Here is a 72,089-nt window from a genome sequence, read left to right as displayed (position 1 = left end):
GACAGGTAAACCAGACCAAGTCTGACTTCCAGCCTCTGTGCTTAGGGCTCCTGCTGCTGCCTATGCAGCAGGTATCCCCAGCCAGATCTTTCACCTACTTGCTGTGGTAAGCCCCTCTCCCAGAACCTTTCCCTGACCTCATGGCTTCTGGCCAAGGTGACCACCACCACCAGTATCCCTCTGCCCTCCACGCTACTTCTTGGTCTTTTGTCTTAGGACCTGGGAGGCAGCCTAGTTAGTCATGAGCAGGGCTTTGTCTAACTCCCTCAAAGGGACCATCCCACTCTGTGACGGGGCTCTTGGTACAGCTGGAAAACATACCACCACACACTAAGCCACGTAGTTACTCTGTGTTGCCTTTTCTGACCTGAGAAGTTAAGTGTTATGCCGGTTGGGTCTTTAATCCAAAACGGGGACTCTTACTGGAATTGATCTCATAAATTAGGATTTGCTCCAGCGGTGCCTTTGTCTTTTCTAAAAAGAAGCTTTCCATTACATGGACTATAACTATTCAAATGCAAATGGTCTTAAATCTGAAGCGTTACTGGGTGGATTATTTTTAATATCTTTATTGAATCCAATTCAATTGAACAGTTTTACTTAAAATGGGATTGCCTAGTTATTTTCTCCAGCTATGTGAAAGCTGACATACACTAAGGCTAAATTCCTGCTGTATCTTTACAGATGACTCTGACCTATGAATTGCAAGAAACCTTTTACCAGAAATGAATTCCTGTCACATTGTTTTACATTTTCATTTTGTAATATGAATAGAACTTGCATTGTATTTTCCTCAAATGAAAAAAAGTCATTTATATACAAAAACCTCCAGGACAATGGCATTTTAGCACTGCACTATGAAATATAACTTTTTAGCAAGATTTAGAAAGGTCATTTTCAAACTAAATATTTTAAAGCCATACATCTATTTTGTACAACGGTACTCCTGATGTTTATTGCATAGAGTTCTCCCCAGTTAAAATGAAAATTGTTGTCCTTGGGTAACCCACAAACTGTATCAAGTCTACATCACATGAATGAATATAGAGATCTCTAGTTAGAATAGATATTTTGCAAATTCTCATAATGTTCATTCTCACAAGTTTAGATTGTTCAAGTCAAACCTAGCTAGTAATAGGATACGAAGGACAAAGAAAGCTTATTTGCATATGCAATAATAAACATATCAGCCTCTAGTTCAATTAAATATGAGGCTTGTTTGAACATGAGTGTCCCATATATTGCATGACAATTTAATGTCCTACATAACTGAGTTATGTGGCACCTTATAGACTAACAGACGTATTGGAGCATGAGCTTTCGTGAGTGAATACCCACTTCGTCGGATGCATGCGACGAAGTGGGTATTCACCCACGAAAGCTCATGCTCCAATACCTCTGTTAGTCTATAAGGTGCCACAGGACTCTTTGCTGCTTTTACAGATCCAGACTAACATGGCTACCCCTCTGATACATAACTGAGTTAATGGCTGCATAACAACAAACATCCTAGACTGAAAGACTAATCCTCTGAAGCTACTGATGCTAGAAGAGGATGAAGAAAGCATACTGCTGGTACCATGACAATGATAGCCAGAGAATAATACTTTATGCGGGGTCTTCTTTCCTGAAAATGGTCTGAAAGCTTTTTTTTTTTTTTTTTTTTTTTTTAAGAGTTTATTGGTTTCATGCAGAAAACACTTCATCCACCATTGAAGTAAAGCCATCTCCAGGGAGAATCTAAAGAATAGTGTCAGATTACACTATTCAGCAGTTTAGGAGGGACAATGGAAGATCACATCAAAATAAAACTCTAAGGAGAGTTTCAGAGAGGCAGAAATTAGCTACCTACTGAATTTGGTCAGGACACTGGGATTAAAATCCCTTTCTTGTGAAAAATACTATGGGACCTTGAAGTACCACAAGTGGTCAGAAGTCTAGTTGTACATCTCAGTCAAATGCTAGCATATCCAAAACTTCCGCTCCCTCTAGCACTGTCCTAGGGTATTTGTTTAGTGCTTCCTCAAAGGCAAAAGTGACATCCGACATGAATCACCAGCACCATGGAGAGAAGTTGTATATCATTTTTACACTATGTGATCTTTACTTTTTGGACAGCTGGAGGATTGAGGTTGATCTCCAAAGGAAATTTTCTCCATGTCAGCATACAATTCCACTGAAGAGCAGTCAGGCAGATCTTTCTTTCTCAACCTACATGCTAAAACATCGCCTTTCCCTTATCTTTTTTAGATTTAAAAAAAAAATTCAGCAAGGATCAAGTGGTCTCAGTGACAATATAAGGCCTGACTACAAGCACAAGAAAACAAAATCTATGATAGGGCACTTTTTTTCTCCTTTAGCCCTCTACTTAACATAGAGTGGTCACAGGATACACTCACCCCTAGGGGCACCTCCTCCTGGCTGCTCTCAGAACTAGCTACACTCACATCGGATACCCCCTTCTGCTGCTCATGCAGGCACCTTGCCATCGCTCTGCAACTCAGGGTGCTCTCTCTTTGTCACTTGGCCCTCCAACCAGGTTACTACCGTCCTCCCCTTCCCGGATACCTAAGTCCTCCAGGACAAACCATCCAGTGCAGTCTCCAAATCCACTTCCCTGACCGTGCCACTTCCCCAGTGGCTGGTAGGGGAATCCAGGCCCACCCACTACTTGAGATTCCAGCCCACGGACTAGGGTTGCCAACTCTCTGCTCACACAAAACCGAACACCCTTGCCCAGTCCCCTGCCCCACCCCTCCTCTGAGGCCCCACCTCTACCCTCCCCCTTCTCCGAGGCCCCACCCCCACTCACTCCAACCCCCCTCCCTCTGTCACTCGCTCTCCTCACCCTCACTCACTCATTTGCACCAGGCTGGCTCAGGGGGTTGGGTTGCAGGAGGGGGGTGCAGGCTCGAGCTGGGGGTGTGGGCTCTGGGATGGGGCCAGAAATGATGAGTTCAGAGTGTGGGAGGGGGATTCAGACTGAGGCAGTGGGTTAGGATGTGGGATGGGGTGAGGGCTCTGGGCGCAGGTTCCAGGGTGGGGCCAAAAATGAGAAGTTCAGGGTGCAGGAGGGGGTTCTGGGCTGGGACAGGAGGTTGGGATTTGGGGGAGGGGCTCTGGACTGGAGCCAAGGGGTTCAGAGTGCAGGAATGGGCTCAGAGCTAGAGCAAATGGTTGGGATGCAGGAGGGAGTCCGGGCTCCAGGAGGAAGTTGGGGTGCAGGAGAGGGTTCAGGGTGCAGGGCGGGCTACAGGTGGCGCTTACCTGAGGTGGTTCCCAGAAGTGGCCACATGTCCCTGGGGGGCTCCTAGGCAGAGGGGGGGGGCAGAGGGAAGGCCAGGGAGGCTCCGTGCACTGCCCTCACCCATAGGCACCGCCCCTGCAGCTCCCATTGGGCTGCGTTTCCCAAAACTGCAGGGACACGTCGCTGCTTCCGGGAGCCTCGCAAAGCCAGGGCAGGCAGCGAGTCTGTGTTAGTCTCACTGCGCCACAGACCAGACATTTAACGGCCCGGTCAGCAGTGCTGACCGGAGCTGCCAGGGTCCCTTTTCAGCCCCTTTCTGCTGCTAGCTTCCTGGCTCTATCATAGCTCTACCTGTTAATTCTCAGCTGGGCTCTATTCCAAATCAGGAGCTGATTATCCAGTCTAATTCCCCTCAGGTGTGGCTATCAAGTTAATTAGCCCCCTTCACTCTTTCAAGGCTGGGGTAAGATGAACACACCACTACAGGAGCCTGCAATGTTTGTAGCTAAACAACAGCCCATGGAAATTATAGATGAAATTTGGTCTCTGTTGGGAAGGGTGGGCATTTGTAATGGCATATGTAAAAGTATCATAAGCAGCTCCTGTTCTGCAGCCCTTACACATATAAGTAAAGATTATTCACATGACCTTGATTAAGGTCTTATTTTTGTCTCCAATTTAAACCCATTAAGAAAATGGATTGTAAATGCAGTACATGACAATGCACAATAACAGATACAAAAATGATTATATATGCGTCTACCAGAGCTGGTTGAGAATAAGTAGTAGGAAATTATGCAATTATTTTAAATTGCCTTTTTAAATTTTTGAAATTAAACATTACAGAAAATTTTTGAAAAATTAAAAAAAATTAGCCCTACAGTGTGTTGAATATTGTCAGTGTATATCCCTTGCATTTAAAAATGTTGTTGGAAATTTCTGAATTTCAAAGTTTCATCAACTCTTATTTTAAGGTCTCACAAATACAGATGGAATTAGGCACTGCTTCTATTTTCATTGGATTTGTATACTTAGTTTGAAAGACACTGAACCAGATTCACCATTAGTTTATGCAGTTGCAATTCACATTAAAGAAAATTAAATCTTTGTGTTTCACCGCTAGACTTAAATTTGGTTTGTTGTATTTTGCAGGGTGTGATTTGCCAAACTATAGCAGAGTCTTTCAAGTGTAATTTCACACACAGAAATACTTAAGCTATAAACATGGTGGACAGTCAGATAAGGCCATACGGTGACTAAGCTAAGTTTAAGCATGTTAAAGTTAGTAGGCATCTTTCAATTCATGACAATGGGCTTTGGATTAGGCCAGTACAGAGTAGGATGCCCATAAGGACTGGGCCTTTACAACATTTCAGTATCCTTGATCAATTATCTGAAGGCGAGATTTTCAAGGAGTCAATGAGCAGTTGGGCATCCAACTTCCATTTCACTTTCAATGGAAATTTAACACCCTGTCCTGTTTCTTTGAAAAATCTCCCTTTAGTGTTGTATGGGGTTATAATAGACCACCGAGTTTCAAGTACTGAATTATTAAAAGCAGCAAAGAGTCCTGTGCGTGCATCCGACGAAGTGGGTATTCACCCACGAAAGCTCATGATCCAATACGTCTGTTAGTCTATAAGGTGCCACAGGACTCTTTGCTGCTTTTACAGATCCAGACTAACACGGCTACCCCTCTGATACCTAATTATTGATACAACTCATAGTCTGCATCTACATCTGAGTATTTGTAATGCTAGATCCGCAAAATAAATGAGCTGTGCTATGCAGGAGATATCACCTTTTCATATAAAAAATAAAATAAATAACAATAAATGATAGCTTATGGTAAGTAGCACCACAGATGCAAGTGGCATGGTTAAAATTAAAATGGCTTTTTCATTTTCTGTTTCACCTGTAATCTTAGAAACCCTGAATCTTAAATTAAATGGCAACTTCTACTGTAGCTCCATCAGCCAGAATGCATCTCACTTGGATCAAAAACCTCTCTCTCTACATTAGGCAGATTTGTTGTGTTTCTTTTATTCACCTAACCCCCTGAATACATTGACATGTTAAGGTTAAGAAATCTTTCATAAGTACATAAACATTGTCTTGTTCAGTAGTTTTCCTATAAGCGGTAACCAGAAGAATGATGAATATTAGATGCTAATAAAAATACATTGCATGTGCGGTCACGGAGAATGCAGATCCCTCTTCACAATGACCTTTGAGTGTTTTGGCAAGTTGTTTTATCTTCATTGAGCCATTTTCCTTTCTTACAGCATCATGTGGTTATAACTGCACTCTGGCAATACAGGATCTTGCAATAGCATTAGTGTTTGGTAAGCCAACAACGAGATTTCTTCCATGTGCATAGAACTCCATACTATGGAGGAACAGTTAAGCAAAATCTAATTGTAAAAAGGAGGATGATACTGTACTATTGAGTAACTCATTAAGGCTCTGTGAAAAGTTATTGAAAAGAGTCACATCCAGTGAATATATATTTTCCTAAAGATACAGTAGAAATATTCATAATGGTTTTGGAAAGTGAAATATGTTAGTGTTTACAGTCATGATGATTTGGAAAAATGGAAGTCTTCAAAAAAATTTTAAAATGCTGATCAATAATGTGTATGGGAAATGTTTGCAAATTAGGATGATTAGGGGAAATGTTATGGATTCACTAGAAACTTGAGACTCAGCCCATCTTTATTGAAAGTTTTAATAATATTTATAAAGCTTTCAAATGACGGTGGAACTAATCAGAGGAGAACCTAAGCCACTTTATAACTGTGAAGCAAAATGAAGTGAAAACTTCATGGGAACCAACAAGTTTCCCCTTGAGAATGGAGTTTAAATAAACCCAAAAACTCATGGGATGTGAACTAAGGTAAAGAAAAACCCAAGAACCCACAAACCCCAAGATACAAGCCAGAACTGACAAGTTTCACATGACTGTAATAGGAAAATCAGTGTCTCCCATTTCTTCTATCTCACAGGAGTCAGAATGGAAGGCTTTATTCTCTTCTGTATGTATTCAGCTAAACGGCCAATAGGGTAAATGGAACCTTGATATACTTGCACTGAGAGGAGAATATGGCTTATAGCAGCGTTCCTTTCAAGATAAAAGTACTGTACTATCAGCAAATGGTCATTCTAGGGGCTGGTCCACACTAAGAAGCGGGGTCGAACTAGGGTACGCAAATTCAGCTACGTGAATAGCGTAGCTGAATTCGAAGTACCCTAGTTCAAACTACTCACCCGTCCAGACGCCGCAGAATCGAAGTCCGCGGCTCCAAGGTCGACTCCGCCACCGCCGTTTGCAGTGGTGGAGTACCGGAGTCGACCGCGGCGCTTCCGGAGTTCGAACTATCGCGTCCAGATTAGACGCGATAGTTCGAACTCCGAGAAGTCGAACTCACCACGTCGACCCGGCTGGTAAGTGTAGACTAGCCCTAGGAAATACAGCATTTCTACCACTTATTAGAGTCACTCAACATACTGTCTCAGAATTTGCTGTTATCTCCATCATGGCATCTTAGACCTGATTCTGTTCTATTCTCAAAATCTGTAATATCCATCTGCACTGTTTTCTTATCACAGCTGTTTATCTAACTGGGTGGCTCCATTTTGACCAGATGCTCATTGTTATTCATGCCTCATCCCAGTTAATGTGGATCTTTTCCCAGTGTGCTAATAGTCCATTTTCAAACCATCTTGGATTCTTCTCCAATCGCTTCCTCTCTTGCATAAAAGATAGGTCTTGACCAGCCTCATTCTCTGTGTCTTTCAAATTGATGAGCTGGCAGGAAGTTCTTCATGTTGTCTTCTCAGTATTACAGTAGAGGCTGTAAAGTGATGTGAGTTTTCAGCCACTGATCAGTGGTAACTTCCAATAGACTGACTCTTCTTGAGAAACAGATTAAAAATAACAGTCAATAACCAAAAAGAGCCTTTAGGACTAAGAAAGTGTTTGCCAGACACTTTGTTCTTCTGTCCTTGGGTGAAAAAAACCAAAGCAACAAGAAGGGTGTCTGTTTAGAACCAGATCTTGCGCACACAAAAATTAGCAACTGGTATAATTTTATTCATATGAGTAGTCCCACTACTCATGTGAGGAAAGTTAAGCGTGTGCTTTGTAGTTGCATCTCTAGATCGTAATCTCTAAGGGAAAGCATCTTGAGCCAGATGCTCAATACATATAAATCCATGTAGCTCTACTGACCTGAGTGAAGCTACCTCAATTTACACCTGCTGAGGATCTGTGTATATCCTTCAACTTCATATATCTTTGTAAAGTGCCAAATGAATTTTAGTGCTTTATAAGGGCTTGAATGTGCAGCCGTTGGAAACAATGGTAATATTTAATGGGTGAACAATCAAGCCCTAAATAAATGCAGTAATCATTATTAAAATGTTCTGTGTGAAGCATGGATGTTCTTGTTCAGTGTGGAGTTTACCAATAACGAACTGCTGCCAGCTGACTTTTACCTTGAAAGAGAAAGTTTTCTCACAGAATATGTATGCCTCATGCAGTACATTTTCTTAATAATTTCAAGTAGATTGCACATATGAATATATTAATGATATAATTTAATTCATTTTAAAAATAGATTTAATATACATATATATTCAAGCACTATGAAAGAATAATGTTGTTAGCATAAAAAAAAAGTGTACTATTGATCTAAAACTACTGTTAATCCAGCAGTAATTAATCCTCTGGGAATACTGGGGTTCCTCTGTGAACTGCAGATGCTGATATTAAAGATGATGGAGCATTCCACAACTGGTAGAAATTGGTGTAGCTCCACTGACTTCAATGTAGCTACGCTGATTTACTCCAGCTGAGAATCCAGCCTGTAACAAATGCTGCAAGAGCAATACTGAAGTTGGGATATGCCTGCATATGACCCAGGATGGCAGAAAAAAAATCAATTGAGATGCAGTTATTACAGTACAAATCTGTATAGTATCTTCCATTTATTCCATTGACTTAGCTACCGCTGCTTGGAAAGGTGGATTAACGACAGTGACAGAACACCCCTTCCATTGCTGTTAGAAATGTCTACACTACAGCGGTACAGCTGAAGACCGGGTGGCCAGGTGTCTGGTTTTCCACCAGAAAGTCTGGTTGAACAGGGGACCTGACAGTGTCCAGTCAGATCTACTGATCGGACACCCAAAGTCTGGTTACTGTAGGTGGAGGAGGCACTGGTTCATCACCCACACCAGCCCCTACTCAGTCAGGGCTGCCTCAGGCAGCTGCTGCTGTCTGCCCTTACTCCACAGGCAAATCCCTCCTGACCCAGGCAGAAACAGGAAGTTCCAGCACTCCTGCTGGAGTGTCTGATTTTTAAATACTACAAAGTTGGCAACCCTAGCTGCAGCGGGGCTGTTGCAGTGCCCGGAGTGTAGACACGGCCTAGGAGCAGTTGATTCACATGATTCTACCGTGAGGCTAGAAGCCTAATACCTGAGTTGGGTGCATTCAGAGAGACCAGAAAGGGGCAAGAGGTGTGGCTAGCTCTGTAGCCATATGTACAAATATTTTAAAAATAGAATTGCTATCTTAAAAGTGACTTTCATTTTGAAAGACTATGGATTTCAGAGCTGTTCCCTATATTTAAAATCAGACTGGAACCAGTAGTAACTCTCCATATGGAAGAATACTGGGTATCTGTAATAAGTCTGCTCTTTGATATTTTGCCAGTATGGGTTTGCAGTTTCTCCAGGTGAAAACAGCTTTTTCCAAGTCAGGATGTGAGCAAAGCTGGAAGCCATGTGACATACTGGAGGCGCTGGCAAGAAAATCATGACCATCTGCAATTTTTGTTAACATTTTCCATTTTGAAGTAGTTTTGAGAGATTCCACTTTTATGGAAATTTTAAGGCGCTGGGGGTGGGAACACACCAGATTAAAATCTGCCATTTCCTCCTCTTCTCTCACTACTTATCTTTATTTATTTAGATGTATGCATGTGCTAAGAAGGGCACCTGCCCACCCATCTGCTTTAAGCATACTTGATATAACAAATATACATCACAAAAATACCATAAGTACTGCAGTAAATTTAATATAAGCCTCCACCAGTAGTGCAGGCAATTTAAAAAAAAACCCTCAGAGCCTCCTTCCCCCATCTTTTAAAATGCCAAGGAAAAAATATGAGCTTGAAGGAATTAGTTAAATATTAATTGATTTAATCTTTACATGTAGCTCAAGCAAGAATATTCTGGTCACATTGAAAACGACTGGCTCTTACATAGAACAAGCGTTTTCTGACATCACTTATCTATCCCACTCTGCTGAAAAGTTTGTGGTTTTTTTAAAAGAAAGACTTTAAAAGAATTTTTCAGCTCTCCTGCTGCACAGCAGCCTTCTTAGTAATTGAATCTATCTATCGAGCTCAGCTCTCAGCAGCTATACTCAGGCACAGAAATCCCAGCACATTTGTTACTCTGAGCTCCTCTTTATACGCAGCAATGAACCTATCTATTGACATTATGATCTGTCACAAAGCCATCTATTAGTACATCAATTTCTGATTAACTTCTTTGTCTGATGTTGCCATTGATCTCAATAGCCCTAATTGACTTAAACAATAAAAGGTACATGTTACCACTGGTGAAAATGTACTGGTTTTTGTTAATCCAGAGCAAAGCTGATTAAATGGGACATTCCTTTGTCAATTATTGCTCATTCTTTTTGTTTAGCTTCAACAGTCCACATAATTACACTGGCATCCATAGCCTCACCACAGTTAGGAGGTGTCATCATTTCCATTCTAAACCCATTGTCAAGTATGCTATAAATTGGCCATTGGCATTCACTGTGGGCTTAAATTTAGCATAAACGATTCTATGCTACAAGGAGTGCGTATTGGTCTTTTGTGTTCAGTCTAAATTGTAGGGCTGCAACAATCGATAATATGCATTTTCTTTACACCCACCCCCAAACACTTTCCTATGGTTATCTTAAAAGGGACTCTCTAGAAATAGTAGAAAGTAGAAACCGACAACTAAGAAATACAGGACCAGATTCTCAATTGGTGTTAAGAGAACAGGAGTACTTGTGGCACCTTAGAGACTAACAAATTTATTTGAGCATAAGCTTTCATGGGCTAAAACCCACTTCATCGGATGCATGCAATTGGTGTTGACTGACATCGTTCCATGGAATATACAGAGCCTGAGTCTCTGTTATGCTAAGATCCCTTTACATTGCCAGAGCGAAATAGAGCAGTCTTTCTGTAAATGAAAATCAGGTGCACAGAGTATATGAAATGTATAATAGTCATTGGATTATCTTCGGCTCCATCTGAAGCCATTGACTGTACATAGTCTACCCATAGAATACTATGTCTAACACAACCACTGGGAAGTATAATACCCTGCGTGGGTAGACATACACATCACAGCTCTGCTTGAACTAGAACTTAAAATTAGCAGCGTGGCCACAACCATGTTGCTATTTTAGCATGTTAGCGCAAGCAGAACTAGCGCATGTATGAACCACATCTCCCGGTTACTGGGCACTTACATCCTAAGTTCAAAGCAAGGTGTTTAGATTGCAAAGTCAAGTGCTCAAAAGCTAGCAAGTGCCATATTTACGTTGCCTGTGTAACCTTCATTCTGTCCCCTTGTGCATCCATCCATCCTGTGTACTGAGAGAAGCAAAGGGAGTTTCACAGAAAGCCATAACGCTGCCATTTCCTAACTTTCATGTGCTTACCTTCGCAATCTAACTACCTTCCTTTAGCATAGATTTTTGTATGTAATTTCCTAGGTTGAAGAAACAGGTCCGTACAAATTCTGTTATGTTTAACTGTAACCAAATCCACAGCAGGGTTTGAACCCTGACTCTTCAGTAATGCAGTACAGACACCTACCACTCAAAAAACAGGATTAAGTATGTTAGCTGGTAGGAGGAGAAGGTGATGGGGATGGGGTGTTGGGGCTATGTGCTGAATTGGGGGCAGGGAGGTGGGTGGTTGTTGGGGAACCTGGGCCTGACTATCTGCCCTCTACCCCTGTTGCTCCAGCCACTCTTGCAGGCCCCAGTGCAGTGAATGCTGCTGTTGCTGCTTTGGTCGTAGCATAGGTCTGGTTCTTTAAAATGTTGGTGTTTCAGGTATTACTTTGGCAGGCTGCCAAAATCTTCCTGAGGAATGCACGCAACAGAAGGGAAAAGGTGACTTAACAGTTTATAACCCAGCTAAGCCTGGAGGGAATTTAATGGAAGAAAAGGCACTTCTCTAGCCCAGCGCTTCCCAAACTGTGTTCCGTGGAACGCTGGTGTTCCGCACGTTGTGAATAGGTGCTCCGTGAAAGACTCTTCCACTTGATTTTTGTACTACTTAATACGCGCTTTCCGGTTAGAAATTGTTCGTTCCAGTTATTTTAAATTTGTATTTTTGCTTTGTTTTTATAAAATAAAATATATTTGAGCATAAATAACGCATTTTTTTTACTAGAAAACCAAACGACTACCAAATATTATTATAAGTGTTCCGTAATAGGCTAAAAAGTGTTCCGTGGCCAGAAAAGTTTGGGAAACGCTGTTCTAGCCCAAGGGCTTTCTCCCTTCTGCAAACAATGAAAGAGCTCCTTGAGGGGAAAAGGGCACAGGAATCCTTTAATGGAGATTGTTAGGCAATTTTTAAAAAATAAACCACTCTTATAATGAAATGCAGAAATCTTGTCTGTGTTCAAACTTTTAATTGAATCTAAAATATACGTGGGCAAACTCAGTTCTCAGCTATACGAGCATCGGTCTGGAGTAACTCAACTGAATGCAACGTAATTCCTCTGGATTTATCCTAGTGTAGATGAGAGTAGAATCCAGCCCATAATAAATAACACTTGGAGGTGGAAAAAATGCAAACATGAAGAAATGACAAGGGGTCAAATCTGTGGCGTAAATCCATTAAAACCAATGGAAATGCATCAGTTAACTTTGCCCACATTTCACAAGTACAAAATGGAGGAGATACAAGATTTAACCTTAAACCCATCCTCTTTTGCTGCATAGTATTTCAAAGAGAGCGTTTACTACTGGAGTACCTCTCAAAGGAACATTACCAGGAACGTCTACTATTGGTGAGCTGTTGCTAGTTTTTAGCAAAGACACAGAAGAGACCACTTTGATTCCAGCCTCAAGACTTAAGGACTCCTTTTTATGTTCAAAAAATGCCCACAGGTTTGTGCTGCTTTGGCGTTACTTTCAGCAGACATTAAAAGTTCGTTAGAACCTGCAGGAAAGGAACCATGAGGGCCTAGGGTGCTAACACCTCTGAATTGCCACGGGGGCCTCAGGCTGAGCTCCCCTGGGAGGACCCTGCCAAGCCCAGCCTCACAAGAAGTACCACTCAGCCAATACCAGTATATGAACTAGGATGCCTTGTCTGAGCCACAATCCAGACTGCCTGCCCACTTCTGCTCCATACCCTGCTGTTAATAGACTCTGATCCTGGTTTCTCCTCAGCTTTGCTATTCAACTGCTGTCCACAATCTGGTACCCAACCCTGACCTTCAGGTAACCTGGCCCTGCCTGCCTCCCGATGCCTGACTCTTGGTTCACCCTCTGGCCAAGCTTGGACTCTATACCTGAGTCAGCCTGAAGCCTGACTCCTGCTCTGACCACTAAGCATGACTGCCCTCATCCCAGTCATGGCATTTTCAATCTGAATCACACAGCTGAGGAGAGAAAGGACTACAGGCTGAAACGCTTTCATGAGAGAAATCTGTAATACTATCAATGAGCAATGAAGATCGTGCCTAGATTTATTTTACAGAAACCACTCAGCTGAGATAAATCACTGTTAAATCTGGTATTTCTGAGAAGTGTCCAAAGGGCTTTTCCTAGTAGAGAACTAGAAGGCTGCCTGATAAATATTGAATTTACAGTTGGAAAAACATTCCGTCCAAGTTTCCTCCAGGTAGCTTTGGAAAGAGTCTTTAGTTTATATATTAAAGTGTTGCAACCTTGTAGCTTCTGCCACTACCTTCTGAGCTGTCTGGCTCTTTTAAACTCCTCCTCCAGTTGGAGCAAGCTCTGCTGGTGGGGTGGGGGTGGGGCCCCCTGGGCCAAGAACTGCTCCTTAATGCCTTTTATCCCAGTATGAGGGGTATATGCTCCATCACACCACTCCCTTCCCCTCTCCCCATCCCCCCATCCACTCCTCTTCTCCATCACCCACATTCAGGCTTGGGCAGGAGCTTAGGCTCTAGGGCCCTGCAACGTGGGAGGGTCCCACAGCCTAATGGCGACATCACAATTAAACAGCCCTTTAGCCCGAGCCCTGAGAGCCCAAGTCACCTGGCATGGGCCAGTTGCCGGGTTTTTAATTGCCGTGTAGACACAGTCCAGGCTCCAGCCAAGTTTCCCTAAACAGCAAGTTAAACTGCAGCCTCTGCTATGAGTAGCCATCAGCAAAAATGGCTGAGAGATTCCTCCGCCTGTAGTACCTGGCAATCTGGGGACCCTAATTTTTCCTGTGATTCAGACTTTTCCGGGGTTCTGATTTTCACCAAAATCAACAGGGTCGTGCCCTTTAATGACTGGGACGTTCCCTGAAACGTTGGAATCGATCAGATGCAATGTTCCAAAGTTATCGCGTTACAGACGGAGACGTGCCCTCATGTTGAGCGTTAGACCTTGCTTTGGGGTGAGTGAATTACACCCAAACCACTCTGCTAAAAAACATGAAGGTTACAAAATCAAGCAGTCAGAAGCCAGAAAGTGCTCCCAAGTCCCCCACCCCAGCCCCTTTTCACTCTCAGTCCCAATCTCCACCCCCTGGCTCCCATGACCAGTTATCTCTCCCTTCACCCACAACTTCCAGACCCAGTTTCTCTCCCCGCTCCACCAGGTAGCCTCCAAGTTCCAGTCTCCCCCAAGCTCCTTGCCCCAGTCTCCTCCCCCTCTCTTCCTCAGGTCTGGCTTTTGTTGCCTCTGTATACACACTGGGCAGCTTCCTCCTCTATGCTGCCTACATCTGGCAGGAGAGTCCCTGACAGCACAGGGGAGAAATGGTCCCTGCTCTCAATTCAGGTGCCTTGACCCAGCATAGTGCACAGCAGTCCAGAGAGGTAATTGCAGGAAAAGGATGCTCAGTGCAGACAGAATCTTAAGGGAATTTAGCGACTACAATCTAAGTCTCAACTGAGCAGGTGCAAACTCATTTTTCAAAGGCTCATTTGGCCAAATTTGGGTAGATTTTCATGAAGACATCCAAAGGCACATCCCTGATACAAAAGCACATCCCTCCTGCTCAATTTATACTCCCTGGATCAAAGTATGGGAGCACTAGAGCATCTCGAGGGAAAAGTTGCCCGAATTTTTTAAACATATACAAACCAATGTATTTTCCCCCTCATCTCGTTCCCAGAAAACAGCTGAACAGTTTTGGTTGAAATTCTCCCAAAACATCCAGCTTGAGAAAGTCACCCAGCATGGAAAATTTCTACCCAAATGGTAGTTTGGCAAAAGTGATAAGCAATTAAAAACAGGCTCTTATAATGACAGGTGTTGAGCAACCTTAATAATAGACGGTAGCGCCGACCCACTTTTAATATATCTTGCTGTGTTCTAGTCTTTTATACATGCAGGATTTGAAGATCTTTATGTTCAGAGTATAGGTGCACAACTGTTTCACAGTGATACCATCAGATTGGCCAGGGAGGCAAATTCTGAGTCTTGGATTGTGGCATTACCTGTTGTATGCTGCAGCTCAAAATGAGAGCGTGTGCATTGGCCAGCTCTGGTTCTTCACAGAGCATAATGGAGCTTGGCCATCGATACACACACACCTTACCTAATGGTAGATCTTGTACCAAAACAGGGATGCTCAGGTCATTTGGTGAGGAAAGATAGAAGAATCCTCTTCTTCCTCCCCCCAGTACACTCACACAGTAGCAGAAGAGGATATCTACCTAGCTTGCAAGTGTGGAAAGCAACCACATACCTGGGGTGCCCCTCAAGCCCCCAAAGAACTAACTCATTATCTGGGAGCCGATAATACTCCTCTTTTTGAAGGACCAGTTGTCTGGGCCACGTACAATTTCTTCTATCTGCATGAAGCTCCCTGGGCTTCTGGGAAACACCATTCGACTAGCACTTTGCAATATGGATTAAGAGGGTAAGAGCAAGATTTAGGCCCTAATTTATTTGGGTAGAGGATAGATTTACAATTTCATTGTTACTGTCATTTTTAACTGACTCCTTAATTGTATATCCTGAATTCACTATCGGCCTGATACAAAGCCCTGCAAAGTTAATGAGTCTTTCCATTGACTTCAAGAGGCTTTGGCTTGGGGTTTATACAGCTTCCATTTGTTTTGGATGTATGGACCTTAGACAAAATTAATTCCTGGTTTTCTCCCTTGGACTTCAATGAGCTTCCCCCAGGAAAAGGTCTAGTCCTTTGTCATTTCTCCTCCATTCTCTGTGTTACTTAATCTGGACAGGCGTTCTACGCTATGTGCAATCTGGTAACTATGGACTGACTCCATTTAAATCAGTGGCATTACTCTAGATTTACACTTAGGCAGCTGAGAGCAGAATGTGTCCCTACATATTTTAGATTTGATGGAAAATTGAAACACAAAAAAAGGATTATAACGAAAGCCTAAAGAGTAGCTCGCAATCAAGAGAACATGGTTAATGGAACCAGAATATCTAGCCTGTAGTTAAAGAGAGCTTCAATAATGTAGCTACAATATGCACGCCCATGGCCAATATAAAGAAGATTCTTTAAAAGCTTGGGGCATGGGGACTAATGTCACTCCTTGATCCTCAGACTCTTTATTGCTCGTCTCCTGTACTGAGAGACTCCAAGCAATCAGGCTTTTGGTTCCCTCCAGCATCCTACGAAAAATGCTACCTCTGCCACAAGCCTGCTGCCTGGGGAATCCTCAAGCTTCCTTGTTGATGCGAGTTTCCTCCAGCTTCTATCTAGCAGTTCTGTCCCTGGGTGCCTTTTTCCTCCAGCCAATAATCCTGCCCCTCCTAATAATACTTAGGGAAAACAATCCTTTTACTATTAGCCCTGTCTCCTTCAGCACCATCCTTCCTCTAACCGCTTGCCCTGGGCCCACTTCCAGTATTTGTTTTTTCCCCATGCTGTTTTTCCCCAGTGAGACTCACAAGAGATGGACTGAAAATATAAAATGCAATAGCCATTTTTGTAATGCTGTCCTTTCAAAAATGAACGTAGATCTAAACTAAGCCAGCTAGTCAGAGTATGATTTTGGGGTTCAAATCAGCTGTCACACACTCGTGAACAGATTATTTACCTATATCTCAGCAGAATGTCATTTTTAAATGGGTCAGTAAAAAAGGTAAAGGTCCCAGTTCTATCACCCTCATTTACAGTGAGTAGTACCCAACGCTGTGAAACCAATAAGACCTAGTGATGTTTTCCCCTGTGCAGAGTGACAGTGGGAGGAGTCAAGTCAGCCTTCAAAGTAGACCTTAAATGGGAATTAAGTGCATAAGCCTTGGGCTGGACCTCAGAACCAGGGTGAATTTCACTCTGGGTAGAGGTAAGATACACTTCAATGTAGGTATGAATGGCAGAATTGGACCAGATCCTCAGCTAGCGTAAATAAGCCTAATTCCAATGAAGGTTAAGCAGTGACTTGGTCGTGATCTATAAGTACCTACATGCAGAAAAGATTTCTGCTCTTTAACCTAGGCATCAAAGGCAGAACAAGACCCATTAGCTGAAAGTTGGCATCAAAAAAGTTCAGACTGTAAATATAAAAATTTACAATGAGGTAAATTACCCACTGGAATAGCTTACAAAGAGGCTGGAATTCTCCATCCCTTAAGATTTAAAAAAAATCAAGACAGGCTGTCCTTCTATAAAAATATGCTCTAATTCCACTACACGTTATTGAGTTTAAAACAAGAATCGCTTGGTGAAATTCTATGGTCTGGATGATACAGGAGGCCAAACTCGATTATAATAATGGTACTTTCTGGCTATAAAATATATTAAGGTGATGGAGCTATGACAGTTTGCACAAGCTAAGGATCTAGCCCATAATGTGAAGTTAAATAAGACAATCTAAAAGCAGTTGTTCTCATTAGATAGAACATTACTGTAGTATTTTCATAGCACAGTATTATAAATATGAATTAAGGTGCTCAGTTTGATGCACAAAGTGTTCAATTAACAGTACAGTATTAAAATAACACAAAAGCAAAATAATACGCTCAGAAGTAAAAGTGGCAACATTAAAAAGAAGAGGTGGGCTGACGGGGGGAGGGAAGAAGGGTTTAAACAGAAAACACCTTTCAAAAATAGTTGTCAAGAGTTTTTAAAACATGGAGAACATGTACTGGAGATTTGCATGGGCATAAAATAGATTAAGCAGTGGGCAGGTCTCTGCACTGAATATTTTAGACCCTTCCTTGCTCACCTTCTTATTTTTTTAAGAGATAAAAAGGCAAAGGGGTGTGAATGAACAGGCACGTGTAAGTAGACATAAAAAAATAATACTGCCACGTTGGAGATCAATGGGACGACTTGAGAAGTAAGATACTACTCAGTATGAGTAAGGGTGACAGAAATATAGCCCTAAGTCATTTGCAGGAACTTATATTTAACTAGACACCATTTTAGAAATAATCCATCATGAATTAGCATGTGTTTTCTTCTAGTATATTGGATTTGAGTTCAGTTTCACGTGCCTCATTTGGCCGCTCACGGATCGCTCTTTCCTTTAGGGCCTGATCCTGCACAGAGCAGCTGTGTAGCCTGGCACATACGATGAGCAACACAGGGAGAGCATGGGAACTCTCTACCAAGGAGAATGCTGGTATGTGGCTGAGCACGTCATTCCTGTCCAGTAACAGGAGTAATGCCACAGAAGGAATGTCATGGTTTGGTCATACTCCTCAAATAATCCTACTGGAGTTAAGGCACTACTCAGTGAGAGTGGCAGAAGCTGGCACTGTGTAATTTACAATCCTAGAGACAGCTAATACAAATAGGCATTTTTTGCCTGTGCAGTAGCTGCAGGATCATGCCCAGGGACAGCATGTGTTTTCCTCCTTCTCTTGCGATTTATTCAAGGAGAAAAATAAAAATCCTGCATAGGATTCAGCCATTAATGGTGACAGAGTTTTGCTGCCTCCGACCATCTGTGGCTAAATATTAATTGAGATCTATTCCTATGCTCTCGCAACAGTGGAACAGATCTCTGTGCCTTGGGAGGTGCCTCCAAGTCCATGCATAGTGCCTGAATTAAATTTGAGCTGCACATTATAATGTATTCAGTACAGCAAGGAAGATTGTCCATTTTCTTTATTGCTGACGCTGACCAAGCACAAATCTTCCAGTATGAAAAAGGCAAGATGAAATGTTCTGCTGTCTGTGTGTGTGTGTGCGCACGCATGATATATAAACAAACATCCCCCTTTTCCCCAGATTCTGCAATATGATAATGTAACACAAATCCAGTAGCTCCTGCAATAAAATAATGTGCAACTGCAGTGCAATTTCTAACCAGTTATTTGCTGAATACAAATAAAAATAGCATTCAAAGGTGCGCTGATAGAGGAGGTACTTAATTTTTGTGACACCTAATGGTGCCTTTAACATTACTCATGTCCAGGCACCATACACAAAATGAACCTGTTAAGAAGCAGATTCTCAATAGCCTGACTTCAACTTGTTTTAAATGATAAATTGGTGCATAGTTAAATGCAAATGACTCTCATTACAAGCACACTTATGATGAGTTAAAACTGCAATCCTCCCCACAGTGTGCAATAATTATATCACAGCATCTTTTGGTTAAAGTCATTAATGTCCATAAATAAGAGCACTTGAGATACTTACAACTACTTTGCATCCAATATGTTTGCTTCTTTCTTTCAGAAAAAAAATGGACATCTCCTCTCCCACACCTTTCTTTTCATGGAGGACAGAGGCACCAAGGCTTTTGTGCCACTCTTTGGGATTGAGAATTTTTGTGTTCCATTTGTCTCATGATTATGCCAATAACAGAGCAATGCAAACCCTCAGATAGCTAAACTGAAAAGAGTTCACTTCTCCATGTAGGCTCTGATGCAGCTAAGTAAAATTCAAGCTCTGGTTTTCATTTTTCTCATTGTACTGGCATATCATGGAGCTATAAAAAAAAAAGTCACACACACATACACACTTTCAAACAATGGACAAAAACATGAAAGTTGATGCTAACTCAAATTATATGAGCTTTTAGTCACACATCCTTGTGTATCCCTGGCTGACTCAAGCCAACCATTTTCCAAACTAAATTAATTCATAATGGTAAAATCAATCGTTGAATAAGATTATCTTTCATTATTGCAAAGTATATGAATGGTGACAAAACTGCATGGTATAATTTTTAGGTTTAATGGCATCAAAAAATGTGTCTTTAATTAATGAAGTATCTAGCATCACTTCCTGGAAAGATACAGACTGAATGTATAGACTGATACAGAATCCAATTGCCTAATGATGTTTCACTCAAAGTTTACTCTACCACTACTACTGCCATTATTGGCATTGGTACTGCAAGTCTCAGTTGGTTGGATTTAGTCTGTCAGTTCCACTCTTATCAGATTGAAACTAAAAAGACAAATTACATCCATGCATCTCAGTGAAGCCAGTGGTTTTGAAATGGTGTCAGGGCAGAAGGTGGTACAAAGGTGGAGCCAAGAGGATATATGTCATCGGGATTTTCAAAGGAGTATAAAGGAAAGTTGGGCACCTAACTCATGAGATTTGGGTGACTAACTCCTTTAGGCTCTTTTGAAAAATAGCCACATATATCATCTTGGCTCCAATTTTGTACTAAAACGTATATATTGTGTTTATTATATTGGACGTCTACATGCACGCGCATGCATACACACATGAGCATGTGTATCGCCAACATGGATTTACAAATAGATTCATAGATGTAAGAGCTTGAATTTAGGATGGGTGTGCGCTTGTCGGGAGGGCAATGCGTGTGCACATACATGTATTAGAGCAGTGGCTCTCAACATTTCCAGATTACTGTATCTTTTCCAGAGTCTGGTTTGTCTTGCATGCCCCAAGTTTCATCTCACTTTAAAACTACTTGCTTACAAAAAAAAATAATAATCAGACAAAAATACCATTGGTTGTCTCTCAGAGACCATCATTGCAGACTTTCAGGACCATACCAATAGAAGTCTCCGGCAATTATGTTAATGTCAACAGGAAGCCAAACACTGCCTTTCAGTACCAGCTGCTAAATTTTGATTTTACACTATTCACATATTGCTTTTTAAGAGGCATTTGCTCTTCTGATATTCAGATTAGTTAAAAAAAAAATCACCATCCTGGCTCCTGAAATTGATGTGGTTTACATATTTAGGCACCATCATGTTTTTTTTCTACCTGTCAAACTGAATTAATCTAAAATCTAAACTCTAGGCCAGAATGTGAAAACAAAAATGCTCATAGAAATAAGGTCCATCCATGCACTGAAACATATGTCTTCAAGGATGAAATTCACCCCTGTGCTGAGGGCATGCACAAAGACGACACACAACTTTTGCCCTCACAACAGGACAATTGACACTTATGGGGAATGTAAGTGATGTCTAGCCCGATAGAGTCCCCTGAATTTCACTCACAAAGAACTGAAGTTTAAGGCTGAGATTTCCAAAGGAACCCAAGGGAATTAGATATCCAAATCCCCTTGCTTATCTAACGCATTTAGGCTGTGATGGGAAATACAAGCCTATGAGCCTGTCTACACATAAATTTCTACAGGAGCACCACTGCAGTTTCAGTGAAGATGCTACCTATACCGAAGGGAGGGGTTCTCCTATCAGCATAGGTAATCTACCTCCCTAAGGCCTGGTCTACACTAGGGGAGGTGGATCGATCTAAGATACGCAACTTCAGCTATGAGAATAACGTAGCTGAAGTCGACGCATCTTAGATCGAATTAAAATTACTTACTTCGTGTCCTCGTGGTGCGCTGCGGCTTCCCCATTGACTTTGCTTCCACCTCTCACTGAGCTGGAGTTCAGCAGTCGACGGGAGAGCAATCGGGGATTGATTTATAGCGTCTACATTACACGTGATAAATCGATCCCCGATAGATCAATCGCTGCCCGCCGATCCAGCAGGTAGTGTAGACAGAGACAGTAGCTGGGTCAACAGGAGAATTCTCCCATCACCCTAGATATGACTATACCAGGGTTTAGATCATTTTAACTGTATCGGACAAGAGTGTGGATTTTTCAACCCCCTGAGCAACATAGTTATATTGACCTAATATCCTAGAGTAGACCAGGCCTAAGTTTTCAATTAGACTTGGTTAAAGAACTTTATATACAATTACAAACAAGACTCAGATATTTTCTATTTTTGCCAAGCTTGGTTTGCTTTAAATAAGAACAAGTCACTCTTTATTCACAAAGATACAGACAGTTGCTGGATATTCGTGAAAATATTCACAAATCCTGTAAATTCACATTTTTCACTACAACCAATTATTCATTCGAAGCTCCAACTGGGAGCTGCATTTTTCACTTGTCATTAATGTCCTGCTTGAAACTTTCCAGTCATCGGATCAGCGTTCATAAACAGCATCATGACTTAAGCAATCAATCACACTGCAGGAAGGGCAAATAATGGAGGGTGGAGGGAAATTATGAGCAGCATATAGTGTGAATGCTATCTGCCTACACTTTTGAAGTAATGAATACATTTGAGAGGGGAAAAAAAATCAGGATTGGGTTGCAAACAATTTGCTTACCAAAACAGGAGTTACATTTGTTGTGAATATTATTAATTATTAAGCCAGCACTGGCTTTTAATTTTCTCTTTCTCCTGCTGCCTTGCTGTGACTACTAAATCATTGCAGGTTGCAATGTCATCCACTTTTTCCATCCCTGACAAGCCTCTAAATCTCCAGTGAGGGAGATACCTCTTTCTCCCTCCCTGGAGGTCAGCTCTCATTTTCCTTCCTTAGGAAGGAAACTAACTTTCTAAATCTTGCTGCTGCAAGGGGCATGTTATCTGTTGCTATGGTGGTTGGAGGCTCTTGGTTAGTGAGTGATATGGCTTCCTGTTCGACTGTACCAGTGACAAGAACTTTGACAGCTGGGAGGGTGGTAGTGGAGTGGGAGGAGAAAGGAAAGAGGGCAGTAACTGAAGATAGAGAGAGGAACAGGAAAAAAAAGGGGAAGAGAGAAGATAACACCAGATGGTGTTTACTAAGAAATAGTATCACCACTCACAAATGCAATTCTATTGATAGGCACCCAGAAAAAACAAAGGAGAGGCCAAGGTTCCTTGATATACAGCAGGAAAATGGGATAGGAGAACAACATAAAAAATGGAAAGGAGTGGAAGGAGAAACTAAAAATTGAATGGCAGAGAGGGATGCTATATTCTGGGGTATAAAGATGCTTCCAAATTGAATCTCTCAGCAACTATGGACTCCCCAATAAATATGAAATTCAAAAACTGCAATAAATTAGTTCCTGGACTTAGAAACTCTGAATTTCACCAGCTAAGAGGAGTTTTATGGCACTTACCTGCAATAAATTGATATTTTTATGTGGCACTGAAGAAACTGAACTGTTCAGGGAGAGTTGTTTATTCACAGGCAAAAGGCCTATATCCCAAATGTTGTTCACAGCAGCCACTGGCAACTACGGCATTTTGGGTTCTCTCTAAGAAGGACATTTCTTATTGGAAGAAAAAAAAATCTGTGATCACATATACAATCAGTGACATTAACCTTCAGCTATTACTTGCTCTGACAAAACCTGCTGAAAGATATTCAATAGAAATAGACTGAAGAGACTTAGAAACACTAAAGCAATAGGAAAATAATTTCATTCCATTTCACCATAGTAGGAGGGTGAACGATCTCTTGCTTTGGAGTTAATCCATACTCTGTAAAAGGGTCTGCATCTTTTTCTGTGCACAGCCCCATATTCAATCACTTTCTCCTCCTGGACTCCAGAATCCTGGATTTCTCTATGTCAGAATTGTTTCCAGGTCTCTTGCTGCTCTGTCTATCATATTCTTACTCCTGTTTCTCTCCCATCACTTTCCAGTCTGGAGGAGGACAGAAGATCCATACACTACCCCAATTGGCCACCTTTCCCCTCCAGTCCTTTTATTTTTTAATTGTTTAAGATAAATAATAGGATAAATTTACCCAGACACTGCCTTGCACTGAAGTGAATCCCGTAATTCAAATTGGAGGACAAGCTACTATTGATACTACAGAGCACCTGCCATATGTGAGATTATGGGTGATAGAGCTACAGCTAACAGGCCTGATTCTCAACCAGATCTCTCCCAATCCCCCTATTCTGTTTAGTCCTATAACTGGTGAAACTCATCCAGTGTCCATGTGTATTCTTTCACTATACTGTTATTTTGCCTATGTGTACTTTGAAATCATCTTTCACAGACTACGTATGATCACCTGTATGTATTTAAACAGCTACCTACAGAAGACTACTATACTTTTGAAGCATTACATTCAGTTTGTTGTGCAGAGCACATCCTATTGAGTTTCAGTTGCGAAATAACTTATTTTCTGCAGGCTAGGAAGACTTTTGAGACGATGGGACTGTAGTCACTACCCAGATTCTATATTGCTACTTCTGGTCATAGAAAGGGCGATGGAGAGAGCCGATTACAGCCCTTTAATGTGCCGTTCACCTCCACCATAGCCTGATCCCTGATGTAGGTTAGATAGGTTGGAAGCTGCTCTAGCCCACGTAAACTGGCAATAGCTCTTAGTGGGCTGTCTAGCAGCTGGTACAGCTGGATGGTAGAGAGCTTATTCCTTCACTCTCAGGGTACGTCTACACTACGGGATTATTCCGAATTTACATAAACCAGTTTAACAAAACAGATTGTATAAAATCGAGTGTGCGCGGCCACACTAAACACATTAAATCGGTGGTGTGCGTCCACGGTCCGAGGCTAGCGTCGATTTCTGGAGTATTGCACTGTGGGTAGCTATTCCGTAGCTATCCCATAGTTCCCGCAACCTCCCCCGCCCCTTGGAATTTCCGGGTTGAGATCCCAATGCCTGATGCGGCAAAAATCATTGTCGCGGGTGGTTCTGGGTTAATGTCGTCAGTCACTCCTTCCGCTGGGAAAGCAACGGCAGACAAGCATTTCGTGCCTTTTTTCCCTGGATTGCCCTGGCAGATGCCATAGCATGGCAATCATGGAGCCTGTTTAGCCTTTTGTGACTGTCACCGTATGTGTACTAGATGCCGCTCACAGAGGCGATTCAGCAGCGCTACACAGCAGTATGCTTTTGCTTTTGCATGATAGCAGAGATGGTTACCAGCCATATTGTACCATCTACCAATCCATAAATTGGTAAAAAGATGATTGTGGCTACCAGTCCTTTTGCACTGCACCATCTGTTGCTGTCATAAGTGCCCCTGGCTGCTCTTAGCCAGGGGCGCAAAAGCCAAAATTGGGAATGACTCCCTGAGTCAATCCCTCCTTTTTGGTATCTAAAAATAGAATCAGTTCTGCCTAGAATATGGGCAAGTGTACTAGAGAACCACTGTATCATAGAACCAGAGAGTACAGCTGCTCTGTGTCAGATCCTGCAGAAATTATGAGTTGTATGCTATTCACAGGGGGTGCTCCTGCAACAACCCCACCTGTTCATTCTGTTCTTCCCCCAGCCTTCCTGGGCTACCATAGCATTGTCCCCCCGACTTGTGTGATGAAGTAATAAAGAATGCAGGAATAAGACACAGTGACTTGTTAGTGAGAAATGAGTGGAAGGCAGCCTCTAGCTGCTATGATACTCCAGACAGGACATTAAGCAGTGTGAGGGAGAGGAGCCCAGCATCCCGCTGCTAGTCCTGGGGCAATTGAATCTTTTCTTTACACATGAAGGGTGGGGGCTGATGGAGCTCAGCCCCCTGTTGCTATGATGACAATGGTTATCAGCCATACTGTACCATCTATCAGGAAAAATTAGGGTCAGGCGCCCTTGATTGACCTGACAGATCTAGTCAGCATGGTTACCAGTCCTTTTGCACTGCCCCATATGCCAATAGGCTGATGATGAGGACGGATACCAGCCATATTGTACCATCAGCCATCCATAGCTTGGGAGGAGCAAGGATGTTGGTGTTGAGTGCTGCACCATCGCGTCTATCTGCAGCATTCAGTAAAGATAGGGTGACATGTAAAAGAGTCAAGAGAGGATTGTTTTCCCTTTCACTTCTGGGGGTGAGTGGGGGGGTGCGTAAATTGCCTAGCTATGCCCTGACCCACCGCGGACACTGTTTTTGACCCTAGAAGCATTTGGAGCTCAGCCAAGAATGCAAATGCTTTTCAGAGACTGCAGGAACTGTGGGATAGCTTGAGTCCTCCAGTCCATGACCGTCCATTATATTCTTTGGCTTTCCGTTACGCTTGTCACGCAGCAGTGCGCTGAGTCCCTGCTATGGCATCTGTCTGGAGATTTTTTAAAAATGATTTTGAATTTCGTCTTCTGTAACGCAGCGCTGATAGAACAGATTTGCCTGCCCTTACAGCGATCACGTCCGCATCGTCCATGCGGGAACTCTTTCTTTATTTTGAGTTTTAACTGCATCACCACACGTGCTGATCGGAGCTCCACGCTGGGCAAACAGGAAATATTCAAAAGTTCACGGGGCTTTTCCTGTCTACCTGGCCACTGCATCCGAGTTCAGATTGCTGTCCAGAGCGGTCAGTGGTGCACTGTGGGATACCGCCCGGAGGCCAATAACGTCGATCTGCGGCCACACTAACCCCAATCCGATATGGTAATACCGATATTAGCGCTACTCCTCTCGTTAGGGAGGAGTACAGAAACCGGTTTAAAGAGCCCTTTATACCGATATAAAGGGCCTCTTAGTGTGGACGGGTGTGGCGTTAAATCGGTTTTACGCTCCTAAAACCGGTTTAAACGCCTAGTGTAGACCAGGCCTCACACTTCCCTGGTCCTTCTTGCATGAACAGAGAGCAACAATACCCGAAGTCCGAAGGTGCAAACAATTTGATGTTTATTGGGGTGAACTTCCAGCAAGCTTAAATCCAATTTCCTTTTTCCTTATTTTCGAATCCCAACTTACTTCCTGTTTGCCCCTAATTTATATAGTCATATTCTTAGCTATACCTTAACCAATCATTCTACTAAAATTTCCCTAACTAATCCTAACATATTGTAACATGATTAGCTAACCAATTATATCCCACCACCTTAATTGGTTTACACCCAGCAAAATTAATTATACAGCAGTCAGAAACAATCACAGAACCAGACAGAGACCATGCAAATAAACATACAAAACAATACAGAAGTGAGGATTTCACAACTACATCTATACAGACACAGGGCTGGTCTACACTAAGGGGGAAAATCGATATAAGATACGCAACTTCAGCTACGTGAATAACGTAGCTGAAGTCGAAGTATCTTATATCGATCACTTACCCGTCCTCACGGCGCGGGATCGATGTCCGGGGCTCCCCATGTCGACTCCGCCACCGCCGTTCGCGGTGGTGGAGTTCCGGAGTCGACAGGAGCGCGTTCGGGGATCGATATATCGCGTCTAGATGAGACGCGATATATCGATCCCTGAAAAATCGATCGCTACCCGCCGATACGGCGGGTAGTGAAGACGTAGCCATAAGGGTTTTCCAGCTGTGTCTATTGATAAGTGAGTTCTTACCATGCATCCGACGAAGTGGGTATTCACCCACGAAAGCTCATGCTCCAATACTTCTGTTAGTCTACAAGGTGCCACAGGACTCTTTGCTGCTTTTACAGATCCAGACTAACACGGCTACCCCTCTGATACTTACCAGACAGAAAACCATCAAACTAAATTTCCTTTTACATGTTCTAGACTCTTCCCTTTCTCTGGAGGTGATAGATCAGATCACCTTCCTAACAGCCACAGATTGCCTTATTTCAATGTGACTAAACAGGGCCTCACACTGTCACAGTAAGAGAAGGCCCTTACACAGATAGAAAATGATTTTGATTCTTTCTTTTATATCTCTATAACTAGCTAAGTGATAAGAATACACCTAAATTCTTAAAGTATAGGCCAGACAGGCTTGAATATCTATATCCTAACAGTGGAGTACAGCTGAGGAGATAGAAGTGGCTTCCATTTCCATTGCACTGCTCAGATGGAATAAAGGGGAACCCATCTGTCTTGTAATCTCTGTTCCCCAATACTTATGGCAATACGACAACACTCCTTGACCATGTAAAGTTCGATTTAGATTCTATTGCTGCACATTTGGATTGTAACAATTTTAAATAGGTCAATGTTGTATAAGTAATGTATGTGGTTTGATCTGAGTGCTCTTTAGCAGTAGTTCTTTAGTACATGAAATTGCTACACTACCAAGAATGACTAATAGGAAGGAGGGAGGGGTGATAGGAAAGTGTATGAGTCTCCAATGCTTTTTGCAGCTTGGTCAAACTTCATAGCCCTTCTAACACTACTAATTCCTTTTGAGGACTTGCTGTCAGAAACATGTTCAAAAGGCCATGCAAAATAGATACTACTTTGGAGTACATGAACACACTTTCTGCTGGGTGGCAAAATGATTTCCATGTTGAGTAAGATGTAAGAGAAAGAGTTTTGTGTGATTGTCATGTTCAGCACAAACTCTTGTGGTCAATTATTTAAAGCTGAGGTTTGTCTTTTCAAAGAATAACTTTGCAAAAGATTTTGTTAACATTAATGGACCCAGTAAATTTCTAATGTCATTCATTGGCTTACATGGAGATACAACAGGACAAGTTAGCCTCCCTTCCCACACTTTTTTCATTATTTAAGCAGGAATAGTGTGGGAAGTTCATGAAAATATTGGGCATAACTAATGCTATATTTCAGGCATTGGTTCAAAGACATTTTACCATAAAACTAATTGTGTTTCAATTTATTGCAGGTCAGGCTTAACGAGTACACAGACACATGCAGGAAACTATTATATGAAATGCATTACTTTGAAGTTCAGACTCCTATTTTTTTCATGGTAAGTCAAACAAACAGAAGTAACTACTCGCTTTCTTCAGCCACTAACAGTGTGAGTATTGGAAACCAACTAAGATAAGAATTGCCACGCTGTATCTGATCATCTAATCTGGTATCCTGGCTACAGACAGGGACCAAAACCCGATGCTTCAGAGGAAGGCAACTCAACACATACAAACCTCTCTATGATCGATCTATTCGTGCAATGTACAGTGGAGGGCGATTCTTTCCTGACCCACTTAGACAATTAGTCTACGTTCCAAAGCCTGAGATGCGTTTTCCTTCTATCCCCATTTTCAGCTGACATGGCTGAAATTACCATTCATATAGTTATCCAGTCATTTTATAGATCATATTTCAAACTCACCTGAGCACCATGAATGAGCATCACATTTGAGAACAGAGAAGATGGCTGTTATTTAGTAACGCTCAATAACTGGAAAAAGCAAATAAATAAGAACTGACAAATTCACTCCCATATTGACCAAGTGGTATAGAGTTCCTCTGCCTGGAAGGGAAATTAAGGGCTAGATTGACACAGCCCATAATGAGGTGCAGTACATGACTGCCCTGTTCCATAAGTATCCCAGATAGGAATTGTGGCTTGGGGAACAACAGTCCCCTCCTTATTCCCATGGACAAATAATTTGCTACTGGTCCATATCATAAACAAATTACCTCCTTCCTTGTGCACCCAAGTTCCACTCAGTGGCAGACAGATTTAAGGCTCTGCTCACACCCCACCCAGCTATTCCAGAGGCAATCTGCATGAGCAGATGTGCAGCACCTTTTACACATCTGTGATTAGATACAATGTCCAAACAGCTCACATAGGGGTGTTCTCCCCTCATATGCCCTTGTGCAATCAAAAAAAATCTTGCCCTAAGGTTTCCATTTCCTAGCCTGGTTAAAAATATAACCTATCTTCCCATATCTATCCAGCCATTCCTGAGACATGACTCATTTTCTATTTTAAAATAAATACAACAAAAACCAACCACCAAAACAATCAGTACAAAAATTACTAGGCCAATCTTTTCTATTTCCCTATCAGGAGGGAGAGAAGGAGAATTGACACTGGAGAAAAAATAGTCAGTCTACTATTTTATAAAAAGTTAAATCGATATAAAATCTGTAGATTTATATAAGGTCAATAATTCAGATACAGCTCAATTTCACTCTGTAAAAACTTGACACGATTAATGTTATGAGACTGCATCCAGAAGCCACTCTTGCAATGCTCACTAAAGATTCAAAGTGAAACCTGAAACCAGGCAAAAAAACAGAATCTCAGACTATGTTCATCAAAAGTGTCACAAAATGAAGACCCAGAAATTGTATTCACTCATACAGACTGCATTTGTACAAGAAAATCTAGGAATTAGATAACGTATAGTTAGCCAATTTGGGCTAAAGCATCAACGCACACACCAAGCTAGAGTAACCAGGCTTTCTCCTAGGGTTCCTCAGCACAGAATTTCCCATTCTTTTCCTAAATAGAGAGCCCCAGAACGTCTTCACAACCACTTCTGTGCCCTGGACAGTGCAGTGACATCACTGGCTTCTGCAATGCTTCCCTGTGAGGCTTTTTGGCCAGTGAAGCAAAAAAAGTTGTGAACTTTCTGGCTATTTCCTCAGTCTTTGCCTATTTTTCCCCCAAAACAACCTCTGAAGAGGGAGCCACTGATAAGCAGGGCTCAAAGGACCACCAGAGACAGGGGAGGGAGGAGCAAAACGTACTTCTACCAATTTGGATGGTGGATCAACGCAGAATTTGGTCTTTTTTGTACCCAGTTTTGCAACCCATGCTCATGCTGGTCAGCACTTACTCATGTAAATAATCCTACTGAAATTACTCCAGTGAAAGAGTGCTCACCTAGACGAATAAAGGCTGCATGATTGTGCCTTCCGCTTAAAACAGCTGCTTATAAACACGTGAGTTTTGGGGTGCCCAAAGCACTTAGTGCATAAAGTTGGCCATGCAAATGTAGAAGCCACTTGGTTCAAATAGTCTCCAAGGAGCTGAAGAGAGAGACTCCATCTCCCTTTCTCACCATCAATGTCTATGTCATTTCAAATAACACTTCACAGTGTTCGTCTTTGATTCTCCTCCCTGAATTTAAGCTGCCTGAATTTTAGGTCTACTCAAAATTTTGGGCACATCCAAACTGCAGGTCTGTAGTGAACATGGTAACAAACGACCATGCCGCAGATGACAAGTGACTGTATAAAAATTAGATGTAAAAAAATGCTCTGTTAACTTGCCATATTTCTCCCAACTCCAAATCCATTCCCCAAGATCTGGCTCAGCTGATCCTAGCAAGGAGATGTTTCCAAGCTAAAAGTAACTCTTCCGTTCTTTTCTAGCATATATAGCAGGGGAGCAGAGGTATGAATTCATTTGTTGTTTTATGACAGACATTATTGCACTGAACTAAAAGAGTTCAGTGAACCTGATTTGCTACAAATGCGGTGAATTTGGAGAACGTATCTAACAATTAGGAAGATTTATTTCTGTCTCTCACGTCCTTCATCTTGGGCCTTGGGAGTTACATGGTCAACTGCAGCAGTCCTGAATTAAAAAAAAGAATAATACACTTCACCCTTTTCATGCCTTTATTTTATCCTCTACACTGCAGTTTAGTAGAGACTGCAGTATCATTGCTTCTTGACCTTCTAATTAATTTGTTAAAAATTGTCTTAATAATGAGCTCAGGAGGTATGTATCTGCCCAAGCGATAAAACCTCTATTTTAGTCTATTTTTAAAAAAAAGAGAGAGAGAGACTGCTTTCATGGAATGAAAAATAAAGCTTCTAAGTAAGAGACAAGAAAAAGTGTACACTTTGCTGCAAAATAAATAAGTTGTTCTATTACTCATTCTGTTCTTTAGCTAAAAACCTTTGTGCTGCAATTAATTTGTGCAGCCTGAAAGAACAATTAAATAAATAAGATTCAATTGCCTTGCAAAGTTCTACTTGCCTGGGGCAAGTAATTTTTTTTAAAACAACTGGTAAACTATGACTAGGTTTTTCATTATCGCCATCTTGTTTAAAATGGATGAGTACATTTTATGTCGGAGCTGCTACATTTTCATGACAACTCCTCCAATCTCAGCTTGTTTCATTGTCCTTGATAGATCCTGAGGCAGTAACTCCAAAATAATACATACTGGGATGATTAAGATTTAACTGTATTTGAAATTTAAAAAAAAATTATAGCAACAGTGAGTTCTGAGATCAGGTTGTATAATGGTTTCCATTCGAAGCCCCATTTTCAATCATGTATATATATGCTTGTGAAATTCATATATATTTGGAAGAAAGTATTTTAACCATTTTACATGTGGGAGAAGAGCAAAGAGAAATACAGCCTTCCCATGATGACAATGATGGATTGATTTTATTAACAGCTCTATAGCCAAATTAGCAGGGGACTGAAAGGTTAATTTTGGCATGGAATCGCTTTCACTTTGGAGAAGTGCTTTTGCTTATACCAGAGAAAGTTGGTTTTGAACTGCTTCAGTTATGAGCCTTTGAAAACAGCATACTGAGATTGCACTGTAGATATTTTTTTTCCTGAAGTATGCAACTAAGATTTTGGGGCATGCATGTGTAGCTATCCTGCTAGGAAGCTAAAAGGCAGGAGCAATAACAACAGTGGATGGTATCAGAGAAAAATAATCCATTGCCTCTCTAACTGAGCCACATAGCAAAAAGTATAATGCTTCAAGTTGGCAGATAGAATGAGGGCTCTTACAGGCTTTGGAAGGTGCGTCTGAGGGGATTCCCTGCTCTGATGCACCTTCTGAGCTTCATAGCACCTACTTTTTATAAGACAGCAGGTCACCCCCATGGATCTTCTACAGTTCACGGAACAGGGCATTCCAGTGATGTCTAACCAAATAGTTCCACCAATCATTACTATTTTTGAAAGTCAGAAAAGCTTTCAAGTCCTGAAGAGTGAAGCTCCTTTTTTTTCTATATTTCTCAATTAAAAAACATAAACCTCGGAAATTCCAACAAAAAACTAAACTGAGAGAACATTACAGTTGCATGACTGTAATGCCCAGTTTAAAGATACAACAAAAGAGGACAGAACAAAGACTGTGCATGTAATACAGATACCAAGGAGGACAGAGTTAAATCTGCTTAACTTTGGCATTTCCTGGCTCTGTGTGGGCTGGGGGCAAGTATTTTGCTGTATGTGTTTACCTCATCAAGAGTTTATTCTTTCAATAAACCAATGTTTTTTCTCAGCTTTTTATACATGAAACATTCTACAAATCTGATAGTTAATGTATATTGTCCCTAAACATAATAAAAATTCAGTGTATAAATGACTTTTTCCAATACTTATAAGTTTCCTGCTTTTGAAACAGCTGGAAGTTTTCTGTCTATTCATATTTTAATCTTGAGAAGGTAGTTCTTATATTGTATTTCTAAAGACTAAGTGCCTCTGCTACTCTAAAAGTAGGACTGGGAAGGAATTGTTAACTTGTTTTTCTCATTTGAAAAGACAGAAGGTTATTTTGTTCTGAGTAACTTTTGACCCGCATTATGAATTAGTTATTGACTGATGAACTCTAGCTCAGGAAGTGTACAACAATGGAAACAGAAATGTCACCCCAACAAACTCTCAGACTCATCCTGCTCTTTAAGTTGTAACACATTTTCTAGGTTAAATCTATTAGCTGGAGTCTCCTCCAATTTACAAGTGCCTGATTTTAAGGTGCAATTTTAGGTCAAGCACAACTAGCAACAATGTCCCATTAGCAAGCAATTAATTGAATCATGAACTTTAAACGGTTATACACGCATACCCAATAAGCACGTCTATTTAGAAAGGGATGACATAAAGGAACGGTTTATATTGAAGCCAGGACATCAACATTCCAGCCTACAAAATATAGTAATTTTCTGTAAAACCTTGAAAGCTGAAAGAGCAGACTGTGAGCAAAGCAACATGTTCTTGGCTCAGCTGTTCTCATTTATCAGGAATATTATTTATGCTACTCACATACTTGGGTCCTTTTATTTAGAACTGGAATCGACTTTACCATTATATAGGTTTGCAACAAAAATCAGAGAATATTTTTCTGAATGGAATAGTACCATTAGAGCTACACTACTGTACTGGGGTGGGGATCGCATACAAGAGGCTGATAATGGAGTTGTTATATTTTTTAGTGAATAAACTCATCTTTTTGATATAATGAAAGAGCAATTGCTTCTTTTTGTTGAAAAAAAGGTTTTACTATATTCACTGCTTGCTTCTCTCTCTTGGTCTCTTTCTCTGTTTTTTAGCACTGTTCAAAGGTGTTGAGGGACAACCCAGCATACTGAACTTCCCAATTATTCAAAGAACAGATAAAGCATAGAGACCCAGAGAACAGCTTAACACATGGCCAGGGCAAATTGCCCCCACCCTGACATGAAGGAACCATTTTCAAGAGTGAGAAGGCAGCTGAGCTGTCATGCTCAATGTCTTTGACTAATCTGAAACTGACCCCAAAGATGCCAGTGGTCATTGTGATGTGGACACAAAGAGCTGGATTTAGATCACCATTTTATTTTTTATCCTTTTCTTTTTCTGTATTCCTAATACACCCATTGTAGATTATGGTACTGAAGATAATAACTGTTCGCTGCTGGCCCGGGTTAGGTCTGCTAATCTGACCTACAATCTTCTACATCCTCACTGTCATAACCCATCCAATCTGAATTTTCTCAGTATAGCAATCCTGACTTGTCATATAACATAGGCACATATACCAAACACTAGTGAAATAAATTTTAAAACATTTTTGCCAGAATTAAAGATAATTTTGCTGTGTATTTTTGTCCTTCAAAAATAGTGTACTGTGCAGAATGTTCTTAAATAAAAGAACATTTCCCTGAAAAGTAAGTCTTGTTAGAAGATCTTTATCTGTTTTAGTAATATAATGTTTTGTGGTAGAGGGGATAAAGAAGAGAACTTGTTTCTGGAAAGAGAGAGAAGCACTTCAAGAAGAAGGAGACAGACTGAGAAAGAGGTTGAAAGGAACAAATGAAAGTCCAGCAGCTGGACAAAATAGTATGCAACTACAAAAGAATATTTTGGGTGAAAGCCTATGCTGGCAGTTAAAGGTTCTCAGACCTAGTTCAGCAGAAACTGATGACTGACAACTCAGTACTCCAGTGAGAGGTAGAATTACTCATTGGTCAGACAAAAGCATCTCTCTACCTTCAAAGGTGTGTATAGGACATCTGTGGGTGTCATAGAATCATAGAAGATTAGGATTGGAAGAGACCTCAGGAGGTCATCTTGTCCAACTCGCTGCTCAAAGCAGGACCAACCACAACTAAATCATCCCAGCCAGGGCTTTGTCAAGCCGGGCCTTAAAAACCTCTAAGGGTGGAGATTCCACCACCTCCCTAGGTAACCCATTCTAGTGATTCACCACCCTCCTAGTGAAACAGTGTTTCCTAATAACCTAATAACCTAATAAAATAAGATTTTTCTCTGATTTTTATACAGCATGTAAAAAATAGTATTAGGACAGCGAAAGCTTTCTGTATATAAAAATTAATATATTGGTATCTGTAACTGATTTATATGGGTTTGCCTCATTTGAAAGACCTATTTAGGTGATTTCATAAAAGTGTTTATATCTGCAATATCATCTCACATTTATTCAGAGGTGCAGTAGATGCTGCAGTTAAGATTATAACATCATTTCCACTGTGAGTAGAAATATTACTCCTTTCAAATCCTCTGAAAAAGTTCCTTTCAAATTAAAAACTGACATGCAAGGTGATGTCAAGTTTGGCCAACCTAATTTAAAAATATTAAAAAATAAAATATTTTCAGTGTTTTTCCTGTATGGGAAATTCTTATGCTGCCATGATTGTCACATCTCTCTCCGCAAAGGTGAAATATAGAAAATTCAGATTGGGTTTGTTCATTAGATTTTGGCAGGCACTAGTGCTTTTTGGCACTTTGAAGACGCCAATCATCATATTTTAAAACATTATTTTTTAAAGTAACAATGTACAGTTGGCATGTTATGGACATCCCAGGTCCACCACTAACTCTAGCATATCAAACAAGGTTTATAAAAGATGTCAGACTTGCCAGGTTTGAAAAAAAAAGTTCTTTGGTTTCAGAATTCCTCCAGAGATTAAGGAACGTACAGACTTTAAAAGTCAGGGTCTGTTACCAGTTTTCATATTACAAGCCCATTTTGATCATTCTACATTCAAATAAGTTAGTCAATATTAGACCAATCTAAATTAAATTTTTCATGCATTATCCTCTGCCACATAAGAATATTTTGGCCAAATACAAGGTGATTTGAATGTGGCATTTAACAAAAGGGCGATTTAACAAAACTTGTGATTCTTTTTATTCTCTCATTTTTAAAGTCTTCTGACAAGTTCTTGGAAAAAGTATATTACAAAAAATTAACAAAAATTCCAACTTACTTGTATTCAATTTTCCTCTTTGACAGTAAATGACTCTTAGTACGTTTGGAATGTTCAGTGCTTAAATAAATATGGACCTTTGAACAATCAGGTATGCAAATACAGAGACTTTGTAAGATGAATCAGCTACTTAAAATAAAAAATTCTCATACTGACTACAGTCCCATTTCCAGTCCCCCCAAATAGAACCCAAAATCAACACATTAATAGGCAACAGATTTAAAACAAACAAAATGAAGCATTTTTTTCCACACAACTCACAATCAACCTGTGGAACTCCTTGCTAGAGGATATTGTGAAGGCCAGGACCATAACAGGGTTCAAAAAAGAAGTAAATACGTTCATGCAGGATAAGTGGCTATTAGCCAGGATGGGCAGAGATGGCGTCCCTAGCCTCTGTTTGCCAGAAGCTGGGAATGGGCAACAGGGGATGGACCAACTGATGATAACAGTTCTGTTCATTCCCTCTTGGGCACCTGGCATTGGCCACTGTCAGAAGACAGGACACTGGGCTAGATGGACCTTTGGTCTGACCCAGTATGGCCATTCTTATGTACCTTCCCCCAAAGATCTAATCTGAATCTATAGCTCCCATTTTAACTTTCCCTTTGAAAGTGCTTGTAAACATGATTCTTGGGTATAAATATGAATTCCAATATATATGAAGGAGGATGGGTCAATGTAGTTTAAGAGGCACAGGGATCTGAAGTGGAATACACTAGAGCAGGAGAATGAGATTTTGGGAGAAGAGGCACAAAAGTGTGAATCAGGCAGAAAGAAATAGAAAATTGAAGAAAGAAGAAAAATAGGTTTCTCAAAGGTAAAGCACATGAAGGGGGATTTAGGAGTTAATAAAGAGCCTGCCTTCATGGCCTCAAACTGCTTCTGATTGTCACAAAAGGTGCCCAAAAGGCCCACTTCTCTTGCCAAAATGCAGAGCTCTGGAAGATAGTAGGATGGTTTTCTATAGCTCTGCCAAAAGAATGAGCTTTGCTGTGCTGGAGGGTAATTATCTCTTCCTGACCATCTGGAGAACTCAGCAGCAAGAGGGGAAGCCGCCTGCTGAGTTGCTGAGCAACACAACCAGGAAAGAGTGCCATCAGCAGGCCGTGGGAACGTGCCTTTTTCCTCCAGAGGAGTAGCTGTGCTATGCAGTCAGAAAGCGGGGGTGGGGGGGAAATCACTTCTCATCCTTTTAATATCCCTGGTGGACATTCCAGTAGACTTCCATTAAAGTTCCACTGGTCTCTCTTGCTGTTGAGAACCCCTCAACATGGAAACCCAGGTCATTGGGAAAGAGCAGAAACATGGGCTCTTCTTTTGGTTAAAACCATAGTAATCAACAGTAAGAACCAGTTGAAAAACAAAAATACTGCAAAGCCCAGTGAGAAATATGCACCTTTCTAGTCTCCTCCTTCCCTCACCAGTTGCTGAAGAAAGTGTCTGTTCATTAATATTGTAGTGCTTTCTTATAGAAATCAAAGGATTTATTGGAACACTGTAAGTAACACCTCCAGCAGGTCTAAAACTTCCTGCACCCCATTCAGATACAGCCACACAATTTCAACACAATGTAAAGATACAGCACTACCTATTGGTGGAGGTGTGGGCTACACTGATTATTACAGTATCCCTAGTGGAAAGGTCACTAAACTGTATTCAAGTTCTTCCACTGATTTCTGTTGCTTTCCTTCTTTCAAACAGTAATCTCACACATTCAATACGATGGAGTAGTTCAGTGTGATTGGAGTTTTGGAAGAGAACCAGACCAGTCTGTCACTGGTAGAACTGAATAGAAAGTGTTTTTAAAAAAATGAACAAGCTATTGACACTTTTTTCCAAAATTAATTTTTTTGGAGTGGTGGCTGCAGACGTGGGCTTGTGTGCATAGTGGGGTAATGCACTCTATGGGGGTCTGATTTGTAAAGCACAACATGTTGTGCATTATTTGTCCATGTATACGGTGCTGGTGCACTTTAATTAAGGCTGGTTGAAACAGCAGTATATTAAAGCAAATTACGGAACCTTTAGTGCTCACCAGCAGGGTCTACAGACCAATTAATGCTCAACATGTTGGTGCTTTCTTAGAAATCATACCCCCATAGAGCGCATTACCTCACTGTGTAGACAAGCCCTTAGACACGATCTTCCATTTGGCACGCTGCCCTTCTGTTGTCACGCTCCATATGGAGAAAGGAAAGTGGGTGCAACTGGGATTCTGTACTGGCTTTTTCAATCCCGCCTGCCTCTTTTTCTGGCCTCTAGAGTATGCCATTGCAATCCTTGCCTATTCCAGGCTACTGAGGGGCAAGCCACATTCTTCCAATAGCAAAGGCCCAGCTGTCCAAAGAGACGCTCCCTGAGCCTACCTTTCTCCCTGAAGTTTTCATGGACAACAGCCACCGCAGCATTTGAGAAAGGGATGCAGAAGTGTGCTAAAAAGCTCCCCAAGAGTGCCAACCCCTTCCCCGAAAAAAGCAGAACACAGCCCTGAGAAATGGCTAGGAATTGGAGAGCCAAAATATTAGCTGAGTTGTGAGACAGAACTTTGGAATGCTGCTTTGGGATTTTCCTCAAAAAGAGCTCAAACAGCAGGGCAGTCTGGTTGCGCCGACCTGCTGCTGGGTTGGCAGAATGGAACCGACAGGCACTTCAGGGAGGTAGGACATTCCCCTGCTGCCAGTGTCTAACAGGTCTGGTTCTGCCTTCCAGCTGGGACCAGGCTGAAGTACCCATTGCCATGGATCTCTGCACAACAAAGAAGCTTCTCTGCTTTCTGTAGCTGATGGCAGGAATCCCCATCTACCCTCAGAACTGAGGAGCTCCACAAGGCGAGAGGACAGACTATCATCCTGCAGAATAAAGGAGCTTTCAGTGGGATGGGCAGAGCAGCCTCCCAGCGAGCTCCTCATCCTCTGAGGTGGGAGTTGTAGGTGCCTGCTTCCTCATGACAAACTACTGATGTCCAGAGGGGGAAGCCCACCTACCTACATTGTTCCATCTTAAAGCTTAAGCCTTAATATTTGCAAGTTCGTTGCTATCTCCCCCATGTCTGTCTTTGGTGTTTTCCCCACTGTCATGTGTCTGCCTACTTAGAGGTCTCTTCTTCTGCATGCTGAAACAAACTTTTAGATACACAGCCCTTCAGGGAAGAGACTTGTTTTGAATTACTTAATGGCTCCCCCAAGCCAAGCCACAACTCCCCTCACATGCCATGCCTACAATTCATGTACCTTAAGCTACAGTCAGTTTGCTCTTTTTTTTTTTTTGAGACTTTGGAGACTCTTTACCTCACAAAATTCAACACCCCTCTCACAGTAGTCAGACTCCTGCCTATGGAATCAATCCTCTTGACCAAATAGCAAGCCCCTCCCTCACAGAATAAATCCCCCCTAAAAACAATGTTCTCCCTCTTCCTAGAGGTCATGCTCCACCTCCCCAGCACACAAGAACAATTTCCCCCTCCAGTACTTGTTAGGCTGCTCTTCACCACAACAGGATTCACTTTCCTTTGCAGCCACGTGCCCTATTTTCCTGTGGAGAGCACTGCTCTCCAGGGAGCTAGGAGATGCTGTTGTGGCTGCTGGATTGCAGCTGTCCAGCCAGAAGCACAGAAGATTAAAAATAAGATTCTGCCAGAAAGCTGGTGGTGGCGGTGCAGAGAGAAGAAGGACAAATGGAAGACTCCAGCTACAATCAGAGGACCAGGTGTGGGGAAGCCTCTGTTTCATTAACAGAATGAGGTTCCCCCATCCCTCACCAGCTGCAGGAAAGGGCCTCCCTGAGCCCGGTGGGGGGCAGAGGTGGTAGCCTATCTTGGTAGCCTCATTATTCCCACAGAGCTGCTGAACTCTGCAGGCGGAGGAGGCAGCCTCCAATGGAAAGACAACCTCTAGCTGCCTCTCACTGGCCAAATGCTTCTCTGTGCCCAGCTACCAAACTGAAGAGAGACCCTCTCTCCTGCTCCTCCCACAAAACACTGTCTATCAGCTAGAGCCAGTGTCACAGCAGGGGAGAGCAGTGTTTCTCAAACTGGGGCTGCCGCTTGTTTAGGGAAAGCCCCTGGCGGGCCGGGCCGGTTTGTTTACCAGCCCTGTCCACAGGTCCAGCCGATCACAGCTCCCACTGGCCGCGGTTTGCTGCTCCGGGCCAATGGGAGCTGCTGGAAGCAGCGTGGGCCAAGGGACATACTGGCCGCCGCTTGCAGCAGCTCCCATTGGCCCACAGCGGCGATCCACAGCCAGTGGGAGCCGCAATCGGCCAGACCTGCAGATGGGGCAGGTAAACAAACCGGCCTGGCCCGCCCCTAAAGAAGCGGTGACCCCAGTTTGAGAAACACTGGGGTAGAGGGAAGTATCATAGAATCATAGAATCTCAGGGTTGGAAGGGACCTCAGGAGTTGGAAGGGACCTCTAGTCCAACCCCCTGCTCAAAGCAGGACCAAACCCAACTAAATCATCCCAGCCAGGGCTTTGTCAAGCCTGACCTTAAAAACCTCTAAGGAAGGAGATTCCACCACCTCCCTAGGGAACCCATTCCAGTGCTTCACCACCCTACTAGTGAAAAAGTTTTTCCTAATGTCCAACCTAAACCTCCCCCTCTGCAACTTGAGACCATTACTCCTTGTTCTGTCATCTGCTACCACTGAGAACAGTCTAGATCCATCCTCTTTGGAACCCCCTTTCAGGTAGTTGAAAGCAACTATCAAATCCCCCCTCATTCTTCTCTTCTGCAGGCTAAACAATCTCAGTTCCCTCAGCCTCTCCTCATAAGTCATGTGCTCCAGCCCCCTAATCATTTTTGTTGCCCTCCGCTGGACTCTCTCCAATTTATCCACATCCTTCTTGTAGTGTGGGGCCCAAAACTGGACACAGTACTCCAAATGAGGCCTCACCAGTGCTGAATAGAGGGGAATGATCACATTCCTCAATCTGCTGGAAATGCCCCTACTTATACAACCCAAAATGCCATTAGCCTTCTTGGCAACAAGGGCACACTGTTGACTCATATTCAGCTTTTCGTCCACCGTAACCCCTAGGTCCTTTTCTGCAGAACTGCTGCCCAGCCATTCGGTCCCTAGTCTGTAGAAGTGCATGGGATTCTGCCATCCTAAGTGCAGGACTCTGCACTTGTCCTTGTCGAACCTCATCATATTTCTTTTGGCCCAATCCTCTAATTTGTCTAGGTCCCTCTGTATCCTATCCCTACCCTCCAGCGTATCAACCACTCCTCCCAGTTTAGTGTCATCTGCAAACTTGCTAAGGGTGCAGTCCACACCATCCTCCAGATCGTTAATGAAGATATTGAACAAAACCGGCCCCAGCACCGACCCTTGGGGCACTCCACTTGATACCGGCTGCCAACTAGACATGGAACCATTGATCACTACCCGTTGAGCCCGACCATCTAGCCAGTTTTCTATCCACCTTACCGTCCATTCATCCAGCCCAGACTTCTTTAACTTGCTGGCAAGAATACTGTGGGAGACTGTATCAAAAGCTTTGCTAAAGTCCAGAAATAGCACATCCACTGCTTTCCCCTCATCCACAGAGCTGGTTATCTCATCATAGAAGGCAATTAGGTTAGTCAGGCATGACTTGCCCTTGGTGAATCCATGCTGACTGTTCCTGATCACTTTCCCCTCCTTTAAGTGGTTCAGAATTGATTCCTTGAGGACCTGTTCCATGATTTTTCCAGGGACTGAGGTGAGACTGACTGGCCTGTAGTTCCCTGGATCTTCCTTCTTCCCTTTTTTAAAGATGGGCACTACATTAGCTTCTTTCCAGTCATCCGGGACATCCCCCGATCGCCATGATTTTTCAAAGATAATGGCCAATGGCTCTGCAATCTCATCGGCCAACTCCTTTAGCACCCTCGGATGCAGTGCATCCGGCCCCTTGGACTTGTCCTCATCCAGCTTTTCTAAATAGTCCCGAACTACTTCTTTCTCCACAGAGAGCTGGTCACCTCCTCCCCATACCGTGCTGCAGAGTGCAGCTGTCTGGGAGCTGACCTTGTCTGTGAAGACAGAGGCAAAAAAAGCATTGAGTACACTAGCTTTCTCCACATCCTCTGTCACTAGGTTCCCTCCCTCATTCAGAAAGGGGCCCACACTTTCCTTGACTTTCTTCTTGTTGCTAACATACCTGAAGAGACCCTTCTTGTTACTCCTAACATCTCCGGCTAGCTGCAACTCCAAGTGTGATTTGGCCTTCCTAATTTCACTCCTGCATGCCTGAGCAATACTTTTATACTCCTCCCTGGTTATTTGTCCAATCTTCCACTTCTTGTAAGCTGTTTTTTTGTGTTTAAGACGAGCAAGGATTTCACTGTTAAGCCAAGCTGGTCGCCTGCCATATTTACTTTTCTTCCTACACATCGGGATGGTTTGTTCCTGCAACCTCAATAAGGATTCTTTAAAATACAGCCAGCTTTCCTCGACTCCTTTCCCCGTCATGTTATTCTCCCAGGGGACCTTGCCCATCAGTTCCCTGAGGGAGTCGAAGTCTGCTTTTCTGAAGTCCAGGGTCTCTGTTCTACTGCTTTCCTTTTTTCCTTGTGTCAGGATCCTGAACTCGACCATATCATGGTCACTGCCTCCCAGGTTCCCATCCACTATTGCTTCCTCTACTATTTCTTCCCTGTTCGTGAGCAGCAGGTCAAGAAGAGCTTTTCCCCTAATTGGTTCCTCCAGCACTTGCACCAGGAAATTGTCCCCTACACTTTCCAGAAACTTCCTGGATTGTCTGTGCACCGCTGTATTGCTCTCCCAGCAGATATCGGGGTGATTAAAGTCACCCATGAGAACCAGGGCCTGTGATCTAGCAACTTCTGTTAGTTGCTGGAAGAAAGCCTCGTCCACCTCATCCCCCTGGTCCGGTGGTCTGTAGCAGACTCCCACCACGACATTACCCTTGTTGTTCATACTTCTAAATTTAATCCAGAGACTCTCAGGGTTTTCTGCAGTTTCATACTGGAGCTCTGAGCAGTCATACCCAGTCAGAGATTCTCTCTACCCCTTGTGCTGGGAGCTACTCATTCTCCCTGGTACTTGGCTTCTGTCCCAGGGCCTGTCCCCATCTCTGCCTCACACACATTGATCATCAACTGACACAGAACTTCCTGGCACCTTCGCCTCCTCCTTGCCAGCTCCTGGCTGGAACATCTCCTTCTCCTTCCCCTCACTCTTAACAGGGCTGGAAATAGCCATTTCCCACTATGTTAATAATAATAACCACCTTTGGCGCTTTTCAGACAAGCTGCTCACTTGACTGGTGTGTTACACCCAGAGTGATGGATTTTGCCTAGGCCTTGCACTTGAGTAGAAGGGAGGAAGCAGGTATAAGGATCCTAAGAATGAGAGATGAGTAAATTTCTTGTAAATTTTGGATTTTCTCCAGAGCTTGATTAATAGTAAAACTCCATCACATCAGTGACAGTGGCCTCCGTGTGTTGAGGGGAGTATACAGCCTATAGTTTGGAGAGCCACAATCTCTCTTATAAAGAGTGCACAAAATCATGCCCGAGGTACGTTGGTGGACAGGGCCAGATCCTCAGATGTCAGGATCCACTGAAGTCAGTAGAGCTATGCCAAGTTACTCCAGCTGAGAATCCAATCCACAGACCTAGGCAAGAGTATCCCACACCAGTGAGAAGTACTTTTCAGTGGATATAAACCAGGGTTGATTTGATTTAAATCGCTAGTCAGGAAGACTCGATTTAATCATGGATTTCTACATAAAGTGCATTCTTGTTGGTTGTTATAAGCTTAATATATATTCTTCACAACTCAGAGATAGATGTGAGTTTCATTTTTAAAAAGGTACACACTATATATTTTTCAAAATAAAACACTAACACTTTTCAGATTAGTTTTACAGATATATCAGAAAATGAATAATTGTTTGGTTATTTCATTTAAGAAAGGTAATTGAAGAAGATATTTATGAAGTCATTGGGAGGTGAACTGTCTCCAATTCAATAGGTTAATTATTAATATTTGGAGGATTTTCTTGCCATGCTGTATTAGGAGGAGAACATCACCAGTCAAACATTTAAATTGTTTTATTTAACTAAAACAACGTTATGTATTCTGGATTTTTTTCTTCAATAGCAAACATATAATATTTTAACAAAACAAGCATATGAATTTTTGAATTTAGTTAAACATTCAAGTTTTTTAAAATCAGGTTTGTTTTTGTTAAAACTGTTTTTAACTAAAATAGTTAAATTAAATATTTTTTTAAAAAAATTAAATTGACTATCAGCCAGGTCAACATGAGAAACTTAAAATACTGGCTTCTGCAACTAACTCAGTTGTCTTCACCTTCATTTTCCTGTTTGTTCATAACCTGAAAAAGAAAAACAAGCTTTCCTGCTTTTTCAGGTCCCAAACATTTCTCAATTTGGAATGAATTAGTCCAAAGGAAGAAAATATTCTTTCTACACTGGCAGAAGAAGCTACTGCTGTTAAAAGTGAGATCATTACTTCAACAGTCTCTGAATCCAAGTGCTTAAGTGACTTCCACCAGTTCACTGGTGTGATTTTCTTTACAACATCATCAGCAAACATATATTTCTTGAATGGTTCACCCTTAGCTCTGAAGTCTATTATAGTTGGCATTATGGAGTGATGATTGCTGGATGTCCATGTCATAGCCAACTCCTCTTCTTCAGCATTTAAGGTTTGACCCTGGTACTGAGTATTGAGAATATTTGCAAGAAAATGAGCTGGAGATAGTGCTTATCCCATTTCTTTTTTTAATGCTTGTAATTTAACTCTGCACTCAATTCCAGAAGCTTCTGGATGTGGAGTGCTTAATCTGCCTAGCAAGAATGACCCAGAGCCCATGGCTCAGCTCCGCCATGGCTGTCCCGCTCTGCGCACTGCTCCGCCCTGCCCGGGCCCCAGCCCACCTGCTGCTGTGAGCCCCAGCTTAGCTCTGCTCAGCAGGCACTCAGTTCCAGTACCTCGCGGTGGAAAAGCAGGGGGCGAAGCGTGATCCAGCTGAACCAGCCCAAGTCCTTGAGTGCCCTCTGCGATGGCCTGATGAACGAGATGAACCAGGCCCTAGACTCCTTCGAGAAGGACCCACATGTGGGAGCCATCGTCATCACCAGCAGCGATAAAGCCTTCGCAGCTGGAGCAGATATAAAGGAGATGCAGACCAGAACCTTCCAGGAATGTTACGGTGGCAATTTCCTTGCACACTGGAACAGTCTCTCTCTGGACAGGAAGCCGGTCATAGCAGCTGTGAATGGATATGCTCTGGGCAGTGGCTGTGAGCTGTCCATGATGTGTGATGTGAGATCTATGCTGGCGAGAAAGCGCAGTCTGGGCAACCTGAAATCTTGTTGGGAACCATTCTAGGAGATGGCAGGACTCAGAGATTCATGAGAGCAGTGGGCAAGTCCCTGGCAATGGAAATGGTCCTCACTGGAGACAGGATCTCTGCTCAGGAAGCCAAAGAAGCAGGCCTGGTCAGCAAAATCTACCCCATGGAGGAACTGCTAGAAGAAGCCATCAGCACAGTTCAGAAGTCCAATTCTCCTGTTGCTTACATTGATATACATCATGAGTAGCTCCAATTAATGCAAGAAAGAAGAGACTCAGGCCAAAGAAACCTAACCTCTTCTCTGCTGCTGCCGTGAACTAGACTAAGACCACTAGAAGGAGTCTAAGTAGTTGACATCTATACATTAACAAAAAATGTGTGCCTAAAAGCCATTTCCATATAGTTAATATAATGGCTCTGAATGTGAGGAGTTCAGGATCTGAGATGGAAAATACCTTCCTACCCAATGGTACAGCTTTACACTCCTTTTAACCTATTATTAATTCCTCTGAGGCCATATCCTGGAATGTTAACATCATAGATTCCAGCATGTTTAATTACTGACAGTATCTTTATTCAAATTAAAATGTATTAAGACTCACTATTTCTAACAACACTCATTCAAAAGTTATGGGGAAGCCCCCTTAAGATTATGTTTTTTAAGTCAAATACATTTTTTTAAATTTTTTGAAGATTCACATTTTTCAAACTTTTCTCCTTAACCATGAGGGCTGGAAGCTTTATTTTATTTTTTAAAAAGCAAACAAAAAAACAATTCTCATATGATCACTTTGCTGTGTGACAAAGTGGGAATGTTCTTAATGTTTCCTCTGAATACTGTGTGGGTGCCTCAGTTTCCCCTATGCATTTCTTAAGTCTCCAGTGTGCATAAATGGCCAACACTCGGTCTCCTGGCAACAACCATGTTCCTGCCATCTAATAAACCTCTGTTTTACTGGCTGGCTAAGAGTCATGTCTGACTGCAAAATAGGGGGGGGTGCAGGACCCCCTGGCTTCCCCAGGACCCCGCCAGGGTGGACTTGTTGCGGGAAGCGCACGGAGGGGCATATGCTGAATGCTCCAAGGTCAGACCCAGGAAGGTGGAGCCATGTGAGCTACTTGCCCTGAAGACAGTCTGCTGCAAGGGAGAGGAGGCGCCCCAAAGTGCTGACTGGCTTTGTGGGGAGCAGGTCCAGAGCATCGCCCGGGGACTCCGTGACATGCTGCAAAAACTAAGGCAGTAAGAAGACAATATAAAAAGAGCACCAGATATGATGGGGGTGGGGGGGAATCACAGGGGCTCATAATAAAATTGGACTTTACCTTGTATTTGTAATGGAAAAGCTGGTCAAAACTGAAAATGTTTCCCCTCTCCACACTGCAAAAGCCAGTCAGCCTGAGGAAACCCATTCTTAGTCTGAACCAGCACATTCTCCTTCTGACCTTAAAGTCACTATCCATATCTGCCTTTACCATGCTCCCAGTCTAGTTTAAAGGACAGGTCCATCCAGCTTGGCTGATGAGTGTTGATGGGCTGAACTGCCTGGCCTTTTAACTCTTTCCTGCCTGGTCTTGGATGACTGCAAAGCAACTCCACTGAACGAGAAGTTTTGTAACTTACCTCTTCTTGAGTGACCCCATATGTAGAGTCTCCTTGATACCAGACTGATAGGATACCCCATTACAAGTACATAGACAGGAAAACTGTCACCATAGCTGCTTGGCACATTTGTGTGTAGGTTATGATCCTGAAGTTAGCAGTAATAAAATTCAGAATATTAACTGATTTCTCATCGTAACTGTAAAGACACCTTCAGCTAGTATCTACATCCTTGACTCTGATTATGTGGCAACGCAGAAGCCCAATAGTCCCCATGCAATTGGGCAGTACACTGTGGACTCCTTAACGCATGTTGTGTTTGAGTTCCCTTTTAACCAAACTCCATTGCCTATTAACCACCCCTGGACAAGGTGAGACATGCCAGGGAAAGCACCCAGAGGACCTTTCTCACCTTCATCTAACAATTGACTTGGTAGGGAAAAGAATCCTTTCCCCCTTTCTTTAAAACACTCTTCCTGGAGCTATTTTGAGATTAACTATGAGATTTCCCTAACCATAAATATGTACTAGTATTACCCTTTTGCAAGATTTCCATTCATGTTCAAACAATTTAGTTTTCCTTCACTCTAGCAACCTTACTGCAGTAATGTCATCTTAACCTGGGTTCTGAAAAGACACTGTCCAGAAAGAGTCAGTGTGTGTAGTGGATGGAAAATGATATAGCTCTGGCTTCTTTCCTTGGTCCTTTTTTGCTCTCTCTCCCTTTAAGCTCTTGAATCCCTTGTCCCTCTCCAGGCTGAAAATGAACTACAGGAAATGATCAGAAGCTTCACAATAGTCAGGAGAAGCTGGACCAGGTGTGGTTGGAGTGGAGCAGAAGCTCCTACTCTGGAGGGAGGAAGGATAATTGTTGAGCACACCACAGGTTCCAGCCCTCATTAGTCAGGGTGAAGACTGCCATTTTCTGATTGCTTTCCCACATTGCCAGTTTGCCACACCCTGTGATGACATCACTAGTCTCATACAAAAGCTGAACAAGTGTTACTTTTCTAGGGTAGGGCAGAAGGAAAGTGGGAAAAGTCAGGTGAGATGTCATGAGTGACTTTAATTTGTTATGGGGGTTATGGTGTTAGTTGGGCTGAATAGTAAAATGTAATTATTTAAAACTAGTTTGATGCTTTTTAATTCTAGTATTAAGGAATGTTTTCTTATGTTGGTAGCAAATTTAGTTATTTCTCTTTGGTGTGTATGTTATGAAACCTGGCTTATTGGCTCTCTGGAAAGCTAGGAGTAGATGAGGTGTAAAACATATTAACAATAGCAATACTTAAACTAAGCTCTGGCTATAAATATCTAAACATCCTCCTCCAAATGCCTTAAGCCTTGAGGTAAAAAACTAGGGCCTAATCATGATTCATTAAAAATGTAACATAAGAGTGGCCATACTAGGTCAGACCAAAAGTCTATCTAGCCCAGTATCCTGTCTTCTGATAGTGGCCAGTGCTATGTCCCCCCAGAAGGCATGAACAGAACAGGTAATCATCAAGTGATCCGTTCCCAGCTTCTGGCAAACAGAGACTAGGGACACCATCCCTGTCTATCTTAGCTAATAGTCATTGATGAACCTATGCTACATGAACTTACCTAGTTCTTTTTTGAACCCTGTTATAGTCTTGGCCTTCACAATGGCCTCTAGCAAGGAGTTCCACAGGTTGACTCTGTTGTATGGAAAAAATACTTCCTTTTGTTTGTTTTAAACTGATTACCTATTAACTTCATTTAGTGGCCCCTGGATCTTGTGTCATAAGAAGGAGTAAATAACACTTCTTTATTAACTTTTTCCACACCAGTCATGATTTTATAGACCTCTATCCTATGCCCCCTTTGTTGTCTCTTTTCCAAGCTGAAAAGTGCCAGTCTTATCTTGCCTCATTCAGCAGCTGTTCTATACCCCTAATCATTTTGGTTGCCCTCTCCTGAACCTTTCCATGTCCCCTATAACTTTTTTGTAATAGGGTGACCACAGCTGCACACAGTATTCAAGATGTGGGCATGCTGTGGCTTTATATAGAGGCAATGTGGTATTTTCTGTTTTATTATCTATCCCTTTCTTAATGATTCCCAACATGTTGGTTGGTTGGTTGACTGCTGCTGCTGCACATTTGAGTGGATATTTTCAGAGAACTAGCCACAATGACTCCAAGATCTTTCTTGAGTGGTAACAGCTAACTTAGACCCCATCATTTTATATGTATAGTTGGGATTATGTTTCCAATGCATTTCTTTGCATTTATCAACATTGCATTTCATTTTATTTATTTTTTGCATCCACTTTTGAGAGAGCCTTTTGTAGCTCTTAGTCTTCCTGGGACTTAACTACAATCTTGAGCAATTTTGTATCCTTGGCAAATTTTGCCACCTCACTGTTTACCCCTTTTTCCAGATCACTTATGAATATGTTGAATAGGACTCCCCCAGTACAGATCCCTGGGGGACACCACTATTTACCTCTCTCCATTCTGAAAACTGACCATTTGTTCCTACCCTGTTTCCTACATTTTAAACAGTTACCAGTCCATGGGAGACCCTTCCCTCTTATCCCATGACAGCTTACTTTCCTTAAGAGCCTTTGGTGAGGAACCTTGTCAAAGGCTTTCTGAAAATCTAAATACACTATATCCACCGGATTTCCCGCTTGTCCACATGCTTGTTGACCCCCTCAAAGAATTCTAGTAGATTGGTGAGGCATGATTTCCCTTAACAAAAGCCATGTTGACTCTTCCTCAACAAATTATGTTCACCTATGTCTGACAATTTTGTTCTTTACTATAGCTTCAGCCAGTTGGCATGGTACTGAAGTCAGGCTTACTAGCTGTAATTTCTGGAATCACCTCTGGAGCCCTTTTTAAAAATTGGTGTCACATTGGCTATCCTCCAGTCATTTCATACAGAAGCTGATTTTAATGATAGGTTACAGATTAGTTAGTAGTCCTGCAATTTCACACTTGATTTCCTTCACAACTCGTGGGTAAATACCATCTGATCCTGGTGACTTATTGCTGTTTAGTATACCAGTTTGTTCCAAAACCTCCTCTTAATGACACTTTAATCTAGGACAGTTCCTCTGATTTGTCACCTAAAAAGAATGGCTCAGGTTTGGGAATCTCCCTCACATCCTCAGCTGTGGAAAAACAATGCAAAGAATTCATTTAGCTTCTCTGCAATGGCCTTGTCCTTGAGTGCTCCTTTAGCATCTGGATCATCCAGTGGCCTGACTAATTGTTTAGCAGGCTTCCTGCTTCTGATATAATTTTTAAAAAAAGGCTATTAGTTTTTGAGTCTTTGGCTAGCTGTTTATATTTTTACACTTCATTTGCCAGAATTTATTCTCCTTTCTATTTTCCTCACCAGGATTTAATTTCCACTTTTTAAAGGAGGTCTTTTTGCCTCACAATGCTTCTTTTACTTTTTCTTCTTTGACTTGCATCTGAAGAAGTGGGTATTCACCCACGAAAGCTCATGCTGCAAAACGTCTGTTAGTCTATAAGGTGCCACAGGATTCTTTGCTGCTTTTACAGATCCAGACTAACACGGCTATCCCTCTGATCTTTTACTTTGTTTACTTTGGTGCTCTTTTGGTTATTTTTTTATTTTAATTTGGGGTATACATTTAAGTTGACACTCTATTATAGTGTCTTTAAAAAGTTTCCATGCAGCTTGCAGAGATCTTACTTTTGGTGCTGTACCTTTAAACTTCTGCTTAACTAACCTCATTTTTGTGTATTTCCCTTTTCTGAAATTAAGTGCTACAGTGTTGGGCCACTGTGGTGGTTTCCCTGCCACAGGGAGCTTTCCATTTTTTGTTTTCTGTGCTGGTACAAAATATGTCACTGATGTGGTTGAGGTTTTTAACCAAAAAACATACTAGTTCTAAATAACTGTTAAATGGGTGAATGTCACTTATACTGTGGCAATGAAACATACAGAGAAGAATAACAAGTGGCTAAATTGTTAGAACTCATGAAACTGAAAATCAAGATTCAAAACCTTTTACTAATCCTCTAATTAAAGAGGCGATCGAGCCTTAGGCCAATCTAGTTCTTCTTGACCAGGTATGACTTGCTCCCAAATGTGGATCTTGTTAGTTTACCAAAGGAACAGACCATTAGCAATGTGAGATTATGTTGCAGTAGGGCAGAAGAGCTTCCAAATCCATTGACTAGAATCCTGTTTGTTTGGTTTTTTTTTTTAAATCTAACTAATCAGATGGGTAATAATAAACCTATGCTCCTACAAATGGAAACTTGAGGGGAAACAGTGGTTCTGTATAAAGTATTACTATATAAAAATGGTGCAGAGATACCTGGTGCAGCTTAAGCAAGTTGCACCTAATGGCAGTGCGACATGAGGAAACTACTGGGGATTCATTCCGTGACTTTTGTTCTAGTTTCTTCTAACATATCCTCTTAAGATATTAATAGATGTTATCAAGTTACAGTAAGTTAGAGGACAAGGTAGCATTCAACCACAGGCTCTAAAGCAATGTGAAAATAAAGTGGTTGAACTGATAACAGATGTGAAATCTAACTTTGAAGTGTGCTAATATTTGATAGTTGGTGTATCTCCTAAAAATGTGCTACCAAATCATCCTGGGAACTCAGATCAGTAAAAATGAACTTTACTACTGGGCAAACTAAAGCCAAGTATAAAATCTAAATAAGCAAGTGTGGCTTTTGTACAAGGAAATTATCCTTTCAAACCTATTAATTCTTTGAGGGCCTAGTGGAGAAATCTCCCACTCCTGCTATTTATTTAGGTTTTTCAGAAAGCTCTTGAGTGCTTCACAAGAAGTTATCAAACAAAATAAACTAATGCAGTGAGAAGCAAAGGTCTGTCCTGAATTATAAATTGGTTAAGAGGAAACTGAGGCTAAAGTTATGCTGAAAACTGACCAGAAGTGAACCATTCCACTGTTCACCATAGTTAATGTTTCATGTACTTGGCTGCAGCAGGGAGTGAGCAGTCAGCAGTTGGGGATGGGGAGAAGGAACTAATAGATAACAATTTTAGTCTAAAACTGGAGGCATGAAGCATGTCAGTGATCTTGAAGAAAAAGCTAGGATGGGTCAAATCCACGTAATCAAATGCATGATAATGGATGTTAGTAGACTCAACATCAACATATCCAATGGTGTTCCCCATATACTTAAGTATATGTAGAAGAGACCAACAAAAATGTGCAGTACTGATAAATGTGGAACTTGTATTGCTATGTAATTTCAGTTCTCTTTTATTCAAGTTCAGCCTTTTGCATTAAGCTGGTGTTAAAAGCTAACCTCAAATACAGTGTTCATTTCTAGTCATAGCAAAGATGTATAGCAGTAATCAAAAGGGTAACACAGCTGTCACAGTATCTAAGCCATGTAAACTTCCATATGAACAGACTAAAAATTAGGGCTGTCTAGTTTTTTAAAAACATGGTGGAGGTTTTGAAAAACTATACAGGAACTCATTTAAAACTATGTACCTCTTATACAATGCATTACCAACCTATAGAACTTGCTGTATCATGGAATATTAGTGTTGGAAGAGACCTCAGGAGGTCATCTAGCCCAACCCGCTGCTCAAAGCAAGACCAAGCCCAACTAAATCATCCCAGCCAGGGCTTTGTCAAGCTGGGCCTTAAGAACCTCTAAGGATGGAGATTTCACCACCCTCCTAGGGAAATAGCTTTTTCCAATTATCCGACCTAGACCTCCCACCCCTGCAACTTGAGGCCATTGCTCCTTGTTCTGTTGGCTGTTCTCAGTGGTGGCAGACGAGCTCCATCCTCTTTGAAACCCCCCTTCAGGTAGGTGACGGTTGTTATCAAATCCCTCCTCACTCTTCTGCAGACTAATAAGCCCAGTTCCCTCAGCCTCTACTCATAAGTCATGTGCCCCAGCCTCCTAGTTGTGTGTTTGTGGTGTTTGTTTTGCTTTTGTCCTCTGCTGGACTCTCTCTCCAATTTATAATGACATATTGGGAAAGAGCTTAGCAATGCTAAACATTTAGACTTGCATGCCAGCATGGTGGTAACTAAGGATAACTAGACTTGTGCTTCAGCACCCAATGCCCAGCAATCAGGTATTGGGTTAAGAACCTCATCTTCCCATATGAATGAAAATTCAGAACAGTACATCTGACTCTACCCACTGCTGGAGACAGTATATTGGACTAGATGGCTATGGAAAGTCCTATTTATATTTATAAGGTGTACTAGCTCTATTAGAGGCCAAACTCACTATAATGTGGTGATGTCTTGACTTTGACTCTCCAACAAAATCGGAAGAAATGCCCATCTGAATGTGGGGAGGCAGTGGGTGACCTTGAAAGCAGGAATAGAAATTCCACTTGAGACAGACTTCTCTGAATAAGTCTTCCAGAAATTAAATTCACATGGAAGTGGTACAACAATTGTCTGCCAAACACAATTCAACTGTAACCCTCAATATTCCATTTTTAGCTTGTGTAGTTGTCTCCATCTGAAAAGATGAGATGGACTAAGGAGTCAACTCCTTTTGGCTAAATAAAGTTACTGTTATGGGGTTTTCCCACTACATCCAAGTTTAAAAAAACCTGACCCTCTGTGTACTGCTGACCTAGCCTGAACCACCTGTCAGAAGCCCTCTAACTGGACATACCAAAGGCTAGCCCTCTGGTGGTCAGTATCTGACTGCTCCCAGAGCTGGCCCTATCTAAGGGTACATCTTCACTACCTGCCGTATTGGCGGGTAGCAATCGATTTCTTGGGGATCAATATATCGTGTCTCATCTAGATGCGATATATCGATCCCCGAACGCGCTCATGTCGACTCCGTAACTCTACCAACACGAGCGGTGGTAGCGGAGTCGACATGGGGAGCTGCGGACGTCGATCCCGCGCCATGAGGACGGTAAGTAATTCAATATCGGATACTTCAACTTCGTTATTCACGTAGCTGAAGTTGCGTATCTTATATCGATTTTCCCCCATAGTGTAGACCTGCCCTAAGTGAGTAACACTTGGCCCCCACTTACAAAGTTCTAGACTAATCTTTCAATTAGGAAGGTGGGACTGACCTTGTGACCAGAACTAAAGAAACCAGCAATTCTTACACTTTTGTAGGAAACAAGAATTGCTGGGCATGTCTTTTTTTTCTCCAAATAGATCATATCATGTCAGGTACAATATGCAATAATATGTACAATATGCTATCCTCTCCAAAAGTCTCCTGATGACTTCATTCCTGGTAGGAGAACTCTTTTTCCCCCCTTCCTCTGTGTATTTGGAACAGCACTTGCTACTATCTAATACCCCCTTTTTACAATAAGCTTTGAAAGCAGGAAGGAGTAGATGGCAATCTTTAGCCTGTTGGACTTAGAGCTCTATCTTGCAGAGGAATGGTATGGCTTATGCCTCACCTTTTTCATTCTTTTCAGTGGTATCTAACTTCATCATGTCTATAGACGAAAACAAAACAAATGCTGCTTTCCTAGAGACTGATCAGGAGAAGCAGGTAGGTACATTATTGGTTCCAAGTAAGTAGAGTTAAAGCAGGCTTGTAAACTGGCTGGCTTTTTTTAAAGAAATATTCTAATTCTTCCAGAAGACATGGGACAAACTACTGGATGCAATTCTACAGCCTGTCTGCTGCAGGACAAGACTAAGTCACAATGGTCCCTTCTTGCCTTAAACTAATTCATAATTCATGAGCGTTAAACTAGACATGACAACCACTGCCATAATGAACTTGCAATGAAATCACATCAAGTCTCTAACATGTTCCCTTTGGGTCTGCCAAAGCCTGACTTAACTGGGAGTTGAGCATAATGATAGAGGCTCCCCAAAGCTTCAGCTCATGCCACAATCTTGTCTCTTATCTGAAGCTTTCTTGGGATTGGTGAAGGAAAAGTCCTACCTTTTTATGTGTGATTGGTGCTAATTGCACCTACTGATCAAACTACTGTACACTATTGGCGAGCTTCAACACTGCCTACAGGTGTGGATAGTAGCACCTTAAATTAATCTGATTGCTTTCCTGGACTTTAGAGGCTAGTAGAGCATCTTGGGTGGGATGTCCTGACATAAGTCTCTTCAGTCTGCAAACATTCTAGTTCTAGCCCAGGAACAGACTTGCAAAACTAATACCAAGTGATAGATTAGATATGGCATGGCCTCTCAGCAAAATACTTCTGGTAAGGAGGTATCTGGAGGAGAAACTAACCCTTTGCTGGAGTCCCTGGAAAAAGTTAGGAGGTACTGATTCAACAGCCCTAAGATTCTCTGGTGTGCAAGTGTTACTGAGAATCTGTTTAACCAGCTGGACTCTAACTTTCTTCCCTTTCTTAGAGTGTAGTGAGTAGGGTGGCCAATCTGCCACTGGTCAGCTCTACTTATGACAAGGTTTCTACTACATACACTGCCACTAAAGAAGACCATTCACTCATCAAGTCAGTCTGTGGTGTTGCAGAGATAGGAGCGAAGACAATTGCTACTGCTGCAGTTGGTGGTGTACAACCAATTCTGACCACACTTGAACCTCAGAGTGAGTAACGCTGTACCTGGGTGACAGGGGCATTTCTGCAAAAAGGCATATTGGGAGGGAACTAAAGAAGGTGAAGCATCCTTTCCATGTGAAATAGTGCAGGTTTGCTCTGTATGTGCTGACATCACCTCCAAAGAAGAGGATAATGATAAATAAAATATTTTATTTAGCACCCAAAACAACTAGGCAACATAGACATTTAAGACCAATCCTGCTCTAAAAAACCCACAATGTAAATAAACATGCAGACAGTGGAGGGATGGCGAACTATTAACAGGTCTTTCCTTATAGGTTTTTACTCTTGGCAGTTGGGTTTTGTCTTGACCTTTGGCAACTTTGCTCAGCAAAACTGACATTCTGTTATATAACAAACAAATATTGCTCAACTTTACAGTCAAATCCTTAAACTTACTGTAGGTTTTATCTACTCCTGTCCAAGTTGACAGCTTACTTACCAGCCAATAAACTGCTGGGTAACTTAACCAGCTAAAGCATAACCTTAAATACTACAGTACTGGCCTACAAAAATCAATTACACAAATCAGATAAAATGCAGCCAGCAGTACAGAAAGTAAACCTTAAGCAGTTTTCATTGACATGTGGTTTTGCCAGGACAGATAAATCTGACAAATGTCAATAAATTGGAGGATTGGGCCAAAAGAGATCTGAGGTTCAACAAGGACAAGTGCACTGCTACAGATGGGAGACCAACTGGCTAAGCAGCAGTTCTGCAGAAAAGGACCTGGAGATTAGAGTGGCTATGAATCAACAGTGTGTCCTCCTTTGCCAAGAAGGCTAACAGCAGATTGGGCTGCATTAGTAGGAGCACTGCCAGCAGATCGAGGGAAGTGATTATTCCCCTCTACTCGGCACTTGTGAGGCCACATCTGGAGCACTGCATCCAGTTTTGGGCCCCAATACAGAGAGGATGTGGACAAGTTGGAGAGAGCCCAATGGAGGGCAACAAAAAATGATTAGGGGGCTGGGGCACATGACTTATGAGGGGAGGCTGAGGGAACTGGGCTTATTTAGCTGCAGAAGAGAAGAGTAAGGGGGGATTGATAGCAGCCTTCAATTATCTGAAGGGGGATTCCAAAGAGGATGGAGCTAGGTTATTGATGGAACAAAAAGCAATGATTTCAAATTGGAGTGGGGGAGGTCTAGGTTGGATATTGTGAAATAGTGCTTCACCACCCTGCTAGTGAAACACTGGAATGGGTTACCGAGGGAGGTGGTGGAATCTCCATCTTTAGGTTTAAGGCCGGGCTTGACAAAGCCCGATCTGGGATGATTTAATTAGGGGTTAGTCCTGCTTTGAGCAGGGGATTGGACTAGATGACCTCCTGAGGTCTCTTCCAAACCCTAATCTATGATTCACTGTTCAGATTCCTTAACTTGAAGACACAAAGGTCTTGCTATTGTCATGTGACTTACTGGAGAGCAGGATCAATGTTTTTAGATTCAAAAGGCAATATAACATTAAAAACCTAGTTTGAGTTGCCATAGCCAAACACTAATTTGTAAGGCCCTACCTAAACTGTGGGATGACTGTCAAAATTGTGGCTTGGTTGTGGACAAGATATGGAAAATTGCAGAAAAGTAGTAATGGACCTTATTTGCAGTAACTAAGTCATTACTGTTCTGCAATTTTCCACTGTTGGTGGGAATACACAGCTGAGAGTAGGGGGAGGGGGCTTGCTGTCAGCAGTAACAGAGCTCCTACAGGCAAAATTGCAGTGAAAGCCTAATATTGCAGAGCCTCATAGTGCAGCAGCCTCTATCAAGTTAAGTAGGGCTTCACTATCTTATAATTTACAATAGCAGATGATAAGGTGATAGTCAGCATGGATTTGTCAAGAACAGATTGTGCCAAACCAACCTGATGGCTTTCTCTGACAGGGTAACAAGCCTTGTGAGGGTCGGGGGGCAAGCAGTAGACATGGCATATCTTGACTTTAGTAAAGCTTTCTCTCACGACCGTATAAACAAACCAGGGAAATCCAACCTAGATGGAGGTATTATAAGGTGGGTGGAAAAACTGTTCCCAGAGAGTAGTTGTTAGTGGTTCATAGTCATGCTGGAATAGCATCACAAGTTGGGTCCTGCAGGGATCAGTTCTAGGTCCAGTTCTGTTCAATATCTCAATCTTTAGATAATGGCACAGAGTACCCTTATAAAGTTTGCAGATGATACCAAGCTGGGAGGGGGTACAAGTCCTTTGGAGTGCATTTAAACTTGAAATGGTCTGAAGTAAACAGGATGAAATTCAATAAGGACAGATACAAAGTACTCCACTTAGAAAGGAACAATCAGTTGCACACATACAAAATGGAAAATGACTGCCTAGGAAGGAGTACTGCAGAAAGGGATCTGGACCACAAGCTAAATGTTGCAAAACAGCAAGCATTCTGGGATGTTTTAGCAGGAGTCTTGTAAGCAAGACATGAAGTAATATTTCCGCTCTACTCTACACTGATTAGACATCAACTGGAGTATTGTGTCCAGTTCTGGGCACCACATTTCAGAAAAGATGTGGACAAACTGGAGAGTCCAGAGAACAGCAACAAATGATTAAAAGTCTAGGAAACCTGACCTGTGAGGGAAGATTGAGAAAATTGGGTTTGTTTCTTCTGGAAAAGGGAGGGGACATAAAAGGTTCTTACAAGGAAGAGGGAGAAGAATTATTCTTGTTAACCTTTGAGGATACACCAAGAAGAAATGGGTTTAAATTGCAGTAAGGGAGGTTTAGGTGGGACATTAGGAAAAACTTTCTAACTGTTGGAGTGGTTAAGCACTAGAATAAGTTGCCTAAGGCGGTTGTGGAATCTCCATCACTGGGGATTTTAAGAGCAGGTTAGACAAACACCTGTCAGGGATGGTCTAGATAATACTTACCGTATTTTCCAGCGTATAAGGCGACTGGGCGTATAAGACGACCCCCTAATTTTCCAGTTAAAACATAGGTTTTGGCCTATACTCGCCGTATAAGACTACCCCCCCCCTTCCGAGGCAACACCATTTAATAACATCAGATTTGATTTAAATAATTTTAATTAAAAGGGTTTTGACTTACCGGTACTTACAGGGAGTCAGAGGGCTCTGGGCTGCCCGCTGCGGCGGGGAGCCCAGAGCCTTTTAAATCAGCACAGGGACGTTCTGTATGTAGCCGAAGCTACAGTATGTTTATACCCGGCGTATAAGACGACCCCCGATTTTTGGGGGGGGGTTTAGTATAAAAAGTCATCTTATATGCCGGAAAATACGGTAGCTCTGCCATGAGTGCAGGGAACTGGACTAGATGACTTCTCAATGTCCCTTCCAGGCCTATGATTCTAAAACACTATTTCCAAAGTACCTGCATAATTAAACATTGACTTACTGACAGCCTCTTCCTAGAGGTATAGCAAGCCATAGACTTCTCACCCACAATCTGCTTATTTGTAGTAGGGGAGCACCTCGGTGTCCTAAATGACAGTCCAGATGCCATTTGTCTAGGCACTGTAAACATTGTAACAGGACCTCCTCTAACTTAGTCTCTTGAAATCAGTTGTCCCAGTTCCAAACCTTCTCTGATACTCCAGGGAACTCTGCTAAAACTGAAAAAATTTCAAGGGACTAAAGTTGGCTTTTTACAGTTGCTGCAGTAAATGAATATGCCTGCAAAGGACTGGACAAGCTGGAGGAGAAACTGCCAATTCTTCAACAGCCAGCTGATAAGGTAACTTTTTTTTGTTGTCAAGAACTGTTTGGACAGAAGGATGCAGCAGTCTTACTTTGATTTAGAATAATCTAAACGAGCGGCTCCTGATGTCACAGTCCATGGGAGCAGTCCCTGGTCATAAGGCCTTGGCCAAACACATGGCTGCCTTGAAACAGGCTGGCAGTAAAGAGCTGCCCCAAGTGAAGGCTGTTCTGATGGAAGAAACTACTAGTGGAAAATAAGGAAGTGAATTTAGTGCTGAAGCCTGAGACTAAAAATCTGTATGGCTCGAGCATGGCACATCTCCACTAAAACCACTCTTGTACCTATTCATAATCTGTGAACGCCACTTTTTCTTCCCCCAGGTGATCTCAAGCACCAAGGAGCTAGTATCTTCCACAGTAACAGGCACCAAGGATGCAGTTGTCAGTGCTGTCACAGAAGCAAAGGATGTAGTAACTGGAATAATGGGCAAGACCAAAGAGACTGTGCAGGGTAGTATGGATGCCACCAGATCTGTAATGACCAGCAGCATGAGTGCTGTCATGGAATCCAGTGTGGGGCAGAAGGTTGTGAGCAGCATTGACACGTTGCTGGGGAAATCAGAGGAACTGGTGGACTTCTACCTCCCAATAACAGATGAAGAATTAGGTCAGTGCACTCTTCCAGTACACTAAATCTAGGAGATATAACCCTGACTTCCTGGAGAATGTTAAATGTCTACTCATACCTTAATTGTATAATCTGCCACTTGTAGTATCTTCACAAACAAATGTCCCTCCCATAACGCATGCATTAAACCAGGAGTGGGGGAGGGTGTTTGGTTTGCAGGATCAGAACTACAACTCTGGCTCTACAGAAATGAACATGCATCTCTAATCTCAAGATGCTAATTAACATGTCTTCACAGAGGCTACCTGGTGCAGGCTTTGAGCTGCTGGCCCACAACATGGGGCTGATTGGCATGGCTTCCTAGTACGGCATTGTCTGCAGCAAACTTGAGTTGAATTTAGGATTTTGTGGGTGGGGGTATAGCTGCAGGTACTACAGAGCTGATGGTGACTGTTCACACATCTAGGTCTCTACCATCCCAAAGCTTACTGTATACAACAGATGCTAAAATAGCTTTATTTACTGCTCCTGTTCCCCTTCCTTTTTCTAAACAGGTGAGTACTATGCAGGTGTTGATCCACTGTAGCCCATCTTATGTAATGCTTTGTATAAAATCTCTTAAGTGCACAGATTTCACAGTTGGTCTGGGATCCGAATATGGGGTATTTTAGCAGCATGAACTCTCTACTAGTTGATCAGCTCTTAAAGGCAGTTCCTTAATCAGGATAACCTGTCAGACCTTTGCAATGATGATCTCTTGGCCTACTACTCCACTAGGTAATGGCTTCCCCCTACCCAAATCATCTTGTACTAAAGCTATTAAAGAGGCTGACTTGAGACAGGCTGCAGGCACTTTTGCTGTAACTGGAATAGCCCCTCTTATAGGCTGTCATTGGGAGTCTGCTGCTTACTACAGTAGTGCACAAATACTAATCCTCTCATGACTAGATTAACATGAACACCTGTCATTAGCTATAAATGACTGATCCTATTTTAGTTCAATTATATGGCCTGCTTGGCCTTGGTGTATCAAATGAAATCCTCTGGGTACTGAGAGTTAACTAAGAATGTGTTGTGCTGCACAAGCAAGAACTGGGGAAAGAATTCCTAGCACCGGGGAGTGATTACAACAGATCAAAATTCTGGCCTCCTGCCCCATCACCATGGTACTTCATCTGACTCTCTCAGCCTTGGCTAGGAGTAAACCTTGTTCTTCTCAATCCTTTCAGTTAAGCTTGCAACGTCTCTGGAGGGGTTTGAAGTGGCCTCTGTAGAGCAGCAGAGACAGCCGAAGAGTTACTATGTGCGTTTGGGTTCCCTTTCAACCAAACTCCGCCAACGAGCCTACCAGCATTCCCTGGGCAAAGTGAAACAAGTTGGACAAAGCACAAAGGAGGCTCTCTTCCAGCTTCAGCAAACCATTGATCTGGTAGGGAATGCAAATCATAATTTGGGGGGGTCCCCTAAAAGCATTCTGTCATGGAGCTGTATAGTGACGAACACTATATATGACTAGCTTTCTGTGGGATGCCTATATTTGCCTACAATAGCAAGGCTTAGAGCATTGTTATTGTGCTGGTGGAGCCTGCTTCACAGGTCAGTCTGTAAAAGCAAGGGGGATTGGAGAGGTGGAGAAATACTGCTTCCTCAGGATTTGCTGCCAATTTTTTTTTTTCAACTTGCAAATACTTTCAGATTCACCAGTCATGTGGTGCATGTATCTACTAAGAAAATAGATATTTGCGTCTGACAAAGTGGGTATTCACCCAGGAAAGCTTATGCTCAATACATCTGTTAGTCTATAAGGTGCCACAAGACTGTTTGTTTCTTTCTAAGAAAATAGAGGTGAGCAAAAAGCTTTCTCAATCATAAGCAGGGCCCCATGTACTCACTTTCACAGCCATGTCTTGTGAAATCCAGCCTCTGCCACAGACTTCTGCTCCAGAGTCTGATTCAGTTTAAACTGATTCTGACACTTCCAGTGTTGCCATCAAATCCTAGGGACAAGAAATTGATTTAAAAGCATCACTTGCAGACAACATAAATCACATGTTCTAAAACACAAACTGTCCCTTTAGATCTGAGTACACTAAAGTGAGATGCCAACACATCTAATTGCTAAACACTTCTGTAGACTATACAAACATTCTTACACAAGATGTATGTTGCCTTTCATGTCTCCCAGGTAAGATGTAAAAGACAGCCATTGTACTGACACACACTCCATTTTGTAGCTGGTTCACTTACAGCTTCATTTTGACTAGAAGTTTAGCAGAATTTTAGCATGGCTCACAGCACACTGCAGAACTCACTTTCTCCCCATGTAATCTGCAAGATGACCAAGACAAGACCAACAGACCTGTAATGAGCTGTGAGTCTCATGAATGTTTCCATGAAAACATTTAGTATGGCATACAGGACAACTTGTGACATGTGATGGGGAGAGCTCAGATGGATATTTAAAATAAGTCTCTCTCTCTCTCTCTCTCTCTCTCTCTCTCCTCTCATATAATGAGACATCAGCTGGCACATTCCAGAGAGGACATTCTTTTCCTTAGGCCCTTCTGGCTGGGTGATCTTCCAATAACCAGAGGCGTCATCTCACCAAGGCAGCAGAAGCATCCCAACTTTTTTGTATTGGGTGACAGAATTTTGACAGCCCTCTAAAGACACTGCTGTTTCTCACTGAAGTCAGACTTCAAGCATCTCATCCCTTTTCTTTTAATCTCTCCAGATTGACTATGCTAAAGAGGCTATGGGTCCAAAGCTTCAAGATGGCCAAGAGAAGCTGAATCAAATGTGGCAGGAGTGGAGCAGGAGGGAGATAGGAGCAAGTGAGGACAAAGACTCTGCAAAGCCAGAGGTATCACCCTTACTGAAGAACAGTCTGGAATTATTTGAGGTTACCTCTGCTGTTTAAAGCACAGGACTATTAGTAGTTAAATTCAGGGGTAGTATTCAGATGTCATGCATTCAACCCGGCACTCATTAGAATGTACAAATGTTTTATACATAGTTTTTTTTTTTCCATTAATTGCAACTTGCTTCTTCACAGGTGATTGAGTCCCAGACACTGGCTGTTTCACGTAGCATCATCCATCATTTGCAGGCCATCTGTCTCACCCTAGTATCCAGCATCCAGGGCCTCCCAGCCAATATGCAGGACCAGGTCCAGCAGATTCTAAGCGGCCTAGAAGACCTCCATGCTTCCTTCTCTATGGCTGCTTCCTTCCAGGATCTCTCTAGCAGTATCCTCTCCCAGAGCAGAGAGAAGGTGGCCAAAGCACAGGAGTCTCTGAATGAGCTGCTGGAGTATGTGGTGCACAACATTCCCCTCACATGGATTGTGGGACCCTTTGCTCCAGCTGGAGACTCTGCAGTGGATGATAAAGTGGAGAAGGACTAGACAATCCTAGCTTCCTCTAGACAAAGGAGGACAACACAAGCTCTGAACTCTGCTCGTGAAGGACATGACAGACTTATAGGTCTTGGTCTTCAGCCTACATTTGACATCCTACAGAGAAGAATCTAAACCTGTGGCTTGCAGGCAACTGACATCCATACGTCTCTTGACCAATTCAATGGGTCTAGTACTCCTTGTTCTGAAATACTGAGACTTTTTTTTCCATGTTTGCAGTCTCAAATCAATTGTTTGCTTAGACTGTTTGCGCATGCAGGAGTACATGATCAGGTCTACTGTATGATAGTTTGGCTGCCTGTGAGAGTCAAAGCAAATTCCAACTTGTAACCCTAATGCCCAAAAGTCAGTGTGTTGGTCAGAAGCTGATTACTGCAATTTCTGGGAGAAATCTCTGGCAAAAGAGCCAATTCAGGTTGCCATCTTGTATTGGAAAGAAACCCTCTACCTATAGAGACTTAGCCATTGTTAACTTGGTCTCTTGCACTGTCAATCTACTAGACTCTAAATACAAAATAGGATTAGACTTGATCTCTCTCTGTAACAACTGTCTTGCTGCCTCACTTAAAAGAAAATAAGTTCTGCTTAACATGCCACTGCTATGTGTCAAATGATATTGTATGAAATAAATACTACCTGCATTCTCAAATAAGTCTCCTGATAACCCTAGTGTTATGAAACTTCTCTTTAGAGAATTTGGTTTGGATAGCAATGTACAATTTCATTCCTTGGTCCCTTCAAACAAAGCATCATCCTGGTCCAGAAGGCCTAGCAAGGGCTTCATTGCTTAGTGCTATTCCTAAATGTTGGCAAGAGTGAGATCACATAAACAAGATGTAGTTGGCAAGCTTTACTAGGCACTGAACAACCACCTCTTTGAAGACCACTCACTGAGCACTTCAGAGCTGGCTATGAGCAGATGTTCTCAGCTGAAAGTGTCCCATTCAGTTTCCCTTACTAGAACCTTTCTGATCAATGTTCCCTTTCTCACGACTACCTCCTCCAAACTGAGGATAACTACATAACCTTCACATCAAGCAAAAGGCAGTGTTAGCAAATTTAAAGTCTAATCAATACCTGTGTAAGCAGGGTCTGACTGAATGCTTTCCTTACAGCTAGCTGGGATGGGGAGAGACTTTGGGTGTGTTTATGTAAATAGAGCAGGAGCAAACTCTTACATCTTCAGCAGATAGAGTAGTGTCAGTGATCAGCTTTGGCTAGTGTTGAATTATAAATCACCTTGGTACTAAATGCAGGGTAGTGAAATAGGAATACAGGAAAGCATGACTGTGCTTAGCCTGTCCCAAATAAAGGGTCACCCTCAGTTGAAAGGGTTACTCCTCTAAGAAATGGAGTTAAGTGGCGAGATGGTATGGTAAACACCAGGTAATATACAGAAACCTTTGACGTTGTCTGTCTGCATTGCATTTTGATACCTTCCTAATGATTCCAGTACTATACACAGCTTGCTCTCCTACTTCCCTAAGTGGTCATGGTAAAGCAATGGATGTTGTAGGATAGGGAAGCATAGCTGTGAAAAATATGGATCTCCTCCTACCCTACTGATCAAACAAAACAGAAGGCCTAGAGAGCAGTCTTTCTTCACAGATGCCAGTCCAAAGTAAGGTTTTATTTCTGACCTCTGCACTTCAGTAGAACTGGTGTCTAACATCTGACTTCTTCAATTGCCAGGGTAAGACATACTGGCTGAAATACCTTAAGAACTAAAACAATCTTAGGGGTTTTTTTAGTTTTGAGGGGAAAAAATTCTTTTTTTCATCATTGGACATCTGTTCCTCTTTACATCCAGTTCAGAAGCAAAAGAACAATAAATTAAGCTGCCCTGTCTATTTCTAGGGAGACAGTGGAATAGAGTATTTTTGCACACTCAACTTGCACAGGAGTAATGTTTTACACCCAGGTTGCATGCATGTTAAGGGGTGCAGTAGAGGATGAGGTTTTCAAAAAAATTAGGGGACAATTATACCTCAGAGTAAATATGGAACTCACACAGAACTGCTTCATGAGAAGCATGATAAATGTGTATGACCAGATTTTCAAATATATTCAACACCACAATTAGGAGCTTTTTTTTTTCTTTAGTAAAAGGCCACGTCAGTTGAGAACCTTATTGGTCCTGGATAAGGTTTTTTTCAAAATGTCATAGAACAGAGAATGTTTTTGGGTTATTTAAGAAGGTGCCTGCAGAAAATCAAGATAAATGGGGTCAAGAGACACTGAGATTTATTTTGGAGAATGCAGGCCTGGAAGCTGAGTGGGAGAAGATTAGGATGCATTTAAAACACAGGAGGCCTGTGCCCTGCTTTGTTCTGCTCCTAGCATTTTTTCTTTCCTTGTTTTATGTTCACAGCATGCAAACAGAAGTTTAAAATTTCTTGTTTCCAATCTCTGGAAGATTGCAAAATAACACTTTAATAAAAAGTCCAGAACATTAAACACACAGAGAGAAAGCTGCCAGCTCCCTAATGCAAAGAGGCATAACTCACCCTACCTTACTCTAGGCTGGCTCTTTACAGACTGATTGCAGGAAGACCCAATTCACATGCTTCCTTACAGAGCCCCTAGCCCAGGGAGGGCAAAGTGTGGGCTGGATCTGGCCTGTCAGGGCTTTCAATCCAGCCTGTGGGATTGCCAGACCTGTGGCATGGCGGGTCTAAGGTAGACTCCCTGCCCTGGCCCTGCACCACTCATGGTAGTGGCCAGCACCATGTCCCTGCAGCCCCTGGAGGAGGGGGAGGCACAGGGATCCATGTGCTGGCCCTGCCCCCACAGCTCCCATTGGCCAGGAACAGGGAACTACAGCCAATGGGAGCTTTGGGGGTGGTGCACAGGCAAGGACAGCATGTGGCAGAGCTCCCTGCCCCACCCGCAGGAGCAACGTGGGGCCAAACACGCAGGGAGTCTGCCTTAATCCCACTGCTACCCTGGAGCTGCTCAAGGTAAGCAGCACTAAGCAGGAGTCTGCACCCCAAACCCCTCCTGAACCCCAACCCCCAGCTGCACTCCTCCTGCACACCACACTCCACCCCTGCCCCAGCCCTACATTCATGGCCCTGCATACAATTTCCCTACCCAGCTGTGGCCCTCAGGCCACAAAGTTTGCCCATGCCTGCCCTAGCCTGAAAGCAGGACCAGGAATACCCTAAAAATGTAAAGTGGTAGCTTATAACTTTAACTTTTCCAGTAGAAGAGTTCAGCCACTGATTCTAAAATGGATTATTTTAAATCTGAGTTTAGAAGGATTTGCAGCAGGTGTTCCATCAGTCAATTCAATAGACATTTATCCTTTCACTACAAGACTGCCCATGGGTCAGGCATGAAACTGAAATTAATAACAAAGCAGCAAGGCAGAGTGTAAGTGAACTGCAGTGGCTCTGAGGACTCACACTTGAAAAGTGTAACAATGAATCAGTTAGGAGGCAAAACAGAAAATTTATGAATGATTCTGGGAGTTAGATGAATTTGGATTAGAAATCAAGAGTAAGTTCATGTGTGATGCAATAACTGTGGAACTGTTTCATATCAAATTAGGAATAAAAAAACAAATTTCTGGTATACATTTCTTTAGCATCAAAAACCAAAGCACCAACTCCTCAAAGCAACTAAAAACTTAAATATATTTTTTCTGAAGGTTCAAAAGCTTTTCCAAAATATTCTTGACTTCACCCAAACTCCTGGATCTAGAAATCTCCTCAACATATCCAAACTTGTAAGGACTAAAAACTCTAGCATAGAAAAAAGCTATGTGGCCACAGATTTGTCACCACAGACATTTGAATCCTCTCCCATTGTCACATCTCCCCCAGTTGTGCTAATCTCACACTTTTCATTGTCAGTTCCTCTGGATGCAGTACATCCATCATGTCAGGCACTGACAGGAGATGTTGCTGCTCCTGGTGCCAATTAAGCACAACATAGAACAGGTGGGGTAGCATTGTTTCCAACAACAGAGTCAGCAGAGTAGTGCACTACAGAAAGCAACTCTCCCCAGCACCCTGTGCCAGAAGAGGAAAAACAATATTGTTCTACCTAAATGACTGCATTTCACAGCACCTCTCTACTAGTCTTAGCACAATCTCTGCTTATCTCCTTCTTCGTGCTACTACTCTCAGACAAGACAATTTGGTGTGGCAGAGGATGAGCAGGCAAACCACCAAACAATGACTAAATATTTATTTTTAAACAGAGTGAAGTTAGGGTGCTTAGAAGTGTTTCCCACTAATTAGCCAGGTAAAGTGAAGGTAAGTGCCGTGACGATTTTGCTACACTGCTGTCTCACTGGGTGGCTACCTAAAGAAGATAATGGACATGAAAACAGTACCCCTAAAGCCCCACAAGGAGTCACTGAGAGGCCACTCAGCTACAGATGGGAGTGTGTTTGTGGGAAGAGGTCAGCTGTCCCAAGTGTGGTGGGTCTTGGGAGCTGGGGCAGCGAAGGTGGCTGCAGGGATGGGAGGTGATCTGAAAGGCAGAGGTGGAGGGTTCGATTCTTATAGAACCTGCTGCAATGGCTTGTTTAAAGCCTACTCTGAACAAACCCTGCAAGGTTCATTCCCTTTACTTTCCAGATCTGAATCCAGGACTCCAGAGGCCAGTCAGCACTGCCCCAATCCATTGTGCCACCTCGCTTCCATGGACCAATCATTCTTCAGGAGCTGCTGCTGCTACTTTTACTTTTTGGCTCCACAGGGAACTTTCAGGCTCTAAAAACACCCTGCAAACGTAAATTTAGTAAACTTCCCAACAACCCTGTGAATGTCATTAACCCCATATTACAGAGGTGCAAACTACGGCCCACAGAGCTGCTTTGAGCAGGGGTTGGACTAGATGACCTCCTGAGGTCTCTTCCAACCCTGATATTCTATGATGGGTTACCGGAGGTCATGCAGCACACCAATGCAGAGCTGGATGCACATCCCAGGATCTCCAACTACCAGCTCAGTGTTCTGTCCATTGCACATACAGTCCCCAATTACTCCCTGATATACTTGCATTGGCTTTAATAAAGTTACACCAGGGATAATTTGGCCTGCGGCCAAGGCCTGAAGGCACATGAGGTAGCAGTTTGAATAAGGAATTTGCTTCATTCAGTAAATTACACTGGCACCTTTTGTACTTGAAAATGAAAAAAAAATTCCCTAGACTCATAATGGAATTCCTCCTGAAATGATATGAACTCTTAGACTCATTATACATGATGGTGCATACTTCTGTATTATAAAGAAACCTGGCCTTTTAAAAAATCTTCCCTGATTCCAAAGGGGGGAAAATTCTCTGATCCTGCAAGACCTACTTCATTACTAGGTATCTTAGAAAATAATAGCTGTGAAACATCTGACATACTGTACACTACCGTGGGTCAGTATTATCGCAATTTCCAAAGATTCTTCTTTCCAATTCACAATCCCTCAAACAGTTTCCTGTGACAAAAATCACAGGAGACCCTCCAGTGCCAGAAACGTCTTGTTCATCCGGCATTTTTCCTCTGTAATGTCTGGGAAGCGTATCTTCTCCTTTAAGCTAATCACCCCCTGCACTTTTCAGAAAAGACACTGCATGTAAATGGGCAATGCAGGGAAAATACTAGGTCCAGTTGAGATCCCCCACCCCTTTTTGAGTGAATTTAGTGCTGGTGAAAGGTTCCAAGACGGAGAGCCCTGGAGACTGGAGTCCTCTCTTTATACGCACAGCTTGTACAGCATGGGCAGTGGTTTTCGACAGGACTCACTCTTCAATGTACAGAAAAAGGCCGCATCTTTTAACCAAAGGCATATAGAACAGACAGTGAGATGCTGCATCTCTCTCTTTGTCATGATTTTTTCCCTCCTTGAAATTAAGTTGTACAGTCAATTGCTTGACCACACTTTGGCTCACTATGAAATATATTTAAGAGTCCAAAATAGCCAATATCACTCACGTTTATTGCTAAAAGTCAACAACAGTAGAGTAGAGGAAGAAAGGTTCAATACAATACCAGTTTGTGGGAAACCATCTCATGCAGCATTGTTAAAAATTCACCTTACACAGAAGATGTGCTCTCAGAGTTACATGTTGCAGCTAAGGGTAAGTACTTATAGGATGATTGTACTTCTTACGCACTGCTAAAATCCAACCCATCAGTTCATCCCAGTACCTTAATTTGTTGTTCTGTACCTCTCCTTATCTACTAGCATTCCAGGTACTGGTCTGTGAAGCAGGCCCAGCTCTAACTATTTTGCCGCCCCAAGCAAAAAAAAAAAAACCGCTCCGCCGAAACATCCCCCACGAGCGCTGCCCTGCCCCGCCGAAACACACAGCCCCGAGCTCCACCCCGCTGAAACATCCCTCCCCGAGCGCCGCGCCACGCCACGCCGCCGAAACAAAAACAACAATAAAAAACCTCGAGCTGAACCAAAACATAAAACAAAAAAACCCGAGCGACCCCCGCCACCCTAAGATTGGCCGCCCCTTACAAGGGGCCGCCCCAAGCACGTGCTTGGTTGGCTGGTGCCTGGAGCCGGCCCTGCTGTGAAGATATCTCCCCAGCTTGCACCACAACATAGAATAAATGTATCTTGATTCTGACACGTTTCCTATCTGCTCATGCCAAATGCCGAGTTGTACTATTGCCAGGTATTGTAGGATGTAGCTTAGCATGAGCGAACAGAACTTTGAGAAAAACATAGGCCAGTTCAGCTCTTACAACTGCCAAGCATTCAGACAACGTGGTGTGTACGAACAAAAAGGACATTAAATAAAGAGGTCCACATTTCTGAGTGAAGGAGACTCTATAATGGTTATTTCTATTAAGTTGCAGCAAACAATATTAAACAACTGGGCCAAATCCCTACCTTATGCAAACCAAGTTTATGGAGTTGCACCAGGGAAAAATGACTTTACCTTTATCAGTGAAGTCAGCTGATAACCATTTTGAATGTGCAAGGAATGCAGCATCAAGCTGTTGATATTAACAATCAAGAACAACATTATTCACTATCTGGACACAAGATGTATGAAACAATTCTCTATATTGCTTTAATGACCAAAAGTAAAGACGCTTGGTCAATTAGGGCCCATTGTTGCATGTGGAATTAACGTTGTAGGAAGTCTGTCCTTGGAGGACTTCCAGGATCAGATCCTTAGCATGTTACACTGTGTTTGAATAAGCAGGTTCCTTTGACTAAATATCTATCATAGAATCATAGAATCTCAGGGTTGGAAGGGACCTCAGGAGGTCATCTAGTCCAACCCCCTGCTCAAAGCAGGACCAAACCCAACTAAATCATCCCAGCCAGGGCTTTGTCAAGCCTGACCTTAAAAACCTCTAAGGAAGGAGATTCCACTACCTCCCTAGGTAACCCATTCCAGTTCTTCACCACCCTACTAGTGAAAAGGTTTTTCCTAATATCCAGCCTAAACCTCCCCCTCTGCAACTTGAGACCATTACTCCTTGTTCTGTCATCTTCTACCACTGAGAACAGTCTAGATCCATCCTCTTTGGAACCCCCTTTCAGGTAGTTGAAAGCAGCTATCAAATCCCCCCTCATTCTTCTCTTCTGCAGACTAAACAATCCCAGTTCCCTCAGCCTCTCCTCATAAGTCATGTGCTCCAGCCCCCTAATCATTTTTGTTGCCCTCCGCTGGACTCTCTCCAATTTATCCACATCCTTCTTATAGTGTGGGGCCCAAAACTGGACACAGTACTCCAAATGAGGCCTCACCAGTGCTGAGTAGAGGGGGATGATCACATCCCTCGATCTGCTGGAAATGCCCCTACTTATACAACCCAAAATGCCATTAGCCTTCTTGGCAACAAGGGCACACTGTTGACTCATATTCAGCTTTTCGTCCACCGTAACCCCTAGGTCCTTTTCTGCAGAACTGCTGCCCAGCCATTCGGTCCCTAGTCTGTAGCAGTGCATGGGATTCTTCCGTCCTAAGTGCAGGACTCTGCACTTGTCCTTGTTGAACCTCATCATATTTCTTTTGGCCCAATCCTCTAATTTGTCTAGGTCCCTCTGTATCCTAGCCCTACCCTTCAGCGTATCAACCACTCCTCCCAGTTTAGTGTCATCTGCAAACTTGCTAAGGGTGCAGTCCACACCATCCTCCAGATCGTTAATGAAGATATTGAATAAAACCGGCCCCAGCACCGACCCTTGGGGCACTCCACTTGATACCGGCTGCCAACTAGACATGGAACCATTGATCACTACATGTTGAGCCCGACCATCTAGCCAGTTTTCTATCCACCTTACCGTCCATTCATCCAGCCCAGACTTCTTTAACTTGCTGGCAAGAATACTGTGGAAGACTGTATCAAAAGCTTTGCTAAAGTCCAGAAATAGCACATCCACTGCTTTCCCCTCATCCACAGAGACGGATGAGTTTTTTCTAAAGCAAAAACAAACTCACAGCACCAACTGCTATTACATATAACTAATATGTCTCAAACGGAAAAATAATCAAACAAATTAATACAGACTGACAAATATCATACATATCTAGAACAAAAGATCCAACTGACCTTTCTATAAACACTCTCTCTCTCTCTTTTTCAATTCCACTAATGAAGATAAAGTTATAATGGGACTAATTCTTCCTTGGTATAATTGTGCTGAGCTCAATGGATTTACACCAGGAATGAGATTGGATCATTGTGTTTAATATTACTTATTAGAACATAAGTTATTACTTATCTTTATTATTACATTTGTGTCCAGAAGCCCGGACTGAGATCAGTGCCTGTTGTATATGCTAGATGCTGTACCAGCACATAGTGAGAGACAGTCCCTGTGTAAAGGGGTTATAGTCCTGATCCAGGTGCTCTCAGCTTCTAAAATTCAGGCACCTACACAAAAGTGTCCTAAATATGGATGTATGTGCTTAATTTTAGGCACCCAAGATCAAAACTCTTGGAACTAGTGACTACGGCAAAGTAGAATTTTCCGTCTCCACATCCTTTACTCAAACTATATTTCACTCTCACTGAAAAGTTGAAATTACTTGGAATCTTTTCAATCTTTTTGTTGCCGTAAGGCTATACAGCTGGCATCTATTGTGGTATGCAGTGCACATGACTGCACTCACAGAAAATGGGCCAACCTTTAAAAGGTATTAACCTAGACTTGTGC

The 72,089-nt window shown here is 42.4% G+C and overlaps 1 protein-coding gene and 1 pseudogene across 1 annotated transcript; both read left to right on the top strand.

The window, feature by feature from the left end:
* Positions 1 to 43,280: 43,280 nt before the first annotated feature.
* On the top strand, positions 43,281 to 45,344 carry LOC123372258 (annotated as a pseudogene).
* Positions 45,345 to 47,603: 2,259 nt separating this feature from the next.
* On the top strand, positions 47,604 to 63,604 carry LOC123372213 (perilipin-3-like). Its single transcript, XM_045020210.1, has 8 exons — positions 47,604 to 47,742; positions 54,120 to 54,196; positions 55,030 to 55,225; positions 58,861 to 58,943; positions 59,291 to 59,576; positions 60,767 to 60,966; positions 62,272 to 62,400; positions 62,593 to 63,604. Exons 2-8 carry the CDS (start codon positions 54,137 to 54,139, stop codon positions 62,941 to 62,943), a joined length of 1,305 nt encoding a protein of 434 aa, XP_044876145.1. The 5' UTR covers positions 47,604 to 47,742; positions 54,120 to 54,136; the 3' UTR covers positions 62,944 to 63,604.
* Positions 63,605 to 72,089: the final 8,485 nt, after the last annotated feature.

The sequence above is a fragment of the Mauremys mutica genome, chromosome 6 (assembly GCF_020497125.1).
Source record: "Mauremys mutica isolate MM-2020 ecotype Southern chromosome 6, ASM2049712v1, whole genome shotgun sequence".
Classification (NCBI taxonomy): domain Eukaryota; kingdom Metazoa; phylum Chordata; order Testudines; family Geoemydidae; genus Mauremys; species Mauremys mutica.
This window is presented reverse-complemented; position numbering and strand designations above follow the sequence as displayed.

What these genes read in the sequence shown, in the direction of transcription:
- LOC123372213 (XM_045020210.1), top strand. Translation starts at nt 54,137, where the DNA reads ATGTCTATAGACGAAAACAAAACAAATGCTGCTTTCCTAGAGACTGAT. An exon ending in AATAACAGATGAAGAATTAG is followed by an intron (nt 59,577 to 60,766) that starts GTCAGTGCACTC and finishes CAATCCTTTCAG; the next exon opens with TTAAGCTTGCAACGTCTCTG. An exon ending in TTCAGCAAACCATTGATCTG is followed by an intron (nt 60,967 to 62,271) that starts GTAGGGAATGCA and finishes TAATCTCTCCAG; the next exon opens with ATTGACTATGCTAAAGAGGC.